This window comes from Quercus suber, unplaced genomic scaffold, assembly GCF_002906115.3.
Source record: "Quercus suber isolate HL8 unplaced genomic scaffold, Cork oak 2.0 scaffold_55, whole genome shotgun sequence".
Classification (NCBI taxonomy): domain Eukaryota; kingdom Viridiplantae; phylum Streptophyta; class Magnoliopsida; order Fagales; family Fagaceae; genus Quercus; species Quercus suber.
In genome coordinates this window covers 217,168-289,256 of record NW_027069520.1, presented here as the reverse complement: position 1 = coordinate 289,256, position 72,089 = coordinate 217,168, and the positions used below count along the sequence as shown (strand labels likewise).

General features: G+C 32.7%; 6 protein-coding genes and 1 pseudogene across 6 annotated transcripts in view; 2 read left to right on the top strand and 5 right to left on the bottom strand.

Moving 5' to 3' along the window:
• The window catches only part of LOC136067014 (small ribosomal subunit protein uS3y-like), a 710-nt pseudogene extending 176 nt beyond the window's left edge, over positions 1 to 534 (top strand).
• LOC111999020 (uncharacterized) overlaps positions 1 to 3,180 on the bottom strand; it is a 4,273-nt gene extending 1,093 nt beyond the window's left edge. Inside the window, exons 1-4 of the mRNA XM_065772188.1 lie at positions 2,759 to 3,180; positions 2,227 to 2,368; positions 1,166 to 1,257; positions 876 to 978 (exon numbers count right to left, since the gene is read on the bottom strand). Coding sequence (XP_065628260.1) covers positions 876 to 978; positions 1,166 to 1,257; positions 2,227 to 2,368; positions 2,759 to 3,064 — 643 coding nt within the window. The 5' untranslated portion in view covers positions 3,065 to 3,180. The remainder of the gene's footprint in view (positions 1 to 875; positions 979 to 1,165; positions 1,258 to 2,226; positions 2,369 to 2,758) is intronic.
• A 6,610-nt stretch (positions 3,181 to 9,790) lies between these two features.
• On the top strand, positions 9,791 to 12,934 carry LOC111999003 (tubulin beta-1 chain). The gene is made up of 2 exons (XM_024031134.2): positions 9,791 to 10,535; positions 11,999 to 12,934. The coding sequence occupies exons 1-2, from the start codon at positions 9,872 to 9,874 to the stop codon at positions 12,682 to 12,684; spliced, it is 1,350 nt and encodes a 449-aa protein (XP_023886902.1). The 5' UTR covers positions 9,791 to 9,871; the 3' UTR covers positions 12,685 to 12,934.
• A 2,194-nt stretch (positions 12,935 to 15,128) lies between these two features.
• Positions 15,129 to 15,907, bottom strand: LOC136067009 (uncharacterized). Its single transcript, XM_065772179.1, is given in 1 exon segment — positions 15,129 to 15,907. A coding segment is annotated over 1 exon segment (375 nt). The 5' UTR covers positions 15,618 to 15,907; the 3' UTR covers positions 15,129 to 15,242.
• Positions 15,908 to 16,603: 696 nt separating this feature from the next.
• LOC111999002 (probable CoA ligase CCL9) lies at positions 16,604 to 22,013 on the bottom strand. The gene is made up of 4 exons (XM_065772178.1): positions 21,704 to 22,013; positions 19,547 to 20,594; positions 18,626 to 18,729; positions 16,604 to 17,015 (listed from the first exon to the last, which is right to left on the bottom strand). Exons 1-4 carry the CDS (start codon positions 21,902 to 21,904, stop codon positions 16,797 to 16,799), a joined length of 1,572 nt encoding a protein of 523 aa, XP_065628250.1. The 5' UTR covers positions 21,905 to 22,013; the 3' UTR covers positions 16,604 to 16,796.
• Positions 22,014 to 38,539: 16,526 nt separating this feature from the next.
• On the bottom strand, positions 38,540 to 40,568 carry LOC111999018 (uncharacterized). Its single transcript, XM_065772177.1, has 3 exons — positions 40,402 to 40,568; positions 39,611 to 39,937; positions 38,540 to 39,100 (listed from the first exon to the last, which is right to left on the bottom strand). The coding sequence occupies exons 1-3, from the start codon at positions 40,475 to 40,477 to the stop codon at positions 38,916 to 38,918; spliced, it is 588 nt and encodes a 195-aa protein (XP_065628249.1). The 5' UTR covers positions 40,478 to 40,568; the 3' UTR covers positions 38,540 to 38,915.
• Positions 40,569 to 60,011: 19,443 nt separating this feature from the next.
• Positions 60,012 to 61,765, bottom strand: LOC112001457 (uncharacterized). Its single transcript, XM_024033613.2, has 3 exons — positions 61,583 to 61,765; positions 60,928 to 61,254; positions 60,012 to 60,386 (listed from the first exon to the last, which is right to left on the bottom strand). Exons 1-3 carry the CDS (start codon positions 61,656 to 61,658, stop codon positions 60,202 to 60,204), a joined length of 588 nt encoding a protein of 195 aa, XP_023889381.1. The 5' UTR covers positions 61,659 to 61,765; the 3' UTR covers positions 60,012 to 60,201.
• Between the last annotated feature and the right edge of the window lie 10,324 nt (positions 61,766 to 72,089).

Genomic DNA, 72,089 nt, shown 5'->3' with positions numbered 1-72,089 from the left:
TCAGAGAGCTGACCTCAGTGGTACAGAAAAGGCTCAAATTTCCAGAGAAGTGTGTGGAGCTTTGCGCTGAAAAGGTCAACAACAAAGTGCTTTGCTCTATTTCTCAAGCCAAGTCTCTCTGATACAAGCTTCTAGGAGGGCTTGCTATGGTGTACTGAGATTTGTAATGGAAAGCGAGGCAAAGGGATGTGATTGTGAGGTGATTGTCAGTGGAAAACTTAGGGCACTACATGAGAAGATCCTGAAATTCAAGGATGGATATATGATTTCTTCCAGTCAGCCAGTCAATGAATTTATCGACTTTGTGTTAGACACGTTCTTCTAAGACAGGGTGTTCTTGGTATCAAGGCCAAGATAATGCTTGATTGGGATCCGAACAGGAAGACGGCCCCCAAAACTCCCTTACCTCATCTGGTCACACCCCACATTCCCAAGGAGGAAGAACGCTTCTGATTGCCAGAAGTGGCAACAAATATTGAGGTCCTCCCAGTGGCATAAAGCTTCATGGTTGTTACTCTAATGAACCAATCATCCACGTTACACTTTTATCTTGAATATCTGAGTTCTATATTGTTGCTGTTTATTGCCAATATTGGTACAAGGAGTTGTAATGGGTATTTTTTCTTTTTTTTTGGAAGATTTCAAAGTTTGAAGTATAGTAAATTAATCATTAATTTTGTTTCTTACTTATCCAATAATAATAATAATAAGTTAATAACAATAAGTAAGATTGAGTCATGGAAGTAATGTGGATAGTATTAAATGGTTGACCACCATATCTACTTTTGGATATGAGTAACGACACAATTCTATAATCCAATACTAAAAACTCCAAGAAAAGAAACAATGTAGGAATTTGTGATCTTAAAACTTACATGTGTAACCAGCTCCAGCAGCAGCTACAGAACCTCTGTATCCTTTGTTAGGACAATCTTTTGCCAAATGTGTTACACCACCACATATTTTACAACAACCACCCTGAGGAATTAGGGGAGGAAAATATATAGAGAAATGTCAGATTAAACATATAAGGGAAGTGCAAGGCCAGCTCAAAACATCATCTAAATTTTTGAAAACATCTAATTTTTGAAAGTTAGTCCCCCTCACATGAATATGGTATTCTATGCTTTGAAAACTCAAACATAAGGATGGTAAATTAGTAAACCTTTGGATAGATTCCACGAGTATTTTGAGGACAATCCTTGCTCAAGTGTCCACGTTCATTACATATAAAGCAATTGGCAAACTTAGTTCCTCCTGAAATGCCAAAGAAAGCAATTATGGTTCATAAAAAAGAACAAATGATCGAAAGTACAGACTCAGAGGACTTCGACTTTTGGCAATCAGATTGACACAACTGTACATGTGATTGTGCCATCACAGGAGCAGAAAACCAGCCAATTTGTTAAACATCTAGCACATGCCCAAATTACATAATCGATCACTTGATTCACATATCCAATTGATGATTATCCAAATCATGCATGCTATCCAACTGTTTTAAATAAAGTATTTATATGATTGACAGGCCACGCACAGATGAAAAATTATTCCAATGAGGTTTGTTTTTGTTTTTTGTTAATTGATGTCCATTACTCAAGCTGTACTGCACTAAAGCGCCAATATTATATGAAGCAGCGTTTTAAATTGCTTGTGTAGAAAAGTCTGTTGTAATACTTTCTGACCCCCAAAGAACTGACCCCAAAGAATCAAGAAGATACTATGAAAATTGGCATGAAGATTTCTGATGCAATTGTCATCAGCCTGTAATTTTTCGATCCAAAAACATATTTAAAAAGTCTCCTTCTTCATGACATCTCTTCCAAAAAGCCCCATGCAACCAACTCCAAAGTCCAAACATAAAAGGAATTTCATCCATAACATAGTCAATTACTCAATTCCAAAACACTAACAATTCTTATTATTTTTATAAGAGGATTACCTATCAAAATATATATATATATATATATATAAGAGGATGAATAAAATTATTTAAAAGTGAAAATTATCACTGTTACTAATAATTGCCAAATGAAAAGCTATCAATTTGGCTACGTTACACCTCATGAAGTTATAAACTGATCTCTTGCCATATTCATTCATATAAAAAAAAAATCATTTTAACTTGAACTGAATTTGGTGTACATTAAGACAACGCAATGTGAATACATAACCCAAAGCATGATTAACTTGAAACGGTATAAAGTAACCCAAAAGGTAGTTCACCTTCTTGAAGAGGTTGGGAGCACTGAGCAAGCGAATGCCCGGTTTCCCCACAATTATAGCAGAACTTCTTGTCCATTGTCTCATCATTCTTGTTAGGGCAATTCTTGACACTATGCCCTCGATGCCGACAAAGCAAGCATATCTGCAAGCACCATATAACACAGAAAACCACCACCATAAGCTGATTCTACACCATAAAAGGAAATTTCCCATTTCCATTGAAACTTTCATTCCATAAATCCTATCAAAGAACAAAGCATAGACCACTTATTATTATTATTATTATTATTCAATAACACACTCCATGCCTTAATGCCGTCAAACTGAAACCCAATATAAAATCCAAACACTGTAATCATTCCTAATTTACTGCCTGGAAATACAAACAAAACAGAACCCACAATAAATTTAACCTCTCTACAACTTCCACTACACTTTGAAACCATAAAATAAACACTTTTTTCTCCAAAATAGTGAAACACCCAGATGAAGAAACCTCAAAATGAAACAGAATTGGTGCAAAAAAAAAGACCTTGTTCTTTTCCCATTGAGCTTTCTCAGGGCAGTGCTTGGCAATATGTTCTTTAGCTTTGCAAATATAACAGCTTTCACCAGGCTTCATCCCAGGGACTCTTAGTGGGTGTTTTGTAAACCCTTTTCTGAAGGGTTTGTTTGGGTCATTGGATGCATTGGATTCAGACTTTTTGCGCTTGAACTTGCTCATCTTTTTCTTCTTCTTGTCTGGGTCTTTAGGGGGCGTTGGCTCAGGCTTTGGGAACTGGTCTGGGTGTTCTTCTCTGTACCTCTTCTTAGCTAGTCTCTGTCTTTTGCTCACCATTTTTGGATGAGACTGTGTATTCGTACGAAGGGTTTAGCAAAGATTTGTGAGGTTTTGGGGGGAGGAGGCTGAGACTGTGAATTGTGAATTTCGTGATAGAACGAAAGGGTTTAAGCTGGAGTAGAAATCGGCTATGGTCGGGATCATTGTAAGTTTTTGGTTTTGAAGGTTTATTGGCTGAAGAAGAGAAAGTCAAAGTTATTTGGTGTTATAAATGTTAAACTTTCTACTTTAAAAAGGTTTTTATTTTTATCCCTAAACTATTTTAAATAAAATAAATAAATAAATAAAATTCTTTATAAAAACGAAAAAAAAAAAAAAAAAAAAAGCTTTTTAAAGTTTTAAGGATGAAAAACAAAATTCATGCAAAATTTAGGAATGAAAAAAAAAATTAAGTTATTGTTTTGGTCTTTTCAAATATTACTTTAAATACTATAAAATTTATATATTTTAAAATGTATTTTTAATTGATAATCTAGTTTTAACTTTGATATTTTCAGAAGGGGTTTATATACAAAAATTAATTTTTAGATTTGTTTTATGATTACCTTATTTTCAAAAATACTTTAAACGGTTTCTCTACTAATTTTTTTTCTTGTTATTGGCTTATATCACCATTAAGTTTAGTTATCTTCAAAATATTAATTTTTCTTGTTAAGTTTTTTTTTTTTTTTTTTTGATAAGTTTCTTGTTAAGTTTTGTTTTAAACTTAACAAGAAACATATGCATGAGTTTTGTTAAGTTTTGTTTTAATTTTTTATTCCCTAAATAACATATGCATGAGTTTAATTGGATTAAGTCAACAAGTTAAATTATATTTTGACCCCAAACAACTTATGCAGTGGAGCAATTTGATTGATTCAACAATGTATGAGTATTCCAACAGGGTAATCGAACAAGTAATTCACCGCAATAGTCAATCATCAAATCATTAGCAAAGTAAAAGACACTAAATAGAAACCAATAAAGAACCTTTTTAAAGGACACCCATCTCCAGGATGCAATCTCAAAGAAAATTATTTATAAAGTAACAATTATAATAGTCTAAACTCTATACCCACCTCAGGGAACCAATCTCAATAAGAACACACTTTGTTTTCTTATTTTTGCTCTAGGTACAAGGAAGAATTTTCTTTGTTTAGGCTTTGGAAGAAGGCTTTAACTTTGGTGTAGTACTCTTTCTTCTCTTTAAAAGGCATGCATGATGAGCTTTATATAAGAAAACAAAGTACGATTCAATATGAGCAAAAATCCTTTTTCTTGCTAAATTTGTAATGCAATTCCGGTAATTTAGCTTGAGTGAACGTTAGAGGGATTACAGGAAAAAGTTTTCCTTCGATTGATTTAACATTTTGTTCTTTAATGATTTGCTCGAGTGCGTTTGGTTTTGCTCAAGCGAGTTTGAGTTGGCTGAGCGAGATTAATGTCTTCAGTTTTCGTCCGCAATTCTTGATGGACTCATGACCAAACTTTATTGCAAAAAATTAGAACCCCTAAACAATATGTTTGTCACATGGAATGAACCAACATCTAAACCCTAACAAACATTACTATAGATTTTTTTTGTTTTTTTGTTTTTGTTTTTTAAATGGAAAGACTATGAAATTCATTCAGAAAAAAAAAATAAAGAAATAAATAAATCATGGAGAAAAGTCTATTCTAAGAAATAGATACATCAATCAATGCAGAAAAGTTATCAATGCTTAAAGCATGTTTTGCTAACAAATGAGCACGCCTATTGCCTTACTAAAGAACATGAGAAAATGCAACACTACGGAACTCATGAGTAACTCTAGTTAAAATTTGATATCAAACAATCCAAATTTTTTTTTTTGGGTCTTTATTTTTTATTTAACCTGTATCATAACTAAACTAGTTTTAATTTTTCCAAAAGCCCAAACTATTATGTAAAAAGTTGCCTAAAAAGCCAAAAATGCAGAACACATGGACTCCTAACATTTTGCATTAGGTAACTTACACATCCAGGAAGTAAAAATAACAAATTTTTGGTTTTAAATTATGTAAACTTATTTAGTGCTTATGCTATAGGATGAGTGTATCAAATCATCTATACAAACATGCATATATTTTTTACCACTAAAGTACTTGTAAACAAATTGTTAGAGCATTTCATTAGACATGGGAGGTTAAGGTTGTCTTGTTTTTTTTTTACTTTGTTTTATAATATTTTCTTATTTAATATCATGTAAGCTTACATGAATGATGACGAACCTTATAGCTCTTGCCATTCCAATCATACAATTATGAGCGCGTAAACGCTACTCCAATAGATAGTTGGTTGGCCTTTGGCCAAAACTAGTACTATGAAAAAAAGCTGCCTACACTGCAGTGTCAAACTTTATGCAGGGTTGCTTGGTATGGCAGCATTGTTTTAGAGCTATAGATGCTTCTACTGATAGCATTGTTTTAGATTCGTTTACGATAGTTGCCACCAGTTTAGTCCTTAATCAAATGATAGATTATAATTTGGGTAACAATAACGTAACTAAAAATGTAGTTTGAAATCATATTATTAATTAGTTTTGACATGATGTTCCTTCAGTTGCTAGTGGACCCATCAAAAGGACTCACTATATCTTAGCTTTGACATGAAGGATTCAGTGATCACTACATCTCCTCTCACTTGATGCTAAGTATTTGATGACAACATTGCTTCTATTTTTGTCCATATGAATGTTTAATTGGTTTGGTTTATTCTTGGGGCCACTCTTTATCAGTGTAAGATTGAGTGAGAGGTACGTTTGGTATGGACCATGGTCTCATTTTAGTCTTAAGAGAAAGTCTGGGGAAGGCTTTTGTGGGCCATGCCCATGCTGGGTTTGGGGGCTTGGACCACACCAAATATTAACAAAGTTATGGCATATATCAATTGTCACGACCAAAAGAGAAAATTTTGCGAAATAAAGAACAACTGTTGCATCTGCCGTTAGCATAAATAATATATTTAAAAATTTTAAAAAGGGAAAAAGAATAATTGTTAAGTCTTAATAACAATTTTATTGTTTAAACAAAAAAGAAAGTCAATCTATGAACTTCTAACTAGAACCAGAATATTATAACTAAATGTACTGGTTGACCGTTTAGGGGTTTAATATGAAAACCTATAGATATGCAAATGATGAATTTATGCTGGAGCAATGTTACAATGGCAAGGCAACTGTGTAAGTGAAGACTTGACCGCATGTCAGCCACCCAAGTCGATTGAGGGGATGTGATCTAAAGATGACAGTATGCTGTTAATGGGAGGGACTCTTTTTCATTGCATTTAATATAATTGATGGTAGGTGATGCATAATAAATGCAGGATGTGACTAATAAGATCATATAGATATTCATTTTTTAGTGAAGGAGTCGAGGATCAATCTTTGAGTGAGTTTTATTAAAATTAGTCCGAGGTAGATTATCCGCCCTCATAGTTTCAATTGTAAGGGCAACTCTATCCTACTAGGCTATTTTGATTGGGGATGATAATTTTTGCCCGACTCGCGGGTACCCGGCCTAGCCTGACCCTAATGGGTCGGGTTTTACCCAGTCCGATTAGGAATAGGGTCGGGTATGGGTTAAAAAAAAAAAAAAAAAAACTGAAGCGGGTCCGGGTCGGGTCTGGGTTTTATAAAAAAAACCCCAGACCCGGCCTGAAACCCGGCTGAGCTATAGATGCTTCTACTGATAGCATTGTTTTAGATTCGTTTACGATAGTTGCCACCAGTTTAGTCCTTAATCAAATGATAGATTATAATTTGGGTAACAATAACGTAACTAAAAATGTAGTTTGAAATCATACTATTAATTAGTTTTGACATGATGTTCCTTCAGTTGCTAGTGGACCCATCAAAAGGACTCACTATATCTTAGCTTTGACATGAAGGATTCAGTGATCACTACATCTCCTCTCACTTGATGCTAAGTATTTGATGACAACATTGCTTCTATTTTTGTCCATATGAATGTTTAATTGGTTTGGTTTATTCTTGGGGCCACTCTTTATCAGTGTAAGATTGAGTGAGAGGTACGTTTGGTATGGACCATGGTCTCATTTTTAGTCTTAAGAGAAAGTCTAGGGAAGGCTTTTGTGGGCCATGCCCATGCTGGGTTTGGGGGCTTGGACCACACCAAATATTAACAAAGTTATGGCATATATCAATTGTCACGACCAAAAGAGAAAATTTTGCCAGATAAAGAACAACTGTTGCATCTGCCGTTAGCATAAATAATATATTTAAAAATTTTAAAAAGGGAAAAAGAATAATTGTTAAGTCTTAATAACAATTTTATTGTTTAAACAAAAAAGAAAGTCAATCTATGAACTTCTAACTAGAACCAGAATATTCTAACTAAATGTACTGGTTGACCGTTTAGGGGTTTAATATGAAAACCTATGGATATGCAAATGATGAATTTATGCTGGAGCAATGTTACAATGGCAAGGCAACTGTGTAAGTGAAGACTTGACCGCATGTCATCCACCCAAGTCGATTGAGGGGATGTGATCTAAAGATGACAGTATGCTGTTAATGGGATGGACTCTTTTTCATTGCATTTAATACAATTGATGGTAGGTGATGCATAATAAATGCAGGATGTGACTAATAAGATCTTATAGATATTCATTTTTTAGTAAAGGAGTCGAGGATCAATCTTTTAGTGAGTTTTATTAAAATTGGTCCGAGGTAGATTATCTGCCCTCATAGTTTCAATTGTTAGGGCAACTCTATCCTATTAGGCTATTTTGATTGGGGATGGCAATTTTTGCCTGATCCGTGGGTACTTGGCCCACCAGTCCGATTAAGAATAGGGTCGGGTATGGGTTAAAAAAAAAAAAAAAAAAACTGAAGCGGGTCTGGGTCGGGTCCGGGTTTTATCAAAAAAACCCCAGACCCGGCCTGAAACCCGGCCAGTTAAAAAACTCGGAACCCTAAATTACGAAAATACCCTATATATATATATATATATAAACCTAATCTAACCCTAATCTGGTAATCCCTCTCCCTCATTTCTTTTCTTCAACCTCCCTCGCCTCCCTCCGTCCCTCGCCTCCCACCCTCATTTCAGCCACCCTCACCTCCTATAAATCGGTCAGCTCAGTCCGTCTCTCGCCTCCCTCACCTCACTTCGACGCTCCGACGCTCCCTCATTTCAGTTCAGTCACGCCTCCCGCCTCATTTCAGCTCAGTCACAACTCAGTCCATTAGCACGCTTAATTTCAGTTTTGCTGAGTTCTGCCACAGCTATGGATTTTAATCGTTTGTTTTGTGATTTTTGCAATTAATATAGCGTTGATCACTGCTACTTAGATCTATGTTTTTTTTTAATCAGAAAACAAATTGTTTGAATCGACGCCTTTGGTATGGTAATAAGAAACGGTGCGCAAAACTTAGGTATGGTTTCTACAGTGTTGTTAGGTTCTCTTCTCTAATTGAATTCGAAGCATGTGGTTGTGTTGGCGAGTAGAGTGCATGGTTGAATTTTAATTGTTTGTGTTGTATTGGTCGATGTAGCCTTGTCTTTGAAAGACCCATGAGCTCTTGTTTATTTGAACAAAAAAGAAAAGAATATTTGCTCCAATAAGGCTTTTGTTTATTCGAAAATATGTTGGTGTTGCTACTTAATGTAGGCAAAATCTGGACTTGAATTAAAATCTAGGCTTAAATTTTTTTTTTTTTTGTTAGGCCACGAATTGGGCCCAATTCCTAAACGGGGCCCGGTTGGGATAGGTTCGGGCCCTGGAAAAAAACCCGGTACCCTAAACGGGCCGGGCCCGAGCTACGGGTCTTGCCCCGCAAGTCGGGTTCGAGTATGGAAAAACCCGACCCGAACCCAACCCGTTGTCATTCCTAATTTTGATCGAAAGGTCATGTTTAAAGACATGATAGACCAACTAGCCTTGAGCTTAACAAAAGACTTTCAAGTTAAATTCAATCCTACTATAGATCATGTTTAAGGATATGATAGGTTAACTAGCCTTAAGCTGAATAGAAAACTTTCAAGTCCATGAAGGATTGTAGTTTTCGATCATGTCAATTGGGTTGGGTTTGCTTGCTTACTTAGATTTAATTCTCTAAAAACCTATATATAGGTCTGTCAATATATATATGACTGAAAATAATATTTTAAACATATTACTAAAAAATTATGCAAGCTCACAAAAATGGACAAGAAAAAAAAAAAGTTCTAGCCATTAGCATTTAATGGTTTACAAATTCTATAGTCAAAATATTTTTTACAATAATTGAGTTTACAATGTTTTTTATATATATATTTTTCTCATTTAAACCTATTACTAACAAAAATGGAAAAATAGATAGTTTGAAAATTTATTTGTAAAATTTGATATATGCAAAAATGGAAAGGAGTCAAAAGATGAAGTGCCACTCACGTGACTCCCCCTTCCAATCACGTGCAACCGCTGCCAACTTCCTTTTACACACACTTACTGACCGCCTCATCCAAAGCAACCCCCACACGCCGCAAGCGCGCGTCACGCCCACATCACATCACCCATAACAACAACTCCCCCAAAAATCATAGCCGTCCATTCACCATACCTTCTTCACCTCAATAAAAAGTCAAATCATCTCCTTAATCAAATTCAAAAATCACAATTTTCCGCTTTTCCCAAAATTCAAAATTCAAATCCCCAAATCCCTTAACGCCGTTAACCCCTCCGTCATCTCCCTCCTATATAAACACCCCCACAAATCCCTCTCTCCTCATTTCCAAACCCAAACCCAAACCCACAGTCAGAGAGAGAGCGAGTGAGAGAGTGAGATTTTCAGAGTGAGAAAAATGAGAGAAATCCTTCACATTCAAGGAGGCCAATGCGGCAACCAAATCGGAGCGAAGTTCTGGGAAGTGGTCTGCGCCGAACACGGCATCGACTCCACGGGCCGGTACCAAGGCGACAACGAGCTCCAGCTCGAGCGCGTCAACGTCTACTACAACGAAGCGAGCTGCGGCCGCTTCGTCCCGCGCGCGGTCCTCATGGATCTCGAGCCCGGAACCATGGACAGCGTCAGATCCGGCCCGTACGGCCAGATCTTCCGGCCCGACAACTTCGTGTTCGGCCAGTCCGGCGCCGGGAACAACTGGGCCAAGGGCCACTACACCGAGGGCGCCGAGCTCATCGACTCGGTGCTCGACGTCGTCCGGAAGGAGGCGGAGAATTGCGACTGCTTGCAAGGGTTTCAGGTCTGCCATTCGCTCGGCGGTGGAACCGGGTCGGGTATGGGTACGCTCCTGATATCGAAGATCCGAGAGGAGTACCCGGATCGGATGATGCTGACTTTCTCGGTTTTCCCGTCCCCGAAGGTTTCCGACACGGTGGTGGAGCCGTACAACGCGACGCTCTCGGTTCACCAGCTTGTGGAGAATGCGGATGAGTGTATGGTTTTGGATAATGAAGCGCTTTACGATATTTGCTTCCGTACACTCAAGCTCACTACTCCTAGCTGTGAGTTCTTCTTTTCTCTCTCTTTTTGATTTTGTGGTATATAGTTGCTTAGTTTTATTGTTACATTTTTGTCTTAGTGTGCTTAATTCTATGCTATTTTGCTCTTATTTTCGATTTGATTATGTTTGGCTTGATGGGGTTTAAGAATTGTTTCAGAAACAAGACAATGTATGTAGTTTGCTTGTTTCTTGTACAAAATTTTGAAACAATTATGTTTGAATATTTAAATGACTGGTCTAAGATTCTCTGATATATGATATTACTGGGAATATTTTAATTGAGGTTCAATCTTGGAAATTAAGTACTTGTATGTTTGGCTCTTGGGATTTTCTATAGTTCGAACATAATTGAATGGTTGGGCATCTTTGCTTTTCAGGTCTGAATGATGTACAGATTTTTTTTTCTTTTAATTTAAACATTTATAGGTTTGGGATTAATTTAAGCTCACTACTCCTAACTGTGAGTTCTTTTTTCTCTCTTTTTGATTTTGTGGTATATAGTTGCTTATTTATTGTTACATTTTGTCTGAGTGTGCTTAATTCTATGCCATTTTGCTTTTATCTTAGATTGATTATGTTTGGCTTAATGGGGTTTGAGAATTGTTTCAGAAACAAGAAAATTATGTTTGAATAATTAAATGACTAATCTAAGAGTATTTGATGTATAATATTGCTGGGAATATTTCAGTTGGGTTAAATCCTGGAAATTAAGTACTTATATGTTTGGCTATTGGGATTTTCTATAGTTTGAATATAATTGAATGGTTGGGCATCTTTTTTTTTTTCTTCAGGGTTTGATGATGTATAAATTTTTTAATTTAAACATTTATAGGATTGGGATTAAGTTGTACCTTGTATAGCTCTCTTAATTGTTTATTATTGGATTAAATTTTGAAAAGAGTAATGCTATAGTTACAAATTATTTTTTAACATTTTTACAAACTTTTGTTGTGGCAAACTTTTTATTGGTTTTTATCTAGGCCCATCAATAACATTATTATTTTATTTTTCAATTATCACTCACCAAATTAGCAGTTTGTAATAGTTTACTGTAAAAAAGTTTATATCTCTAGCATTTTCTTTTTGAAAATCCAACCATTGGTATATATATTATTATTGTTCTTAATATGCACGCCAATTTTTCTTTAATTGGGGTGTTATTTATTATTTAATTCATTAACTTGTGTTTTTTGTATAATTTTAAAGTTATTAAAGCTTGAAATTTAAACGTTGTATGATGAGATAGTTATTGATTGTCCAATTATCCTGATATTTTCCAAGCATGGAAGGTTTAAAGAGGAGATATAATATTATTTCAATGACATGATATGAAGTAGTGCAACATGCCATAGATTCATATTCATTGTAACTTGAATTTGACGCTATATATATAGGCCTCATTGGCTCTAATAAAAATTTATGGAAACTTCTATGCAGCTGGCTAATAATCTTTGTTTGTTGCAGTTGGAGACTTGAATCACTTGATTTCTGCAACTATGAGTGGGGTTACTTGCTGTTTGCGATTCCCTGGTCAACTCAACTCAGATCTCCGCAAGCTTGCAGTTAATCTAATCCCATTCCCCCGTTTGCACTTTTTCATGGTTGGGTTTGCTCCACTTACTTCCCGTGGTTCCCAGCAGTACCGTGCCCTTACTGTTCCTGAGCTCACTCAACAGATGTGGGATTCCAAGAACATGATGTGTGCTGCTGATCCTCGCCATGGCCGATATCTAACTGCCTCTGCCATGTTCCGTGGCAAGATGAGCACTAAGGAAGTCGATGAGCAGATGATTAATGTGCAGAACAAGAACTCATCCTACTTCGTCGAGTGGATCCCCAACAATGTTAAGTCCACTGTTTGTGATATCCCTCCTACTGGGTTGAAAATGGCTTCAACATTCATTGGCAATTCAACATCAATTCAGGAGATGTTCAGGAGAGTCAGTGAACAGTTTACAGCTATGTTCCGCAGAAAGGCTTTCTTGCATTGGTACACAGGAGAAGGTATGGATGAAATGGAGTTTACAGAGGCAGAGAGCAACATGAATGATCTTGTTTCTGAGTATCAGCAATATCAAGATGCTACAGCAGATGAGGATGGTTATGATTATGAAGATGAGGAAGAAGTCCAGGAAGAGGAGGAGGCCTAAGTAGTGTTTGATATCTGTTTCTCTCAGTGCTTGTTACAAATGTGTTTGTGTTAATGTTTCCTTTTTGTTCCTGAATACCTTGTTTGGGGGTTTGGATTGTGGGAATGTGGTTGGACTTATAGCTCTATTGTCTCTCGTTTGCTTTTGGTGTAGTTGTCTAGGGAGTTTTGTGCATCAGACATGGTACCGTGAAATGTTAAGTGTTTAAATTGCACTTGCATGCTATTGTGTGTAATTGATTTTGTGTAAACACCAGCTGAATCTGTTCTGTTTGCGCTTGTATTCTGCTAGAAAATTTGATTTTTGATCTTTCTGAGAACCAAAGAGATTGGCAGAGGTTAGCATAATATGCACATTGTCATTATGGATTGTGCTAGGTCCGCTTGGGGATGTCATTCAGAACAAAGTAGGTTGTGCAAATATTTGAGGCCGAAGCATTTGCATCAAGCAACAGCAAAACTCATGCTTTGCAACCCACATAATTGAGCAATTATGGCTGGTTCTTGCAAACAAACTCATGCTTTTCAATCCGCAAAATTGAGCAATTATGACTGGTTCCTTTTGCAAATACACTCGGATTGATTCATTGGAAAGCCAACTTATCATTACAAAATTGCACTGTTGATGGGGAATTTATCTTATACATAGTACAGTCTACATGTTTTGAGATATTGATTGTAGTAATTCTTGTGGTAACAATTGTTTTTTCAAGCTTCAAAATCGATTGATGAGACAACTTAGGTTGGATCTTAACTTGTGTCAACCTCAGAATTACAGCAGCAATCGCAGCCACAATCATCGGACCACCACCATGATAAAAAAACACACACACAGATTCTCTCTATCAGGGCTTAACAAGTTCAAAATGATGGTAAATAAACAATAATCTATGATGCTATTATAGAAACCACCAAGTTTTATCCCCGGGTGAATAAAAGAACAAGAACTTTCCAATCCGTTGTGCTTGATTGGCAAGAATAATTGATTTATGTTGGTTCATATGAATCTAAAATATAGAAACTTTCTGCAGGGATACGACTGATATGCCAGAGAGATTATGCTTGTCTAGGCTCCAAACTTGGGGACTTTAGCAGTTGAGATTTGAGCAAGGAAGTGCTCTGCTACAAAACGTCGTTGGATTTTCCCAGTAGCAGTTTTTGGTAGAGAATCGGTAAGAAAAACCTTTTTGGGGACTTTGAAGGCTGCAAGATTTTTCTTGCAAAACCTCAGTACCTCTGCCTCGTCAATGTCTGATCCTTCTCTTGGAATGATTGCACAATTAATCTGTTGGCAAAAGAAATACATTATCAAAACTATGTTAGCATTTTCTTTAGCAAACCAACAATGGGAATATGCTTGCATTCTATGTGCTTGTGAATCTTTGCTCAAACATGCCCCTAAGCCTAAGGTGCACAGAGTGGCTAAATGGGGAAGTTCAAGTGGCAGATATAAGAGAAGAGAACCACTGTTTCAACTCATCTAGGCACAATAAAGTAGGAAAAGGGTTTTCATTCATAGGATATATACACCTCATTCCTACCTTTTACAACATGTTGGGAAACGTATCTTGACCGACTCGTATATTTAGAGGCATTTTATAGTACTATGAATCTTTTTAATTTTTATTTCTAGGTGTGGTTTATGCATATTTATTATATATAATTGCAGAAGACAATTCCACAATTCCCTCCCTTTAAAATAAATGTACAGTTTAAAAAAAACCTCAAAATATTACAGTTAATACATTCTTATAGTTCAACTAACACTTTTTGATGATTCTCAAAAAAAAAAACTAACACTTTCTGATATCTCTAGCTAACATATCTAAGGTTCAAATCTCTCCTCTCCATCTATCAAATTATCAAAAAAAATATGTCATAGTGGTGGAACCATTAACCATACCTCATACTTATAGTGATTTAAGAAATCTTATAATTCTGAACAAATACCTTTCATTCTAATAACACCTCCATCTCAGTCTATGGTAGTTCAACAACTGGGGTTTCTGTCCCTAGTAATTGAGGAAATTCACTGTATCCCAGGAATATATATCACTTTGGAGCACCATGGTTCACAATCCTTTAAAAAGTTTGATGTTACAAAAATTCTAAATATTTCTCAAATTTCATCTAGATAAAAGTGTAGAAGGCATGAGCCGTGTGACTAAAGTGTACTACTTTAGCAAGGAGGAGGCTAAACACGGGTGATAAATGGGCTGCTAATTCTTGATAATGAACCATAGCAAAACAAATTGGAATTGATAGCATGTAGCAACCAATGTAATCAAACTCAAGATTGTCATTTCAAAACCACCAAAATTTAAATTAAAAAAAAAAAAAAATTAAGATATGTAGGAGCAAGCACTCCATGGGGCAGCGCTCCTTTATGAGTGGGGTTACTTGCTGTTTGCGATTCCCTGGTCAACTCAACTCAGATCTCCGCAAGCTTGCAGTTAATCTAATCCCATTCCCCCGTTTGCACTTTTTCATGGTTGGGTTTGCTCCACTTACTTCCCGTGGTTCCCAGCAGTACCGTGCCCTTACTGTTCCTGAGCTCACTCAACAGATGTGGGATTCCAAGAACATGATGTGTGCTGCTGATCCTCGCCATGGCCGATATCTAACTGCCTCTGCCATGTTCCGTGGCAAGATGAGCACTAAGGAAGTCGATGAGCAGATGATTAATGTGCAGAACAAGAACTCATCCTACTTTGTTGAGTGGATCCCCAACAATGTTAAGTCCACCGTTTGTGATATCCCTCCTACTGGGTTGAAAATGGCTTCGACATTCATTGGCAATTCAACATCAATTCAGGAGATGTTCAGGAGAGTCAGTGAACAGTTTACAGCTATGTTCCGCAGAAAGGCTTTCTTGCATTGGTACACAGGAGAAGGTATGGATGAAATGGAGTTTACAGAGGCAGAGAGCAACATGAATGATCTTGTTTCTGAGTATCAGCAATACCAAGATGCTACAGCAGATGAGGATGGTTATGATTATGAAGATGAGGAAGAAGTCCAGGAAGAGGAAGAGGCCTAAGTAGTGTTTGATATCTGTTTCTCTCTGTGCTTGTTACAAATGTGTTTGTGTTAATGTTTCCTTTTTGTTCCTGAATACCTTGTTTGGGGGTTTGGATTGTGGGAATGTGGTTGAACTTATAGCTCTATTGTCTCTCGTTTGCTTTTGATGTAGTTGTCTAGGGAGTTTTGTGCATCAGACATGGTACCATGAAATGTTAAGTGTTTAAATCGCAATTGCATGCTATTGTGCGTAATTGATTGTGTAAACACCAGCTGAATCTGCTCTGTTTCCGCTTGTATTCTGCTAGAAAATTTGATTTCTTGAGCTTTTTGAGAACCAAAGAAATTGGCAGAGGTTAGCATAATGCACATTGTCATTACTATATAGTTTGTGCTAGGTCCACTTGGGGATGTCATTCAGAACAAAGTAGGTTTTGCAAATATTTGAGGCCGAAGCATTTGCATCAAGCAACAGCAAAGCTCATGCTTTGCAGCCCACATAATTGAGCAATTATGGCTGGTTCCTTTTGCAAACAAACACATGCTTTTCAATCCGCAAAATTGAGCAATTATGACCGGTTCCTTATGCAAATACACTCGGGTTGGTTCATTGGAAAGTCAACTTATCATTACAAAATTGCACCGTTGATGGGGAATTTATCTTATACATAGTACAGTCTACATGTTTTGAGATATTGATTGTAGTAATTCTTGTGGTAACAATTGTTTTATCAAGCTTCAAAATCGATCGATGAGACAACTTAGGTTGGATCTTAACTTGTGTCAACCTCAGAATTACAGCAGCAATCGCAGCCACAATCATCGCACCACCACCATGATAAAAAAAACACGCACACACACAGATTCTCTATCAGGGCTTAACAAGTTCAAAATGATGGTAAATAAACAATAATCTATGATGCTATTATAGAAACCACCGAGTTTTATCCCAAGGTGAATAAAAGAACAAGAACTCTCCAATCCTTTGTGCTCGATTGGCAAGAATAATTGATTTATGTTGGTTCATATGAATCTAAAATATAGAAACTTTCTGCAGGGATACAACTGATATGCCAGATAGATTATGCTTGTCTAGGCTCCAAACTTAGGGACTTTAGCAGTTGAGATTTGAGCAAGGAAGTGCTCTGCTACAAAACGTCGTTGAATTTTCCCAGTAGCAGTTTTTGGTAGAGAATCGGTAAGAAAAACCTTTTTGGGGACTTTGAAGGCTGCAAGATTTTTCTTGCAAAACCTCAGTACCTCTGCCTCGTCAATGTCTGATCCTTCTCTTGGAATGATTGCACAATTAATCTGTTGGAAAAAGAAATACATTATCAAAACTATGTTAGCATTTTCTTTAGCAAACCAACAATGGGAATATGCTTGCATTCTATGTGCTTGTGAATCTTTGCTCAAACATGCCCCTAAGCCTAAGGTGCACAGAGTGGCTAAATGGGGAAGTTCAAGTGGCAGATATAAGAAAAGAGAACCACTGTTTCAACTCATCTCGGCACGATAAAGTAGGTAAAGGTTTTTCATACATAGGATATATACACCTCATTCCTACCTTTTACAACATGTTGGGTAACGTATCTTCACCGACTCATGTATATTTAGAGGCATTTTATAGTACTCATGAATCTTTTTAATTTTTATTTCTAGGTGTGGTTTATGCATATCTATTATATATAACTGCAGAAGACAATTCCACAATTCCCTCCCTTTAAAACAAGTGTACATTTTAAAAAAAAATCTCGAAATATTACAGTTAACACATTCTTATAGTTCAACTAACACTTTTTGATATCTCCACTTAACATATCTAAGATTCTAAGGTTCAAATCTCTCATTTCCATCTATCAAATTATCAAAAAAAATATGTGATAGTGGTGGAACCATTAACCATACCTCATACTATAGTGATTTAAGAAATCTCATAATTCTGAACAAATACCTTTCATTCTAATAACACCTCCACCTCAATCTATGGTAGTTCAATAACTGGGTTTCTGTCCCTAGTAATTGAGGAAATTCACTGTATCCTAGGGATATATCACTTTGGAGCACCATGGTTCATAATCCTTTAAAGTTTGATCTAGATAAAAGTGTAGAAGGCATGAGCTGCGTGACTAACTAATTTAGCAAGGAGGAGGCTGAACACGAGTGATAAATAGGCTGCTAATTCTTGATAATGAACCATAGCAAAAGAAATTGGAATTGCTAGCAACCAATGTAATCAAACTCAAGATTGTCGTTTCAAAACCACCAAAATTTAAATTTAAAAAAAAAAAAAAAAAAACCCTAAGATATGTAGGAGCAAGCACACCATGGGCCAGAGCTCCTTGTGGCAAATTCGTTGGTGTAAAATTGAAGTAAAAGATTATCACAACTATAACCTAAAAGATCTCAGCATGTGATGGATCTTGTGAGTAATTGTGCACCAAGCACTTTAATTTCTCAATAAAAATGAAAGCCTTTTCTAGCCTATTATTATTATCATCATCATCATATAGGCTACATATGTGGTCATAAAGAGCTTAACAATTCACATGAATCCAGAAACATACAAACAAATTTTTTAGATTTAGTTCTTTCTGGTACAGGTTTGCATCAAGCTGGGGCCATATCACCAAACAGTGCCAATATATACATCTCACTGTCTGTGACAAGACTTAGATTATGGTTTCGTGGGTTCACGGGATTTGGTTGGAATGTTCAATATAATAACTACCAAAAAAGAATATTAATAAAGTTATTATCAATTTTACTGTGTAAATATGATTAGTGTCACTTTAATAATATGGTAAATAAGAGTTTGAATTATAATTTTGTAACAAGTGACACCTTAGTTTATAATATTTGTATAGTAATCAGTATCTCTAACATCCCTCTAAATAAAATCGAAATGAAATTATTCTTACCTCTTCACCGTATTTGTCATCAGGGACTCCGAAAGCAACTGCTTGAGCAATCTCAGGATGGGACAAAAGGACTGCATCCACCTCAATTGGTGAAATTTTCTCCCCTGAAAAGTTTTAACTTGAATAAGAGGTGTTGAAATAATGATATTAGAATATTCTAAAGACAATTCAGGAAGTTGAAACAGGCTATTTGTTTTCAAATTTAACGAACTTGTGGTGTGGTTTGCTTTTGTATGTCTTGTGCAATTATACAATATGTCTTTGTCAAGCATGACCCTAATAATGTCTCTAATAATAGCATTAAGTTGGCCAATTTAAAATGATAGGATCAGAATTTGTTAGGCCTAATTCATCTGCAATTAATTTTGTTAGGCCTAATTTTATGTGCATATGAAAAGCATTGCAGTTTTGCTACCCAAATAAAAATAAATAAATAAAATTGTAACAAGGCTTTTAGTGAACATTTGAAGAAGATTTATTCGAAGTCTAACTCTTCTTGACTGTATAATTTTCTCCTTCCACATACACTAAGTAATTATGTTTCCTATAATCAACTATGCAAAAGGATCTCCTGCATTAAAGAACTACCCAAACCAGATAATATGTCAAACAAAAGTGAAAAAGAGACACACAAGTTGGCCAGTCTATCTCAAAAACAATTTGCAAGGCGGCCGAAAAGTGGTCAATAAATACAACATAGGGTTGGTAAACCAAAAAAGAGCCCAGCTTCACAAGAACTACTATTGAAGCCATAAAAGGGAGACAAAATGACTGATAACAATGACCTTTTCAAATTCCCAAAAGTGGCCCATAACAAAATGACTTTGATAACCATGTAAATAACATAAAATGAACATGTTACACAGTTCAATAAGTAATTAACATCACAATCATATTCCCAAAAATAAAAAATTTTCTTACCTCCACGATTGATGAGCTCCTTGATCCGACCAACTAGGTGCAAATACCCATCCGAATCAAAATACCCGAGATCACCCGTATGAAACCACCCAAATTGATAAGCAGCCTTATTAGCCTCGGGGTTATTTTTATAACCCTTTGTCACATTTAGTCCCCTAATACACACCTCTCCATTAATTTGAGGCTCTTGAACCACACCATTCTCATCCAATATCACCATTTCTTGACCCACAGGTTTCCCTACCGACCCAGGTTTATGCGGGCCATCTTCGGGTAATGGGTTCGACGCCATGAGATGGGCCGCCTCGGTCATTGCATAGGCCTCCAATACCGGGGCCTCGAACGCCTCCTCTAGCCGGGCCATAATGGCAGGTGCAAGCGACGCGCTACAGCTTCGAATGAACCGGAGCTTTGGGTAAACGGGTTCCGGGTTACCCAAGTGGCGATCCAATATAATTTGGTGGATAGTAGGAACTGCAGTGTACCACGTGGCATCATATTTGAGCATGTCTGACCAAAATGTTGAAGCTGAGAATCTACCAGCACCTGGGAGAGCCACAGCGGCTCCAGCTCCGAGTGAACTCAGTAACCCGGCCAATAACCCGTGAACATGAAACAGTGGGAGGACTATCACTGTTGAGTCTGACTCAGTGAGTTTGTACACCGATTTGATGTTTTGCACCGAGGCAGCTAAGTTGAGCTGAGTTAAAGGGACACCCTTTGGTCGGCTCGTGGTGCCTGAGGTGTGGAGGAAGAGTGACACGTCAGTGGGCTCGTTGGTGAGTTTGGCGACCAAGTTGGGGTTTGACTCGGACTGAGTTGGTGATAGAGTCAGCTCCGCGTTGGCTTCAGAGAGTGTGGCTGTGGTGTGTGGGATTTTGAGCTTTGAAGCCGCGGCTTGAGCTGAGGCATTTCCTTCTTTTGAGGTTAATAAGAGCTTGGACTCCGAGTCCCCCAAGTAGAACTCAAACTCTTCTGATGTGTAGGCTTGGTTGAGTGGTGCAGCTGTGGCTCTGGCTCGAATTACAGCCAAAAACATTATAACAAACTGTAATAAAAAAAAAAAAAATCATTTTCTAAATTATTTTCTATTTACACTTTTTAAGCACATCAAGAAATACCAATTTTCTTCTCAAAAAAGAAAAAAAAAAAACTATTGTTATTGAAGAATATAAATATAACAAAATCAGGACCTAATTTATTAGCGTCTAAGTGCATTGGTTAAAATTGGATTTTTTATTATAATCTGCACAACATTAATTTAGAAGGTTTTGTTTATTTGTTTATACTACTTCCCAATAAAGTAAAATCCGTTCAATTCCATGAAAATAAAAATTAATTAATTTTTTAAGAAACCAATTTTAATTTGATAGCCAGAAGAAACTCTTGGAAACATGGGTCGTTTTCGAAAGAGACGTATCAAAATGCATTATTTTTAAAAAAAAAAAACTATTGTTATTGAAGAATATAAATATAACAAAATCAGGACCTAATTTATTAGCGTCTAAGTGCATTGGTTAAAATTGGATTTTTTATTATAATCTGCACAACATTAATTTAGAAGGTTTTGTTTATTTGTTTATACTACTTCCCAATAAAGTAAAATCCGTTCAATTCCATGAAAATAAAAATTAATTAATTTTTTAAGAAACCAATTTTAATTTGATAGCCAGAAGAAACTCTTGGAAACATGGGTCGTTTTCGAAAGAGACGTATCAAAATGCATTATTTTTGCGTTTTTAATTATAGTGGTATACAAAAAAAAAAACCTAAGATCTGACATGCTCGATTTTAAGAGTTTATTTGATAATGTTATTCTAGAAATGTCATTTACTTGTTGTGAAACTATGTGGATGAAATTTTTTTTGTAAAAATATGTATTGGATTGTTTAAATAATGAAAATTATTGTAACGCAACCAAACCCCTAAAAACTTTCAACCAAAAAAATCTGTTTTGAAAAACACGAAAAGCACAATCTTAAAAGAACGGCAACAACTTATAACACTTTTCAATATGGGTTCTCTCAAAGCCGAAGATGTTGCCGAAATTTAACGTAACAACTTATCACAGGTTTTTTATATACTTTTCGTATTGAACAACCAAACACGTGAAAAAAGGAAAACAAATAGAGATAAGTATTAGAAAGAAAGAAAAACCTCGACGGTGTTTGGGAAGACAAGGGCCACGACATCGCCGACGTGAACACCGGCGGAGACAAGGCGAGAGGCGGCAGTTTCAACGAGTTCATGAAGCCGAGCGTACGTCAAGTCGAATTTGCCGGAGACTGAGATTGCTCGCCTTGATGGGAATTCTCCGGCGATGCGTGACAACAATCCGGTGAGCGTTTGATTCTCCATCTCAGAGAGAGATTGGTTTTGTGTACTAGTATTACAGAATACACACAGATCGATATATTTTTGACTATTTGACAGAAAGGTAATAGTTCATACACGCGGAAATATACCTACATTACATATATATATGGTGAGTATATATATAGGAGAGAGTTTGATTGGTCCAGGTATTACCTTGGGGAGTTTCTCAAAAAAAAAAAAAAAAAAAATGACGCTCTCACAATTTTTCACGTCACCACAATATTTAAATAAAATAATCATTTTATTTAAATAAAATTATTATTTTTAGTTCAAACTTATTCAGGAGTATCACAAACTTAAACAACTAAATTTACAGCCAATTAAAGTAGATAATGTAAATTTGTTTTATATCATATCAAGTTCATTATTGTTGTGTTCATTATTATTGTAGATAATGTGATACTCATTAAATTAGCACTTTGCCTGAAATTTACTTGAAGTAAATTTTTGTGATATTTTTGTGCTATTTCAGAGAGAGTGACAATATTAGTTTGGGAATAACCATATATAATCGTCCTACTTGCCAAAAAGTCAATACATGAATCTATAACGAAAAAGTTTAGATCAGTATTAATGATTTTGTTTTCTTGACTATTATATGCTTAAACTCTAGCATTGAAAAATATTTACTTTCTTTTGCTTTTCTTTATCTTTTACCAGTTATTTTACTAATTTAGTTATAAATTTTAAAAATAAAAGATGGAGGGTCTATACTCTGTATGTTTGATGAGTAAAATCGATTGCGGAGTAATTTTGATAGAATTAAATTTAAAGTGTTATTTTCGTGTCAAATTAATTTGCGTCGTAGTCATCAATTCATCATTTGTCTCTCCAAAGCCATATATATTATTTTGTTCTTAAGAGTTTTAATTTTGTCTTTTTTGGTTTGGAATTAGGTGGTAGATAGGATATGAAAACGTAAATTTTGTTTATACATAATTATTTAGGGCCACAGTGAATAGACTTCTATTATTTAGTCTTGAATCTTTATTTAATTCTTATTATTAAATGATGATTTTTTTTAAAAATCTTTTTGGTCTCAAAGATGAAATTTTAATTCTAACCCTTATTAAAACTGATATATCTATTAAAATTAAAAAATATATATAATTGAATATTATAATCATCATGAAAAAATCTATTTGTCCAGAGTTTTATAATTATAATTCAACCCACTCCTCCTAATGTTGCCGACAAAAACGTACAAATTTAAATATTCCGATACTCAATAAAAATTTTTAAAAAGAAAATGTGATGGTGGATTGCCTAGGGGATTGCATTTTTGCTAGCACTTGGGGAATGCAAACGCGTCTTACCGGTTTTATTGTCGTTTTATACATGACTTATGTCGTTTATTCTTTAATAGTTTAATGAACATGACAATGAAGGGTTTTCGGTGCATTCATGGCATACGTGGCTGCTATTTGTTCCTTACAAAAGCACAACCTGCCACGCATTTTGTTTATTTATTTTTTTGTTCTTTTACATTTTTTTTTTTTTAAAATTTGACTGGTTTTTTTTTTTTTTTTTCTTCAATTTTCAACAACCAAACTTGTATATGCTATAATATGCTAATTATTTTATCATTAAAGCACAAAAAAACCCATTACCTAGTCTTACAATTATAAAAAATTTACCATTGTACTATAGTACTATCCTAAATTTATGATTGTACTGTAGCTTACTTGCAAAATTAAAATAATATTTTTTATTTATTCACCTCAAATGCATCTTTCACTTTCTTTCTCTCCCCGACTCACCACAAAATTAAAATACTGTTTTTTTTTTTTTTATAAATTTTGGAGTATATATTTTATTATGTAGATATATTATTTTAATATATTGCATAAGAATATAAAAGTGGACTTGGTTTAGGTTCAGTGCATCCAGTGCACTGAACCCGGTCATATGGTGACACATGTCTAAAAGTGAACATATGTCATCATCTCAATGGGTCCAGTACTACTAGACACTGAACTTGGTTTAGTGTCTAGTAGTATTGGACCTAAACCTGACTGTGCTATAAAATGATATAGTATAATATATATATAAAATAGTTTTGAGATAGTAAAATGAGATATTTTATAGAAACGGAATAATGCATATGCCAAGAATATTATCAGGTGATTGTTTGATAATTCAATAGTTAAGTGCCAAGAATATTATTAGGCGATTGTTTCATAGAATTTTCAATTTCAATGCATTTGTCACAGTTTTTGACTATGTTCAAGTTTGTAATATGTTCTAGATATTTAGATTTTTTTTTTTTCCTGAAATAGAACGTTATTATCATGGAGTTGAATTTGAAGTCCGTTCAGTTCAGATTTTAATGCTTTTTTTTTTTTTTTTGGTCTCTAATTTTCGCTGAAACCTCTAGTTGAGACCTGAGACAGCTTGAAAATTCTAAAATTCAAATGAATCTACCAAATTTGACCATGGGATGGGAGGACCAAATTAAGAATCCCACTGACCAACCAACCACTCTACAAAATTCGTTAATTACATCAACACTAAATGGAATATAATACAAATTTTCTGTTGTTATATCCATTTATATAAAGTATCAATTGAAGATACATATTATTATTGTTATTATTTTATATTTGAGGGCGGGAATTTAAACCTTAGATATGGATGCTGGAAATTGAAGATTCATAATTAAAACATAATGACGATGACTAAGTTAGACATAAAAAGTAAAGCAATAGTAATTAATAAGTAACGTAGAAGAAGAAAAGAATGATAAAAATTTACTATTTGAAACCAATTATTGTACTGACTGTAAAAATTTTCTACCATGTTGCCGTTACGTAAGTGGTAATTATGAGTAGTCTCAAGACATCAAATTGCTCATCGTCAACATTTTTGACCCTAGCAAAGAAATTTGCAAGAACTATCAAATCTTACTAGAGAGTTTCTTTACATGCTTGTTTAATGGTTGCTGATTAAGCAGAAAATAATTACGAAGGGGCAAATGGCCTTTCTGTTTTTTTGATAAAAAGGGGGCAAGTGACCTTTGGTTTATCTATCTAATTATAAAACTAGCTCTTTAAGTCCAATTTGGTGACTCCTTTTGGAAAGTATAGCAAAGCTCCAATCAAAAGATAAAATAAAATCAAACCAAGTTTAGCTACTCTATTAAAGCATGGACGAGAACAAAGCTTTTCCTATCAAAGTACGTAGAAAGTCATAAATCATAATGCCTAAAAAATATTTGGGCTAATGGAAGATTACAATGATTATACTTGTTTTATACATGATGCTCTTTCAACTTTTACATGATGGAGAGCAAAAAATAAGGAAAGAAAGAGTATGTTGTGGTTGATATTTTATTCAACAAATTGGAAAAGACAAAAGAAGTTTAAAAATGGAGTATGGTATCGATGCCTTTGGTGGGTAAAATACTTATGATTACTAAATTCTATAAATCATAAACTAGAATAGCTACCAATCAAGTGATTAATAAAATAGAAAACTAACCAATAAATGTCTTCATGTCAAAGTATATTGCACATTTCATCACTTTAGACATTGGAATATTCCAAAGTTTCTTATTAGGTTAATGCCCTTTTCAAATACAATGAACTGATGAAGTCACTTTAAAGGAAAACTTGGTAAAGGGAATACGCTACAGTCATATCAATGACATATCAACTTCACTGTAAGATGGTTGAAATGAAATTGAGCTCAAGTTTTGAAGACAGGTTTTGGACAATCTGATTTATCGATCACACCTAGTTGTCTACTCAGTTCCAGCTAAACATGGCAAAAAGGGTTAGAATTTTCTGACCCGACCTGAAAAATACTTGACTTGAACCCAATTTTTTGACCCGAAGCAAAAATGGGTTGACCAGTGACCCAACCCGCGTTTTTTTTGGATCAACCCGACCCGACCTGAACCATTTTTTTAAAAACTTTTTTTTTTTGGTTACAAAAAATAGTAAAATTAAGATAATATTAGTTTAATTGTTTATTGTGAGTTTTAAGGAAACAATTGATACATTTACATAACTGTATGCAAATTAATTGAAAGATGAATGCATGTGGTTGAGCATTTTGTAATGAGTAAATATTTTTAGATATTAAATAGCAAAATACATGCCAAGATAATTTGTAGAGTTAAAAATATAGATTTAAAATTGTAGACATGTGTGAGAAACATTCACAAGTGTGAAAACAGTGAAGCCAAAGTATCAAATTAGCATAAATTATGAATGCTTAGACCTATTTTTTAACAATTTATGTCTAAGATAAACGGCTTTTCAAAATAAATTATGATATTTCTTAGAGTATGCGTTACTTAATAATGATATGATATTCATAAAAAAAGACCATGTATAAATAAGTAAGCAATCAAACTTTAATATATATCCCAAATTGAAATAGAGTGTCAATCACAACTGATAATAGATTATAAAATTAATTTTCAAGATTGTAAATTTCTTATAGGTTTTTATTCTTTATCAAATGAATTATCGAATAAATTATTTGTAATTTTGTTTTATGTTTTGGGATGTTGATATTGTGTAGAAATGAAACTTGTGTATTTGTTTTACTTATCTTTGTGTTATTTTGTTTTAGATAGCAATGTTAGGATTTGTATAATTTTAAAATTATTGAATAAGTATCAATAAGTTTAATTGGATTCATTCTTGATATAAGTGGTGAATTCAAAATAATACATTTTACATCAAGTAATTTATTGTATGACTTTCAAAATGGCAAATACATGTTGTTTTCTTTATATATATATATATATATATATATAAAATCAGGTGAAAAACATGGGTCAACCCGACCCGACCTGCAACCCGATTGATCCAAACCCGAATTGACCTCAAACCCATTTGACCTACAACCCGATTGACCCAACCCGATCCGCCTGTTTTGCCATGTCTAGTTCCAACACATATTCTTAACTTCTTATATTGGGTTTGACATCAATTTTTGAGATGTTAGAACTTAGAAGTATATACTAAATGTTTAAATTTACCATATTTCGATTGCTTAAACTTTTTGAATAATCAATACTATTTAACATGAGACGTATAATAAGAAGTTGATTTTAAAAGCTCATAATATTATAACATGAGAGTTGAGACGCATAATAAGAGGTTGATTATCCGCTAATCCAATTTTTGAGCTGAGTACTTTGCATGCACTTCCTCCATCCCCTAGATCCCATCTTTGTTTTCACATTCCTAAATCAATTGGGTCCTATTAGTGTCAAAGAGATATGAAATGTTTACCATACTCAAGCTTAGTTTATCAGGACAATTTCCCATAAGTCCATAACAAAAAATTCCAGGTAAATGAATATTGGACACCGGTCAATATATGAGTTACTAATTTCGTCTAATGGGCTGTCTTGGTGTTGGATGTGTCTAATTTTTCTATCCAATCACACTAGTGAGTACCCATTTATCCTTTTATTGAGGGCTAGGAGTTCAAGTTCAAGATAATGAATGAAACAATGCTTGCGATGAGGCAAGAGATAAGGTAACGTTTGGGGTGGCCACACAGGACTGTCTTTTTTGATGAACCAAAGAACTATCTTGGAGTATTGTTTCATGAGGATTGGCATGTGTTATGGCGCTATACCTCTTGCTTCACACATACCAAAGTCATTGAATTTGGCTTAAACTATGTAGCCTTTCCACGATAATATCTAGCAGTCACTTATGCGTTGTTCGATCGGTTACAAATGAGAGAAGAGAAGAGAAAAGAAATGAATAGTAGTAACGAAATGAGAAAGAAATGAAAAGAAAAGAAATCAATTCTCTTGTGTATGTTTGGAAATAGGTAGAAAAGGGGAAAAGAAAAAAGAAGAATGCATTTCTTCTTCTTTTGTTTGGTTTGCCATATAGAAGGAAATGAAAAGAAAATATATGTTTTTTTTTTTTTTTTAATGCCCATATAAATGTATGAGATGCATAAAAGTTATAGACAAATATGTAACTTCATGTCATACTATATTATTTATGTGAACCCTATTTTTTAAAAACCATTTTCTCCCTTCAAATCCTTCCAATTTGGATAGATTACAAATATGTGAGCCCAAGGGAAATGGTTTTTTCCATTTTATTTATTCTATGATAACCAAACAGAGGAAATGATTGCATTTCTTTTAACTTCTCTTCTTTTCCTCTCTCCTCCAGCCTTTCCAAATGCACTGTTACAGTAGACGCACAAGTGGCATATGGTTGACAAGTTGTGAATTCGCATATTATATTTTTCATTACATAGTGATAACATTGATAAGTATTACAATCAAGCTCACAAATTGTCACAGACTTTATCCTGAATCTCACATAACATGGTCTTTCTAACTCTCTCATTAGATACAATTGTTTGCTAATTCTTGCACTAGACGAAGACCAAATTTTATTTTAGGCATGTTAACAAATGTCGTAAGGCATTTGTTACGGGGAATTTTATAATGTAGTCGGTTTGCTTTTTATGGGAAATCAAGCAACTTTTATTTTAACGGGCATTTTTCTATCTACTACTATTCAATGTAAGTGGAACCTGTTTGACGTCTCCTTAACGAGTGCACAAAAACACCCATTAACAAAAGTCTTTTTATTAACTAACATTTGGGATTGTTTTCATTTTGATCCATTATGTTCTAAAAGTTTCATTTGAACCTTTCATGTTTAATTAGTTTTCATATTGGCTTTTTGTGTTTCAAAATGTTTAATTTTAGCTCTATAAATTTGACTCAATTTTCTATTTGGCCCTTTACATTTTAAGAATGTGAAAGTTCAAAAATAAAACAATTCTAAACTTTAAGAGCCAAAAATATACTTTATTCTTTTATTTTTAACTCTTTCAAACACAATAAGGTTACACCACACCATTATATTATTATATACAGAAGGGACTATAACCTCTTTACACCTTTTTTCCCTTATACATCAATGTGGACTAACAATACTACTAATAGGAATTAATGTACCTTCTTATCATTATTCTTCTAGTTGATCATATAGGATTCCAAAACTGATTAGAAACCCTCAAAACTTATTTAGACTTAACAATATCTTATATTTGGATCATCGTCAAGGAACAAAAAGTCTAGATTATGTTTCCAGTTTCCTATCCTCTCTGTTTTTTAGCAGCATTACTTTCACCTTTCTTGACTTGTACAACCTATTATTGTATTTTCAGAACTTGTACAATGGGTTATTGTTAAGATTTAGAAAGGCCGTTTAACTCTGATCAAGGATCACTGCTAAGATTTTGCACTAGAAAAGGTTCTGATCCTAACTTAAATAACATATACTACTAGCTAGAGCTTTTGTCCAAAGTCAAAAAGAAGGTGGACAATGGTACAAATAACTGTAGCTTAAAAGCAATAGGGTTTATGGTAGAATAGTGAAAAATATTTATTACAATAAATATAAGGATTTTGTTTTTTAAGAAGAAAAACAGTGAATTTTATTAATGAAGGCTGATAATATCGGCTTCTAATAAAGTAATGATATTTGTTGGTACATCTTTCATTCAAACTTAAATTGTACTTGAAATTGTAAGGTGAAGTTGCCCGTCTCACAAGCGAGTGAACTACAATATTACAATACTTGTAAACATGTAAATAATCTAACATTGAAAAGTAGGAGGCACGATACTATTAGGATCTGGATCATCATATTCTTCTCAATCCAATTAGGTTACTTGGTTGTCTGCTATATTAGCTCTAGTGTTTGGACAAACCCATGCCAGGAAACTAAAAATTAGGTGATGCCACCTTTACCTAATTATCACCTTTGTCATTAAAACATTTTTCCTTTTTAGGTCAGACGATTGGGACACACTTCCACTAATTTGTAACTGGAGTTTGAGATTTAGAGAGAATATTTCTTGTAAAGTGGAAGTACAAAATCAAGAGCTAGCTAGCATATTCTAGCTATTCAACTTTTTTTTTTGGGTAGGCAAGAAGGAAGCGATATTTGCGTACTCGATCTGAACTAGAATTGTTGAACAATAACAATGGCTTCCTAATCAGGATAGACCCCTACTGGTATGGCTATAAAACTTCATGACACAATAATAATAATTCTTATTATTATCGGTATTATCGGTGAGATCATAATCACTAACAAACAAAAAAGAAGTGCTGGGCCTGCGGCACATCCATAATGTAGCAACCAAGCTAGCATTATTGGTAGAGGGAATTAGGGGGTGTTTGGTAATGTTGTTTTAATAACATTGTTTATATTTTAAAAAAATATGTGTAGGTAAAAAAGTGCATAGAAATAAATGTAATGTTGTTTAAATTACCTTACCAAACACCCCCCATATATGAACCACACACATGCATTATATTCTTCAGTACTTATAATTAAATCCAGTATTATAGAGATATTTAGGTTGATTGTTATGCTGCATATTTTGATGTTTATTTATTTTTTATTTTTTGAGAAGAAATTACGATGTTTAATTTAAAAACGTAAAAAAAAGTTATTAATTTTACTATAAGATGTTTATACATTGATATGTCAAGAAATGTGATTTTTGTCACATTATACGATGGTTTATACATTGATATGTCAATACATGTGTGTGTTCTCCACTTGTGACAATGGATTTTTCTGGGTTTCGGAGTTATTTTGGTCATTTTTTTTGGGTTTTAGGGGTATTTTGGTAATTTTCAGGTTTTTGGGGCATTTTGGTCATTTTTGAAGATTTTAGAGTACTTTGGTCATTTTCACTTTAGTGGCATTTTGGTAATTTTGATAATTGGGTAATTGGGTGGGTTGGGGTTTACCCATAATAATTGGGTTGGGTTGGATTTGGGTTATAAGGAATTAGTTAAATGGGTTTTAAATGGGTAAATGGGTTTTATATACCCAACCCAATTATGCCCATCCCAAACCCACCCAAACCCGCCCATTTGCCACCATTTAAATTTGACAAATTTGAGTTTATTTGGTAATAATATTATGGACAGCAAAATCAGACTATTTGAAAATTGAAAGTATCTATACTATTATTTACGGGGCTTCTCATGTTTGAATTTTTCAATTTTGATGCTCAAAATACCCTCAAATTTATCAGTTTGTAAAGCTTAAATAGTAGGGTCAGGCATGTAAAATTATCAATTTAAAAGTCCTAAATTTTAGATAAATTTGAAAAAATATTACCTATAAAATAGGAACACTCCCACTAACCCACTAATTCTAACACACAAATCTAATATTTTATTCTTAAAAAAAAATCTCACGTTCAGTAAAAAAAAAACACACAATTAATGAAATACCCTTAATTTCATATGAAATCATCTTTATCTCTAAATCATAAGAAATGGTTTAAAATCTTAAATTGATAAAAATTAAAAACAAAAAACCTAATGAAAAAAGCCACGTTGTATCAAAAAAATTATCTACCAAATTCCTATTTAAAAAAAAAAAAAAATTTCCTACGTTTTAAAGAAAAATACTATCTCACTCTCTCTGAATTCAAAGTTTAAAAATAGATAAGTTCATGTTTAAAGACTCAAGTAAAATATGCTAAAATTTCGAATAAAACTACCACTCTCCCACAATCACAAGTTAACAAATAACTATCCTAGCCACCTTTTTTTTTTTTTTTTTTTTTTTTTTCAGTACAAGTTTTAGATAACTTCATGATTAAAAACTCAAGAAAAATATGCTAAAATTTCGGATAAAACTACCATTCTCCCACAATAAAGTTTACAAAAAAAATTTAATTGTTCAAAATTCTTTCATATTCCTTAACTAACCATCGATATTGCCAGCAAAAAAAAAAAAAAAAAGTTAACAATTGGATAAAATAAACTATGATGAACTATCGCTTTTAAAAAAAATCCACCTACAAATTCTCACAAATGTTCTCCCTCCATCCCTATCCACCATGGCGACAACTATTTTTGTATGTAGCCTCTATAATGAACGTTGCTTTATGTTTTCAGGATAAAAGTTTGCAATCGATGGATAGGGGACGTGAAGTCCGTGCTACAAATGATATGCCATCATTTTGAAGTCCCTTCATGTTGACATCTCGGCTGCTAAAGTTCATTATGGAGTCTACATTCCTAACAGAGCAACATCATCTCTAGAGGTAATTATTTCATGATGTCTAGATCTAAATATATGTTAGAATGTATTGTGAGAGTTGGATTTGGGAAGTATTTTCCTAAGTTTAGTAAGCCCAGAGTCACATATTTAATTTTTTAATGCATTATGTGTAAGAGATGAAAAAATTATTAAAATTTACCTAAAAAATAGAAAAGTCTTTAAACATGTGCTCAGAGACTAGTGACTAATAAACCATCTAGAAAAATAGTAAAGTTAAAGATCTAGCTTCAAAAATTAAAGCAGCAATAATCCAATGGGCCGGGTTGGGATGAGTGGTTCTGAAGTGGGGTGATCCAATATTTGGTATTGCTAGTAAGGCTTCACAAGCTTCAGCTTTTAAGGGGTTCTGCTCCGCAATCGAACCCATCCAAACAAAAATAACTTTCTTCATGTGTTTCTACCCACAATTGCTATGCATGTCTTTTCTTCTTTAATGGCTGCATCAAAATTAACCTTCACGCAAGCAAGGAGAGAGGATCCCGTTCCCTGATTTTATAATCGAAATATGACATGACATTATTTGGAGGGTTACTTCTAGTAAAAAAGAAAAAGAAATATAAGATAAATTAATCAAAATTTTATGGCATTTCTTTTTCTGTTACTATATTTTCACAACAAAAGAAGAAGAGGATTTCAAAAAGATGTTAATTTAGAGCATAGCTTCAATTATAGCACAAGAAATATTGCACCAAATTCAATATTAACTAAGATTTTAATAAATGAGTTCTAGTTAGTTTAACTGGTAAAGTCTTTTATAGTTAGCTTAACTGGTAAAGTCTCTAATAGTTGAATAAGAGATCTAGGATTTAGTCTCCACATATAGGGATGACAATGGGGTGGGGCAGGTTCGAAGGATGGGGTCTTCGCTCCCGCCTCGCTTGGCTTTGTCTTGCTCCATCCCCGCCCCGCATAATGGAGAAATTTTTTTTGCCCCATCCTCGCTCCTTGGGGCCCTGCGAAGCCCAGCCTCATCCTGTAAAACTCTACTTCTTGTTAATTTACTCACAATTATTACAATTTTTTTAATAAAACCTGTTTTGTTAATAAAAATATACTTGAAATTATAAATAAATTTATCCCATCAAATCAAACTAGTTTTTAGCAGAAATTGAAAAATACTTATCAAAGTGTTTAACAAGATAATATCACAACAAAAACAAAAATCTCATAATATAAAATCAATGATTCAATAGTATATAAATTTGTTTCTAATAAGGACAAAATAAAATGTTAAAATTGGTACATTATTTCTAACTTTGCTAGAGGAAAAAAAGAAAAAGAAAAAAAAAAAGGCAGAGAGCCATGTTAGGTAGAATAAAATAAACTGATGATATATATGTTTAGAGTTTTAGAGTATGAGAAATTTACAATTTAACCCTTACCAAAGCGAGGCAGGTATGGGGCGGGGTGAGTCTAAAAAGTCTAAAGCCATTCCTGCCCCGTCTTGTGGTGTGAGGCTAAAATCTTGCTCTATCCCCGTCCCACCACTTTTGCGGGGCCGGGAAAACCAACGCAGGGTTGAGTAAGGAGAGGCAGGTCAAAATTGCCATTTCTACCCATATATACTAAAAACCGATTGGTATCTTGATCTCATGATAAAGAGTTATTATCAAAAGTGGACGCCATAGGTTGAAACTCTTTCAAAAAAAAAAAATAAAAAAAAATTAAGACTCTAATAGCGCTAGCTTGGTTCTTCTCATGAGAAGAGTCTTCATTTGAATTCCTTCTCCCAGTAGTGTTTTTTCTTTTAAAATATACTAATTTGGAAGTCATCTAGAGATTTGGTATATGCTATGACATATATTTAACCATCCTCACATTGGATAAGAGTTGGATAGGAGTAATTCTATGTTTGTGGGTCCACCCTTGTGGCCTTATTTGAGGGGCAATTGTAAGATAGTCCCTATGCAGTGCTTTGAGAGTTGAGACTACCTAAACTTTTTTCTTTATTTGAGACTATTTAATACACAATATCATTTTTTCCTAAATGAGGCAATCTCTCTTCTTTTGCACTAATTAGCGGACGTTATTACTTAACTCAAGTCTTGAGCCCAATGGCGTGTAATTTAAGGAAAAGAGAATCATCTTCCATAATTTAAAACTAACAAACTATATAGACTTCAACATAACTCTACGCCTCACCCCATCCTCTGCCTTTGCCCCCATACAGAACGCAATTCCTAAGCCCCACCCCCACCCCCACCCATGCGTTAATTGTTTTAGACCCCTAATTTACAAAGTCAGAGGTCATACATAACAATATCCCTAACCTATTTAATATCAATTTTGTTATGGACACACTTTAGTTATGGGCACTATTTGTTGAGATATTATGTTTTCGTAAATGTATATACCTATCATTTTTTTTTTCACTACTCATAACTTGTCATTTTAACAAATTATGAAACAAGTTTTGTTTCTAAACTTATTCATTTAATATGTATAACGACTCTTAGCCTCTAATTATCCATGTACACACCTTTTTATTTTTTATTTATTTTTTTTTATTTTATTACATATTATCCAGTGATCTCTATGCATTAGCAAAACGTTAATATAAGATTTTTGATACGAGGATATCAAAGGGGGGAAAAATGCAGTCTTGAATGTTTATCTTTGTCTTATTGAACCACAAAAGATTCATAAATAAGTGTCATGTCTGCTAAAGTATCGTGGGGGCACAAAAAAGAGGAATAGAGGAGTAACATGATGAATTTTATTTTATCAGATATTGCGAGAAAAAAAATGAAATGGAGCACTTAAAGTTAAGGTGGTCAATTTTGACTGTATAAAGTATAAACCGTTGAGTCCCTACTCCCAAGTCATTCCAATCAAGGCATGAGTTTTGGTAAGATGGGCCATTTCTTCAATTCTTCCTCTTCACTTTGGCCTAGTATTCGGCTTTAAGGGACATTCAGTATTTTTCTTTCGCTCATACACGTTGGCAAGGCAATATTTTGGCACATGTTTTAACTCGGAGAGTGAGACATTCTTTTTCTGTTTTAGTTTAGATGAAGTTCGTTCCTCTTGATATTTACAAGTACTATGTTTCTAAGTTCTTAGCAATTAAATAAACTAGTGCATAATCTACGCATATGTACGGTACAAATAAAAACAACACTATTACACATATATGGATTCAAATTATATCTTGTTAAGTCATAGATATATACATAAGTTTTACTCTTTCTTTCTCCTTTATTATTTTATTTTATTTTATTATTTGGATATACACATGAGTTTACTCCTTTTTTAGGGTTTTATTATTTATTTTTTATTTTTTTATGGTTTACTTATATTAGACTCTTTATCTTTTGCACAACATTAACTCACCTAGAAATTAAAAAAAAATATATAGATAAGATTAGACAACAATTAGAATTCAATTTGAAATATAATTGGATTTTCTCTCAGTTTTATCTATTAATTTATATATAAATTGGCTTGATTGGCATATCTCTCTCTCAAAAAAAAAAAAATAAATAAAAGAAGGAACATTTAACTCTCTACTCAGTATCACCAAATAACAGAATTTGATTTGGATTGCTTGACTTGGTTGGAAAGAAAGACCGTTAGAAAATGTATCAAATTGTCTATATGCGTGTCCATACTCCAATTTCATTCCACAAGCTGAGATACATAGAAAAGCAAAAATAGAAGAATAATTGTCTAATATATATATATATATATATCGGTTTGATATTGACTTCAAAATTTCTTTCGTTTAACTCGGAGAGTGAGACTTTCTTTTCTGTTTTAGTTTGGATGAATTTCGTTCTCTTGATATTTACAAGTACTATGTTTCTAGTTTAGCAATTAAATAAACTAGTGATAATCTACATCATGACGTACAATTAAAAACAACACAATTACACATATATGGATTCAAATTATACCTTGTTAAGTCATAGATATATACATAAGTTTTACTCTTTCTTTCTCCTTTATTATTTTATTTTATTTATTATTTGGATATACACATGAGTTTACTCTTTTTTATAGGGGTTTTTTTTTTTTATTTTTATTTTTATGGTTTATTTATATTAGACTCTTCATCTTTTGCACAACATTAAATCACCTAGAAATTAAAAAAAAAAAAAAAAGAAGATAAAATTAGACAACAATTAGAATTCAATTTGAAATATAATTGGATTTTCTTTCAGCTTTATCTATTAATTTATATATAAATTGGCCTGATTGGCATATCTCTCTCTCAAAAAAAAAAAAATAAATAAATAAATAAAGGAACATTCAACCTCTCTTTATTCAGTATCACCAAATAACAGAATTTGATTTGGATTGCTTGACTTGGTTGGAAAGAAAGACTGTTAGAAAATGTATCAAATTGTCTATATGCGTGTCCCATACTCCCATTTCATTCCACAAGCTGAGATACATAGAAAAGCAAAAATAGAAGAATAATTGTATATATATATATATATATCGGTTTGATATAGACTTCAAAATTTCTTTCGTTTAACTCGGAGAGTTAGTTTGGATGAAATTCGTTCATCTTGATATTTACAAGTACTATGTTTCTGAGTTGTTAGGAATTAAATAAATTAGTGTATAATTTATGCATATACACGGTACAATTAAAAACAACACAATTACACATATATGGATTCAAATTATACCTTGTTATGTCATAGATATATACATAAGTTTTACTCTTTCTTTCTATTTTATTATTTTATTATTTGGATATACACATGAGTTTACTCTTTTTTATTAGGTTTTTTTTGTTTTTGTTTTTGTTTTTGTTTTTTGTTTTGTTTTTTTTTGTTTTTTTATTTATTTTTTTTATGGTTTATTTATATTAGACTCTTCATCTTTTGCACAACATTAACTCACCTAGAAATTAAAAAAAAAATATAGATAAAATTAGACAACAATTATAATTCAATTTGAAATCTAATTGGATTTTCTCTCAGTTTTATCTATTAATTTACATATAAATTGGCTTGATTGACCTATCTCTCTCTCAAAAAAAAAAAAAAAAAGGACCAGTCAACCTCTCTTTATTCAGTATTCACCAAATAGCAGAATTTGATTTGGATTGCTTGACTTGGTTGGAAAGAAAGACTGTTAGAAAATGTATCAAATTGTCTATATGCGTGTCCCATACTCTCATTTCATTCCACAAGCTAAGATACATAGAAAAGCAAAAATAGAAGAATAATTGTATATATATATATATATTGGTTTGATATGGACTTTAAAATTTCTTTCGTTTGGAGAGTGAGACTTTGAGGCTGTTTGGATGACCCATTTTCATGACTCAATTCTCAGTTTTCATAACTCAATTCTAAAAAATGGTGAGACCCATAGCAAAATACTCGTTTGCCTACACCAATACTCTATTTTCATAACTCTGTTTTTAATACTCAATTCTCTACTTTTTGAGTTATGAGTTATGGAAACTGAAAACAACTTTTGGCTGTTTTCAGTTTTCAATTCTCAATTTTCAATGGCAAAATTGTAAATACCATTACCAAACCGGTCCCACAGTCAGAATTTGCTTCCTCTTTTTCTTCTTTTCTCTTTTTTTTTTTTTTTTTTTTTTTTTTTTTTTTTTTTTTTTTTTTTTTTTTTTTTTTTTTTTTTTTTTATCAATAAAGACACATAAAAAATGACCATTCACGACCGCAAAGACACGCAACCTTAAAATATAACATACTATCTCTAATGCACATGGTGANTTTGAGTGATGGCATGAAAAAGATGGAGCCAAACGGGTATTAATTTTAGAGTGATGGGTGATGAGTGATGAAAAATGAGTAATGAGTGATGAGTGATGAGTGATGAAAATTGAGTGACGAAAATTGAGTGACCAAAAAAAAGTTCCCAAACAGCCTCTTTGTTTTTTGTTTTAGTTTGGATGAAGTTCATTCCTCTTGATATTTACAAGTACTATGTTTCTAAGTTCTTAGCAATTAAATAAACTAGTGTATAATCTATGCATATGCATGATACAATTAAAAACAACACAATTGCACATATATGGATTCAAATTATACCTTGTTAAGTCATAGATATATACATAAGTTTTACTCTTTCTCTCTTCTTTATTATTTTATTTTATTTTATTATTTGGATATACACATGAGTTTACTCTTTTTTATTTGGGTTTTTTATTTTATTTTATTTTTTATTTTTTTATGATTTATTTATATTAGACTCTTCATCTTTTGCACAACATTAACTCACCTATAAATTAAAAAAATATATAGATAAAATTAGACAACAATTAGAATTCAATTTGAAATCTAATTGAATTTCCTCTCAGTTTTACCTATTAATTTATATATAAATTAACTTGATTGACCTGTCTCTCTCTCCAAAAAAAAAAAAAAAAGGAACATTCAACCTCTCTTTATTCAGTATTCACCAATAACAGAATTTGATTTGGATTGCTTGACTTGGTTGGAAAGAAAGACTGTTAGAAAATGTATCAAAATGTCTATATGCGTGTCCCATTTCATTTCACAAGCAAAGATACATAGAAAAGCAAAAATAGAAGAATAACTGTATATATATCGGTTTGATATTGACTCCAAATTTCTTGCGTTTACATTCATCGACAATCACGGAGGACACTATTGCTAAATAAACCTTTTCTCTTTCTAATTTCCAAACCATACAATAAAAGAACATAAAAAATGACCATCACACCACACAAGACACACGCAACCTTCTACAACTATAACATACTATCTCTAATGCACATGGTGACTTTAAGGTACACCTTATTCAATAGAACACACCGGAGTCATAATCAACGTGATTGCAGACCAAATCAATGAGATTACTGACCCTGGTGTGACTTATTATTGTAACCTAATTAGTGAACACTAATTAAGCTTCGTATACAATTCTTTTTTACTGTGAATTTAGTATGGTGCTGGGGCAACTATTGGTGCAATAGTGAATTCCACAGGCAACACGGGTCCTGGTGCACCCGTCAACTTCCCAGGCTGCACAGGTCCTGGAGCAACATGACCAGAGCTTTTGATCTCAGACATTGCTCGTCGCGTATTTGCTCCTTGTGCTTCACATAATTTGGGTAGAAATACACCTAAATCGACAACCAAAAAGAGGAAAAAGTTGAATGAGTAGCTAAATATGAACATTAAATATAGCAATATAAAATATCTCATTACTTTTTCTAAAACCATTGAATTGATTTTAATTTTTGTACCATAAATTTGGGGGTCATAACTCATAAGTAAACCCATAAATTAATGTTATATTAATCATAGTTTATCATCTTAATAATTTATTAAATAGGTTGTGAAATTTGTTAACCCTAACATTCCTCAAACAAGGTAGCAAATAATAAAAATTCTTTATTACACTCTAAGTGTTCCACTTTATATACTACCAACTATGATATGTCCCCTTTTTTTTCTTTTTTTCTTTTTTTTTAAATTTTAGTTATTTTATAAGGTAAAAAAAATTGTGTGGGATATACGTTAATTGGTTGACTATAAAATTGGTTGACTATAAATTGAATATACTCATGGTGAGAAGGTATTTTTATCTAAATGGTTGGTCTTTAATAATTTATAATGATATATGTTTATACCTTCACCAGCGGCAAGATTGAAGTATAGGTCAATAATGTTGGGGCAGCTTCCATAGCACTGAGTTGAGCAAAGCTTTTCTGTGAAACGAGGCTCAAGGAGAGAGTCAGATGAGATTCCAAGTGTTTTACGGTCAAGCCCACATCCTTTGATGCACTGGTCAGTCTCGATCAAGTCTTGTATTTTGTCTGCCTCAATCTCTGATGTACGGCATGTGTATGCTTCCTCTCCGCTCCTTTTTACGTGCTTCTCAAGCACACAGCGTTTGCCAGAGGATGACACTGCGAATGCGCATGTGTTCTCGTCCAGATTCTCACATGTTATTGCTCCTGCAACCGCCAACAAAAAAAAACTAGATAAAGTGCTATGGTTTGGAAGTATATGGAAAGTTTAGTTTTTAGATTTTACCGTGTATAGATTATCACATTATTTAAAACTTTAAGGCACTAAATACACCTTAATCTTAAGATTTGACACGAAACACATTTATTTCAAATAGTATATAAAGTTGTAGTGTAACTTAATATATCACACTCCAAATGAGAGAAAAACGAATCTCAAATAGTTCATTTTCAAGAAAAAATGCATGTAAAGAAAGAAAATTTTCTGGATTTATGAATATAATGATAAATTCTACCATTAAATTTTAAGATAGCTATAACAAAAAAAAATAAATAAATAAATAACTAAATTTGTAGCATCAAGAAATAAGTGATGAGTGAATGTAAGGGAAGAAAAAAAATAATGTAGGTTTACTAACTGGTTTTGGTGTTGGAAGTAATTATGTTCATACCTAGAGTGCCTTGAACACAGAGGGCAATTGCAAGAACCAAGACTGCCAGGGTCTTCAAGCTAATATGAGAGGCCATTGCACTGTTCTAAATGTAAAAAAGATGGTGCTGAGGCCAAATTAGCTAAAGGGCTTTCGTAAAGCTAGTAAAACTTTGTGTTTCTACTTGGAGAAATGCTGTGAAATTTCATGGTTCGTAAGGACCATTTTATAGTTGCTTAAATGCATAGATTTCAAAAACTACGACCACGTAGAATGTAATTTCAATGTTAAGAAATGCGAAAAGTCTTGGTGAACCTTACTTCAGAAAGTAGTGAAGCTATGGTCCATTTTGTGTGACCCCACCATGAGGAACTTGAGGATGTCAGGGTCTTTTTTTTTTTTAATGAGGCCCCAGAAGATTGGTAATTACTAGTCAATGACTGCCGCTATCAAAGGCGGAGGCATGGCTGTAACATATATGCCACCGGCATGTAAAAACAAAAATATGGTTTTCTATAATTATATATAATTTGGTCGGCACCGTACATTAGAGGTTGCTTATTTGAAAATTGTTTACATGATCGATGCTGATTTTTGTTCTCGCATGTGGAATAAAGTAAGAACAAAGTTTGGCTGCATACTTTGTTGTAACTTAAAGTTACAATTTCACTCAATATCTTTTTATTGAATTTAAATTTTAACAAATCCACCAATATAAATCACATTATCTTTTTATATCCACCTTACTCGCAAAATTTTTAGGAGATTAAAGATCAACAGTTATGTAATCAAATAATTGTTTAAATTAAAAAATTTTGTAGTCTAAAATTATGCTTAAAAAATAAGTTTATAGAGCACATAGTAAATAACATCCAATTGATACAAAATTTGACATGTGTATTAAGAGTGTAAAAAACATACAATTCAATTGTTAGATTTTCAAAATATATAGCAGTACTATTTTTTTTTTTTAAAGCATTTGTAGCCTTAGGCCACAATTAAGTTTGCATCCCAGCTTTGAGATCCATAAAATAACAAGAATGTAAACTCCTCAACTGATTTGACTTCCCTCTTACAAAATGTGAATGAAAAGGATGCAGTGCCTAATGTCTTTGGAAATTTGGCACCATACCATTAACTTGAGAAATGTGTTCCTTGCTAGGAGCAACTTTTCAAACCAATTAAGTGCTTTTCTTTTAAGTTATGTTAGGAGTACAATAAAAATTTACAATATTTTCAAATTAATCTACCACTTTCTTAAAAAAACTAAATTACAAATTTTAGCGAACACATATGTAAAGTAGTAGACTAATTTAAGAATGTTATGAAANATTGTGTTTCAAATTTTATTTTTATTATTTTTCTTCTTCTCCTTTATTATACTAGCATATAACTCATGTATATGCATAACTGAATTTAGAAATAAACAGATTTTATTAATCATAAGAATATACATAATTGATTGAATCATTAGGAAAAATAAACTTAATTAGATGCATATTAAAATTCTTACGTAAGTTTAATACTATTTATGATAACTTTATTCTAATTTTTAATACTATATATTAAAGGGTGAGTTGCAGCTTGCCCTTAGCCCCTTGCCATAAGAAGTTCTCTAAGATTCATTATGCTTGCTTTAATAAGATTATCACATGATTACTCATTACATGCTTATTTTTCATTTTGTTTTTCAATCATGTGGTAGTATATGAAAGTTAAAGTTAAATATGACAAAAATTGGGGAATTTGACATTGAATGGAAATTGCAAGTTGCAACTAGTCACGTAGGAAATTAATTGCTCAAGATATAAGTCAGCAAGACCCAATTCTTATACCCCTAACAACACTTCTTTCATTAAGTATTTTTGTAACTTAAACTTCTGATAAAAGTTAAATGAAGGCGGCTCTTAGACACTAGCCTAGAAATCTATTGGCATGGCCTTTTCTTATCCTCAAACTAGTAGCAAATGTGGGTTTCAAGTAGCTATAACTTGTAAACACAAGCCTAGAAATCTATTGGCCTTTTATTTATCACCCATTTTTTTAAAAATAAAAAATAGAAATTCTACCATAGTCTAATCTAAATGTGTGAAGCTCCCTCTTGGAACTAGTAGCAAATTTGGGTTTCAAGTAGCTATAACTCGTAAACACAAGCCTAGAAATCTATTGGCCTTTTATTTATCACCCAATTTTTTTTTATTTATAAAAAATAGAAATTCTACCCTAGTCTAATTTAAATGTGTGAAGCTCCCTTCTAGAGATTTGAACTCCAGTTCTTACTCCCGTACACCCACAAACACTTATACTTGTTGAGTAACCATCGCTCCAAGGATGTACAGTGGTATTTATCACCCAATTAACTAGTTGCACATTTGGATTTCAAGAGGTTAAAAGTGTTTACAAGTCTTTCTTTTATTTTTATTTTTGAGAATGGTTAACGAGTCGTATTGATTTGAAATAAGAGTATAAGACCATAAATTTCAATTAAGCTTAAGTCTACAAAGACTAGATAATAGAGATTAGAGAGAGGGAGAGGGAGAGGAGTGATTGCCGTATACGACATTGCGCAAGCTAATTTGGAGATTTCAGTTACGAAAACCAAAAGCATCTTTTGTACCTACGTTATTCATAATAAGCTATGGAATTTAATACGAGACACATAAATTTTAACGGTATAGTTAATAGTTTACCACTTTCTTGGCAATGATTTCTTGGCAGGTTTAGGAACGCAAGAAAGAAGGACCTGCCTTTAATGATTGTATCTCAATGTAAGACCGCCTTCAAAAACGAACCAATTTTCTGGTCAAACTCAAACAAAGCATTCCCTAATTAAGAAAATAAGTTTATGGTCAAACAAATCATTTCCTAAGAAAATAAAAGGAAAATTTATGTGAAGCTCCTCTTTATTTTCCTCCACTAACAAAACTGAAAAAAAAAAAAAAAAGTAATGAAATATTTTGCTAGGCTATAAGGACCTATATGTATCTCATACGTCTAACATATGCATCATTTCTCTCAAACCTTATAACATTTACTCTATAATGATTACCGATCGTTATCATCAGATTACGACACCAATTTTTTTTTTTTTTTTTTTTTTTTTGTATATGCGAGGTTTGAATCTTATATCTTTCATTCGATGACATAATATTTTACCTGTTAAGTTAACTAAAACCCACACAACATATGAGTCTTACAATTTAAAATCTTCAAATTTATTAGAGAGATAATACATATATTGAATGTATAAAATACTTCCTCTATAAGAACCTTTTTAAAATTATTATATAATGAAAGTGGGATACAGAGAAGATGACGTCATGAATGACTTCCCTACTTGAGTACAATCGTAATAAATACTCTTACTATTGGACTTACAAGAAAGGGAACCTTAAAGCCATAGCTATACCCTAACCCACGATGACATTAGTGAGCAAAGGGACTGTGGCATGGGGGCTCCATAATGATAGTCTATAGTCTATATAGAGTTAGTTATGAGTTGAACTTTGATATATATGGAAATAAATTTGGTATTAGGCGGCCATTTGTTCAATTTCTTGACTTTTCTTCCCCGGTGTTTGCGGGGCAAAGGTTACGAGTTATCAATGTTATTTTGGTTAGGGGGCATGAATAACGGGGACGGAGTTAGTTGTTAGTGTGGACTGTAACTTTGATCATCAAGTGGAGTTGAAAACTTTAGCAATTAGCAATTCCCATGATTATGGGATGAATTGAAACTAGGGATATGCTTTTTATGCTTTTTAATGCACTTTCATATTCTACTAATTTTTTTAGATCCCGAACTTTCGTGAACACTATAGGTTCCATCTTAATCACTGAAATTACTGATTTGATTTTTTGATGTTGACATCCATTATAAAATTAATTCAAGTACAATCAACTATTCTATAATTTCTATCCTTAACATTCTCAACCAAAAAAAAAAATCTATTCTTGACTATTTACGAAGTGGAAGGTGAGAGCAACAGAATCCACTGGTAAGAAAATTATTGTTACGAAAATAATTTTTTTTTTGGTGGCTCTGTAGTCTTGGTGTGAACGCAGAGCACTAAATCCCATGTTCGATTTTCAATGGGCAAACTGTGAGATTTTTGCCCCCGCCCCCCTTTTTGGCCATTAAAAAAAAAAAAACCGAACTAAGAAAACAGTGTTTCATCAGCCTAGAACCCAAATCACCTTAAACTATGTGTCTCGTTTCTATTATCTTTTGGAATAACCGCTCACCGATAAATCATAATCACCTTTTATACACTATTATCCTTTGTTTTGTAGCTTTTATGGCCAAAACTCAAGAGGCACCTTCCAAAAGTAAAGGCAGAACTTAAAACTTAAAAGTTCAATTAATTTTTTTTTCTTTTTAAGAAGGAAAAGTTCAATTAATTTGGTACTTGCTGACTTTTTTTTACCCAATCAAAAATACAATTTTGGTCCATATATGGTACATCAAAATTTAATTTTATTCATGAACTATTGATAATTTTTCAACATGGTTAATTTTTTAATAATTTGATAATTACAATAATAAGGAAATAATTTTTTTTTAATTTCTTTTATTTTTGCTGAAATAAGTAGATGGAGGTGTGAGATTCGAATTACAAACATAGAGATTGGGACACCACAAAAAATACTATTTTCACTAAGCCACCCTATGGGAAATTGGGGATGGGAGATTTGTTGAACCTTGATTTTGGAAGGTTTAGACTATAGTATTACTAAATTACAAAACTCTTGACAACTTTCACCTAATTTGTAGTAGATTCTTTTCATAAACAATTAACATATCTATATAATGCAAGGCACATTTTGGTTTCAAACAAAAAAATTTATGGACATCAAATATTTGTTAGGGAAATTTATACTTTTAAAATCTTACAATTTAGAATCTTATGATTTACATAATTTTTTACTTTTAAAATTATGGAATTTGATTTTTTTTTTTTAATTTCTATATTTAATTTGTTACTTTTGAAGTTACAATGTTTAATTTGGACACCCCAAAACTATAGGATTTCAAATGTAATTTTTGTATTTGTTATTAATATGTTATTTTAAAAGAAATTAAATTTGCTTTCAAAAAAAAAAAATCACTTATATATATATATACCGATTTACGAGACCAACATGTGATCTAACATATCAGATAAGTATTACTCCTATAATAAAAGTAAGGACGCCAACGGGGGGCTGGCTGAGTTGGTCAGGACTTCGCTTCCCTGCTTGTCAGGCTTAGGTTCGAGTCTTGCCAACGGCCTTCTATTGGTGGGTATCCTTAGTGAGGGGTGTACTTAGAAATGAGGTGACTCTCACACGTGCAAAAATAAGTGAGTATCTCACGGCGTGGCGCCCTACCCGGAGGTTTAATACAACCATAAACGCCCCCATTTTTTCTTTACTTAAAAAAAAAAGAAAAAAAGAGTGAGGACAACTGTATGAAAAACATCTATTACATCAGCGGTTGTCATTAGCAAGATGACGATAAAGTAGCTAGAATGAGGATAGCATTACTGCATGATGACGACAAAGTAGCTAGGACGTTTTTGAAACTAAGGACTATATATTGAAATAATTGACAATTAGCCTCCGTTTGGATAGTGCTGGATAGTACTGCGGCTGCGTTTCACTTTCTTTTTTTTTTTTTTTTTTTTTGGAGAATAGCGTTTTACGTTTACTATGGGTCCAGTGCATGAAGAGAAAGTAAAATTATGATTTTTTAGGGGTTGAACCTTGATTTTGGAAGGTTTAGACTATAGTATTACTAAATTACAAAACTCTTGACAACTTTCACCTAATTTGTAGTAGATTCTTTTCATAAACAATTAACATATCTATATAATGCAAGGCACATTTTGGTTTCAAACAAAAAAATTTATGGACATCAAATATTTGTTAGGGAAATTTATACTTTTAAAATCTTACAATTTAGAATCTTATGATTTACATAATTTTTTACTTTTAAAATTATGGAATTTGATTTTTTTTTTTTAATTTCTATATTTAATTTGTTACTTTTGAAGTTACAATGTTTAATTTGGACACCCCAAAACTATAGGATTTCAAATGTAATTTTTGTATTTGTTATTAATATGTTATTTTAAAAGAAATTAAATTTGCTTTCAAAAAAAAAAAATCACTTATATATATATATACCGATTTACGAGACCAACATGTGATCTAACATATCAGATAAGTATTACTCCTATAATAAAAGTAAGGACGCCAACGGGGGGCTGGCTGAGTTGGTCAGGACTTCGCTTCCCTGCTTGTCAGGCTTAGGTTCGAGTCTTGCCAACGGCCTTCTATTGGTGGGTATCCTTAGTGAGGGGTGTACTTAGAAATGAGGTGACTCTCACACGTGCAAAAATAAGTGAGTATCTCACGGCGTGGCGCCCTACCCGGAGGTTTAATACAACCATAAACGCCCCCATTTTTTCTTTACTTAAAAAAAAAAGAAAAAAAGAGTGAGGACAACTGTATGAAAAACATCTATTACATCAGCGGTTGTCATTAGCAAGATGACGATAAAGTAGCTAGAATGAGGATAGCATTACTGCATGATGACGACAAAGTAGCTAGGACGTTTTTGAAACTAAGGACTATATATTGAAATAATTGACAATTAGCCTCCGTTTGGATAGTGCTGGATAGTACTGCGGCTGCGTTTCACTTTCTTTTTTTTTTTTTTTTTTTTTGGAGAATAGCGTTTTACGTTTACTATGGGTCCAGTGCATGAAGAGAAAGTAAAATTATGATTTTTTAGGGGTTTTGTGTACTATTTATAAGACCTGCAAGTATTTTATTTAGAAAAAAAAATTTTAAATTGGGTCTCACAGTACTATTCACACATTTAAAAATTATTTTGCTACAGTATTTTTAGTTTTTAGTTTTTAATTTTTTGCAAAATAAGCAGTATTTAAACACACCCAAAACTTCTAAATCTAGGAAAAAATATTTTATAAGGAAAAATATCTAATTTTTGGATGAAATGGAATAGTTTGGTGGTCTTGAATTTGGAAAACAACAATTTCACCAGCAAAATTCCAGCTTCGATTGGATCCTTGACTCTTCTTAAGTCTTTGCACCAGTATAACAACAAGTTCTCTAGAAATTTACCATCTTCTTTGAAAAATTGTGAAAAGTTGGTGATTATTGATGTTGCTAAAAATAAGTTTGAAGGAAGCATACCTTCTTGGATAGGACATAGATGTTCAAGCTTAATAGTTCTCAACCTTCAATCAAACAATTTCTATGGTCACATACCGAAAAAACTTTGTGCTCTAACTTTACTCCGAATCTTGGATCTTTCACATAATAAGTTTTCTGGAAGCATACCAACATGTGTTAAAAATTTTAGTGTCATGCATGGCCACTGAAAATAATTCAAATCATTACATGACTTATATTGCTCGGCAATTTTTTATGGTGAATATATCTCTCTTGAAATTGAATTGCTTGTAATAAAGGATTAAAGGGGAAAGTTTCTAAGTATAGCATCATTCTCCAACTGGTAAAAAGTATGGATTTATCCAAGAGCAGTTTATCAGGAGAGATCCTCAAAGAAGTGACCAATCTAATAAGATTTTACTAGCCTCATTACATGCGCTTTGCACGTGCGATGAATTTGATTTTTTTTGTTAGTCTAGTGTCATAATTTTCCTTTTTTACAATTTTTTTTGGATAATTTTTTTGTGAAAAGATGGATTAGTAGGAGAGTATCCTATTTTGTAGGTATTTTAAGTAGAATTAAAGATATATTTTTACCGGGTTGTCCTTAAGTTTTTTCCTTGTTAAACATTTGATTGATGACATATTTATTAAACTTTGATTTTACTGAAAATTTTGCAAGTATGGAGGATATAAAAAGAAAATGTAATCTAATGGTGGATTTGTCAAAATTCACATTAATAAAAAAATATTGAGTGGAATTATAGTTTTAAGTTATAACTAAGTTTGTTGCAAAATTTTGTCCTTCAAATATTGTGAAAATTGTTATATTTATAACATTACTCATGCAATTATTATCTTTTAAAAAAGAAAAGACTTGTTTTTAGTGGAAGACTAAGCAAATGGGTTGATGTGTGGTGAGAAAGTGACTTATTGCTTTCTCTAATCTAAACCCTAGGAACGTGGATCACAAATTGATTGGAAATTTGAATGCTTTTGTAAGACAAACTTTTTTTTTCTTTTTTATAGTGGAAGACAAGCCTTCTTTTTTATTTTATTTATAATAAAAAAATAAATAAAAAGGTTTGGCCTTAAGAAAGGGAAAATGAGATATTCTTTTTTTTTTTTTTTTTTAAAAATGAGATATTCAAACAAACATCATTCGTATTTTATCAAGCCTACTCTCTACAGTTTTTTTTTTTTTTTTTTTTTGAAAATGAGATATTCAAACAAACATCATTCGTATTTTATCAAGCCTACTCTCTACAGTTGTGTTAAACAAAACTGTGGGAGGGATGAACCTCTCTCCAAGAAGGAATTGCCTGCTTTGGGTTTAGGTATGACCCTCACAGATTTGTTCATTCCCACATCGGGGAGAGACGCCTCCCACCTTCAGCTTATAAGCGTTGGGCCTATAAGGCAGGAGTGAGAGGCATCTTTCCCCAATGTGGAATTGAACAAATCCATGAGGGTCACACCTAAACCTAAAGTGGACAATTCCTTCTTGGGGAGAGGTTTGTCCCTCCCACAAAAAGGCACCTTTTTGTGGGAGGGACGAACCTCTCCCTTAAAAGGTATTATTCGCTTTGGGTGAAAACCCTCATGGATTTGCTCAACCCCACATCGAGGAGAAGCGCCTCCCACCTTCAGCTTATAAGCATTGGGCCTAGGTGAAGGTGTACCACTCAAGTGAGATCTTCAATATCTAGACATATCCAACACACAAATTTCTGATGTGATTCCTCATTCATTTTGGAATTGGTCTTCTTAGTTGAAATATCTAAATCTCTCCCACAATCAAATCAATGGAGAGATTCCAAATAGTCCCATGTTTTTATCTACTTTAGCAATTGATCTGAGTTCTAAAAATTTAAAGGGTCGTTACCTTGTATATCCTCCGAGGTGATTATGCTAGATCTTTCTAACAACTCATTGTCCAGATGTGATAGGAATCTCAATTCAATTGGCCTCTCCCATAATAATATCTAAATTTGTTACAATACAAAACCAAAAAAAGTAATATATCCTGTATTAAATTATGCATCTACATTCATGACATAACTAATATGTACATACAACAGAACTGATTTATGCTATGCATACACAAAGAGAATTATTTATCCATAATGGTGAATACATCACACAAATACACATAAGATGTATCCAACAGTGGAAAAAAACTCATCCATGATTAATGACCACATAAACTATAGTAGTAAGAGCCCATTGCGATTCTTTTGTTGTTGGCTATTTGAACAACTGAGAGAGTTGCGTTCTTGATCTAGAGCCTTTGTTTTGCACCCCCATGAAATAGCTATAAAAAAATAGCCATACCAAGTGCTCAATCAAATACCCATTGTATGTATTAGACCACTTATGTCAATCCCAGTTTGAATGTTTGTGACATTGAAACCACGTAGCCAAATTAAAGGAAATCACTATATAGAAAGAGTACACATGTTCTAGGACTATTGAAGACAAGTGGGTCATTTGTAGAGGTTGCATAGAGTCAAGGATGGCAAAGGTTTTGCAAGTTGCTGACGGTATTTTTTTTGGTGAACTTTCTACGAGACTATTTGCATCATGTAATGGTTTTTCCATTGGAAATGTTTTTATTTGTTTTACACATCGTGGCCAATCCTTGTGTCAGTATCCTTGTGAGCAACCATGCTTTTAATATTTTTTTGGTTGGTTTACGGGAACCAATGTTGTTGGCACTTGAGCTCTCTAATGGCACATCACCAACAAAATTAATCTGGAAAATTTGAAGAATATGGGAAAAAAAAAAAACTCACTTTAGAGAGACTTTCCAAATTTGCAGAAGTGAGGTAAAGCAATTGCAAATATATATAGACAACAAATCAATAGGTTTTTTTGTTGTTGATGGAATTCTAATAGAGTGGCATTTGAATAGTTTTCAGAATTGCTTGATTGGGGAGATAGAGAGTCATAGAGTTGAAGGAAGTTTGATTGTTATCAGATTGAAATTGATGGAATAACAAATGGAAAGTTGAAAAGTTAGGAAACGTTAATTAGGAGATGGATTTTTTATTTTTTATTTTATGTGATAGAGTAATAATTGGGAAAATGTTAATTTGTTAAAGCAATTGCAAATATATATAGACAACAAATCAATAGGTTTTTTTGTTGTTGATGGAATTCTAATAGAGTGGCATTTGAATAGTTTTCAGAATTGCTTGATTGGGGAGATAGAGAGTCATAGAGTTGAAGGAAGTTTGATTGTTATCAGATTGAAATTGATGGAATAACAAATGGAAAGTTGAAAAGTTAGGAAACGTTAATTAGGAGATGGATTTTTTATTTTTTATTTTATGTGATAGAGTAATAATTGGGAAAATGTTAATTTGTAAAAGGAAGGAAAAGAAAAAGAAAAAAAAGAAGTTAGTGGGACCGATGATGTGGCTGTTAATGTGGCTTAACAGGAGCGTAGCAACAATAAATGTTACACTTCAGCTTTTAGATATATATAGATTTGATATATTCCCATAGGCGAGCAGAGTGTTCATCCAGGATCCAACAATCCTCGTAGCTCTCTATATATCTCTTGGGGATCACTTTGTAAAGTTTCAATGAAAAACAACAAAATTGTGCATAACTAGGCAATCTAAACGTTGCTATTTGTGAAAATTTCCTAGGCTATCAATTGGATCCCTTCCAATAAGTTTCTAAGAAGGAAGCTTAGGCTACAAAATAGTGGCTCTCTAAAATTTACTTCTCCTCCTCAGCCAAATCTAGCCTTCGATGTCTGAGGAGAATATTCTTAGTTATATTCTATAATATCAAAAATATAAATAAAAGTACCTTGGACCTTGATTTTAAGATTTTCAGCTTTTTTTTTTCTTCTTAAAAATGTTAATTAAATGCACACAACAATTTGATACAATAGTAAGTGTGATGCTATGCTTCTATCCACCTTTGTCTCCCAAATGGCAGTTAATTTACTATATACCTTTCTCCTAAATAACACATCTGTCAGTAGTGCTTTCCTTGAGTTTCAGAAGATTTAAAACTGGATGGTTCATTTTATTTTTCAAATAAATGTTAGTCATTTAATATCGCAGTTGTGATAGCAAAGGACCAATAGTGAAAAGGCACTTTCTCCCAGAAATTTTGGAGTTCGTAAACTTTGAAGTCCTATTTAAAACTCTTCAGAGAAGCATGACCTTAGCATATATGAAAAATTATTGTGTCTAGAAAAAGAAACCATAAACAGTATTCCACTTCTTTCTAAGATGATTTATAAATGATTACCTTGGTTAATTACTAGAGGAAATGAACAGAGTCATAAACATTATATGTGAGCTCTAGATCAATGGCTGGTTTTGGGCCATTTGGCTAAAAGCCTATTTAACAATAAAATTTTGTTTTAGCTTGTTATGAACGTGTTAAGTTTCCTGTGAACACAATTCGTCATTATTTATTGCTTTAACATGCCTATATCTTTCATAAGTATTATACTTTTCTTTCTTCAGTTTTCTATGTATTACCCTACAAATCCAGCTTATGCGAAGGAGCTCCAATGTAACTTGCAATTCTAAAAAGAAACGAGCCATGCAAAGTTTCAAAGCTCTTACAAATCCTTCAAATAGGCTCGTCTTTGTCTATTGAAGAAGATTGCTATAGATGGACTGTTGTCTGATGTGACAACATAAGTAGAAGATTTGGTTGAGCTCCACCTAGGAATTTCATATTATGCTAATGGATATAAATTACCTTTGGGTGCAAGATTAATCCTTCATCACTCAAACTAGAACTACTAGATTACTTGAGTTTAATTATTCTACTGGTAAGGGCATTCCAAGCTATATTGGTTACTTGGAGTGACTTAGACATTTTGACCTATCCTTTGCAGGATTTGTAATATTCATTCCTCAATAGACTAGAAATCTATCATAGCTTTTTTTTTCTTAACCTACAGGGAAAATTAGGTGAATGGTCTAGGGAGGGTTTCTTATCTCTCTCCCCTGCAATATTTTTATGCAAGTGGCATGAACCTTCCAAGGGGAAAAGAAAAAGGCTTTAGAAAATAAATCAACTCCCTTCCTTTTTAGCATTATGGTCATCTCAATACCAACTTCATGACACACATTGGTCCCTGAAAATGTCAATTCTTCAATCCCTTGAATAGCTTAATCTTTCTATGAACCATTTCAAGGGCACAATAACAATTAGCAATAAACTTTCATTCTTGTTCTTAGACTTCAGTAATCTACAAGGCCAAGTATCAAGTACCAAACTAAATCTTTGCATCCTTGACATGTTTTGTCCAGCACTCAGTTTACTGGACGCATCTTGCATATCATTTTCTATATGATAACTTCTTCTATGGACCCATCCTTGAATCTCTTGGAAAATTGTGAACCTTATTGATATTACATCTTGAATTGAATCAGTTGAATGTCACCACACTAGAAAGCTTGGTTCCACTCTTAAAATTGGAAGGGGTTGAGCTTTGCACAAAATTGCTTGGAGGGCAATGCGTCTAAAATGCATTTTGCCGATTTGTCTTCACACTCTATTGTCATGAATGAAAGCTCCAATGGAGCTCCTACTCTTGAAATCAATGCCATCACAATGAGTTCTTGTCAGATTGGTCCACAATTTCCTACATGGTTACCAATCTTAACTAGTGGGACATCTCACAATTTCAAACAGTTCTAGACCAGTTCTGGATTTTGGCTATGTACCTTAAATTGATCAATCTCCCTGAGAACAAACTTGACGGTAACGCATCCAAGGTATTGCTAAATTCTGAACTCATAGATTTAGCTCAAATTGTTTCCAGTATTAGCTAACATGATTATTTCCTAATGTAACAATTTTGAATATTCCACTTGATTACTTTTCTATACCAATATCCTCATTTTTAAGCCAAAAACATGAATAGAGATTGGCATGTATTAGATAAATCTCTATAAAAAAACCTTCATCATTGCCAGATGCATGGGCTATCTTTAACTCGTAGTGAACTGGGAACAACAACCATTCAGATGTAATTCACAATTCTCTGGCCCCATGTATAAGCTTGAACCTTTGTACCTGAACAACAATTGCTTCTTCATAATTGGATTTGGGCATGAGCATAAATTGCTTATCCCATTAGGGGTGAATGCCCTTAGATAATTTAGTAATTAATAATGGCTGGTGGGGTCAATTGTCCGTAAGTTTTACTTGCTAGATGCGAGTCCAATGAACTCTTTTTTAGAAAGGTTCCCTATGTTATCCCAAAAACAAATTGTACCTTTTCCATTGCTACAAAACTACACACATTTGTGGGCTCCTTGATCTAGACTAGAATATAGATTCACAAGGATTTGTACCAAGCTGGATGGGTGAAATTATACTCCTCCAAAAATCTACCAACCCACTTCTCTTTTGGTATTGGATTTTTGTCAATAATAGCCTCAGGACATATACCAAGCTGTTCAAATGAACATGAACTTTACAGTTCTTTTCTCTAGCACTTTGTAAAAGCCTTTTATTCTTCCATATTTGTAAGGAGCTTTGACCTTTCTAGCAACTTGTCTGTATTAGTTTCTACTAAGCTCTTACTGGATTTCGTTTCTTGAACTTGTCTCAAAGTCATTTGTTTGGAAAGATACTAGAAAAGGCCAGAAACATGATATTGTTGGAATCCCTTGATCTTTGAATAAACAATCATTTTGATGAAATTAGCTGTGGTATATTTGGTTTTTCTTTTGTTGGTTACATCATACATGAACTTTCATTCAATAGTTTTTTGAGAATAATTCAATCATGCAACCTGGCACCCTGCCTAAGAGTTTTGATACATTTAGCTACATTGCGAATATTGAACTCAATGGAGCTCCTTTTCCCAAAAATGCTCAAAAGAAATTGGAAAAAATGAGGGTGACTCTAAATACTCATGGTCATTTATAGGTATGAGAGTTGGATATTCGGTTGGTTCTCAAGGAGTCTGTAAAGTTCTTTTCTTCAAAAGAACTTCAAGGCATGATGATTTCAGGTTTATCAATGACATGAAAGATCAATGTGATTACAATGTTAAAAGTGAATTGGTTCATTGAAATTGTGAGTGAGCTAGTATTAAGTGAAAGTTATCATACTCTATAAGATATACTTCAAACATCATTCTTAATAGTTGTTTGGTCTTGTTTTGTTGTACTCATTGCACTGCAAATGTGATTCAATTTATATTTAACCGTCTACCCAGTGGGATTTTATTTCAGAAATATGTCGATATTAAAATGGAGCCAACATTTTCAATTTGTAGCCTAGTTTTGTTGATCATTGTCATATGAAATATGGTTCATTTTGTAATGTAGAATTCATTTTTAAAATTATTTGAGAACACAATGCTCTAGAACGAAACAAAGTAGGCACTATAACAAGTTATTTCTCGAACATTTGTAAAGTATAGTTTTGCACAACAATGCACATGTAACACACTAACAGCTTACTCAATGGCAATACCATTGACGATTTCAGGTCCTAGTTGTACATGCTTTAGAAGAAAGCTCTGGTTCATGCTTTCCAAAAGGGCACAAAAATTAGTTTGGAATTGTAATAGGTCTCAGTTCCTCCTGTATTTTTTCTAAATTGTACATTAATAAAATTGGCAAACAACTAGATTTGCTTATCTATCCCATAAAATTGGCAAACAACCTAAGAAGTAGTAATCAGGCCAGATGAGTTCATAGGATGACATTACACTATACAGGCTTGGCATAAGCCCATACACTAGTAAAGAATAAACAGTACAAGGGACAGAAAAACAACGTGCACAAAATGTAATTGTTAGAAGGGCAAAACATCAAAACGGTGAGGTGAAAAAAATTAAATTGCCCGCCCTTGTACAATGTCAAGGCTCATTTCTTTGAGTACTAATAATGGTGCCTTCCTTTATTCTTTATATCAACATGCTACTATGTACACCAAAGAAAAAACAGTAGTCTTTATGCATGCAAATGAAAAAAAAAAAAAAAAAATCTTGTTTTTCTGGAAATCATCAACAGGCCAGAAGGTCATTGGCAACCATAGATGATACATGAGTAATAGTGTCACAAAATAGTTATTTTTAGGATAGTTCCTTTTTATGAGAAATTGTACTGGTCCAACCAAATTATGTAATGACTTGGAGGGAAAGAAAATGACGTGTACTATATAGCAATTTAATGACCCCTCGATTTTCTATTGATGTAATTTTTCTCCAAAAAACTTGAACTTAGATTTGGTAACAAAATTGAGCTCAGTTATCACTGAGCAACCAAGCTTGTACATGGAACATGTTAGTCATCATCATCTATGTTCCACAATGATCAATGAAGCACACATCTATTGGTGCCTGGTGACTAAATTATTTCTCAAGCATAAAATTCTGAATGCATTAAATCTTGTTTGGTTTTTGTTTTGTTTTGTTTTGTTTGTTTGTTTTTTTTTTTTTTTCTTCGTGAGACTTTGAATTATGAAATTATTTCATTTGTTAAAAGCAAAAAGGACACATGACTTTAGGTGGAAGAAGCCAAATGAAGCTAAGACACGATCATACAATAATATTACAATAGATTTTGAACATAGCCTAGCATACTAGAACAATGAGGGTTCGAATTTGGCTCTTCAATCATCAATACTTGGGGATTGCAAACTTAGTACCCTACTAGGCATTAATTATTCCATTAAAATAACATTTTTTTTAATGAGTTTGATTTTTTTATAGTGTATATATATATATATATTATTTATAATTTATTTATTTGAACATATTTTATTACATCTCTAAAATCTATCTTTTTTTTAGCATTCTTATGGTCACTCTTACTTTGTTAGAGTCTTCTCATCAAAGTTGACAAAAAATGTTCCCCAAAAGTAGGCATTAGATATCTATGATTTGACTTTTCTGTACTGCATCACAATCCTTACAATGTATATTTGTTATTAATGGCTTGTCATATCATTAATTATAGGAAAATTTAAAATACTATTATGTTTTTTAGAGTTTTGGTTGAAGTTGGAGAGCGATCTGGTTGAGATAAATTTTCTGTATCCCAAGAAAGATACACTCTTTTGTTTTGGGGAGCAAAGTAAAAAAATATAATTTAAAATGAGCCATGAACAAATATTTTTTATGTGAGCAAAAGGTATAAGTTTTGTTTTAAAGAGAGAAACTTTTAAATAGGATGGTATATTTTTATGTCCAATGGGCTTTTCTTTTGATAAACCAAAGTGAGAGTTTTAGCCCAAACATGAGTAGAGCATGTTTTTAACAATTGTTAATGGACCAATCTGTCCATAGATCATAGCATGGTGGTAACTAAAGGGTAACTAAAATGAGAAAATATGCATTATTTCTGTAGTACTTGATTATTTATTTAACCTTTGAATACAGTGGAAGTATATAAATGCTTAGTCCTTTTATAAAAGTTAAAAAACAAAGAAACACTTTCATTTTAAAATTCAAAGCATGAATTTTTTATCTTTTTTTTAGAATTAATACTGCATAGTCATGTGCTTCTCAAAAAAAAAAAAAATGCATGGTAAAACAATAGAATCAAAATATGGAGGTTTATGTTTTAATTTTATCCAAATCAAAATAAGAAAGTACAGATTATTTCCATTTTTTCAAGATTATTTAAAATCATGAAGTGAAGGGCAAATGAGTAATTCATGCTCCTCGTAAGTTTCTAATACACAGACGACGTCGTATCTCTCTTTTGATGGCTCTCTCCAGTCTCTCTTTCATGCTCAATCTCTCTCTCACTGGAATCTAACAAATACCGCTTCAAAGGAGAATTGAAAAAGCTCAAGTTTGATTTCTTTCATATTCTATACAATCTTTTGAATTAACAATTAAATGGGTCCAGTTGAGTAAATATTTTAAATACATTTGTTCTCTTCTGCGAAATTGCTTTGGGGCATATTGGGTTTGTCTTTGAAAATTCCTGGTTATGTATTGTATAAGGTATGCTTTAAACATTATGTCCTTAATAATTGTGCGGTCTTGTTTAATGGTGACGTTGTAGGTACTGCGTTCCAAATTTGATTTAATTTGTAGCTAACCTTCTACCTAGTGGGATTTTGGTTTCAGAAATATGCTCATACTAAGGTGGTACCAATGTTTTCAGTTTTAATAGTTTTGTTGATTATTGCCATACGAAATATGGTTCATTTAGAATTGCGTACTTTATTTTTAAACTATTTGAGAACATTTTTAAACTATTTGAGAACACAATGCTACTGAAGGAAATAGAGTTGACACTGTGACGAGTATTTCTTGCACATTTGTATCATAAAGAATCGTACTATGGTGTGCATGTAACTTGCTAAAAGTTTACTCTAGGGGAAATACAGTTGATTATTACAAGTCCTTGTGTATGCTTCCGAAGGCAGCACAGGTTCATGTGCTCTGTGCTCCAAGTGGCTACAAATATTAGTTTGGAATTGCTTGGGATTATGATTTCTGCCTATGATCTGTACGAACTATTTATGTACAGATTGGTATGTCATTTCACTTTGCACTATAAAGAATAGAACACTAGGTTAGTTGTTAAGGGGCGTAACCAGGAATTTCTACATGGGGGGGCCGGATTATACATTCATATGTTAGCCGTTATTTTATAAATATATTATATATATATATATATATATTATTTATAATTTATTTATTTGAACATATTTTATTACATCTCTAAAATCTGTCTTTTTTTTAGCATTCTTATGGTCACTCTTACTTTGTTAGAGTCTTCTCATCAAAGTTGACAAAATATGTTCCCCAAAAGTAGGCATTAGATATCTATGATTTGACTTTTTTGTACTGCATCACAATCCTTACAGTGTATATCTGTTATTAATAGCTTGTCATATCATTAATTATAGAAAAATTTAAAATACTATTATGTTTTTTAGAGTTTTGGTTGAAGTTGGAGAGCGATCTGGTTGAGATAAATTTTCTGTATCCCAAGAAAGATACACTCTTCTGTTTTGGGGAGCAAAGTAAAAAAATATAATTTAAAATGAGCCATGAACAAATATTTTTTATGTGAGCAAAAGGCATAAGTTTTGTTTTAAAGAGAGAAACTTTTAAACAGGATGGTATATTTTTATGTCCAATGGGCTTTTCTTTTGATAAACCAAAGTGAGAGTTTTAGCCCAAACATGAGTAGAGCATGTTTTTAACAATTGTTAATGGACCAATCTGTCCATAGATCATAGCATGGTGGTAACTAAAGGGTAACCAAAATGAGAAAATATGCATTATTTCTGTAGTACTTGATTATTTATTTAACCTTTGAATACAGTGGAAGTATATAAATGCTTAGTCCTTTTATAAAAGTTAAAAAACAAAGAAACACTTTCATTTTAAAATTCAAAGCATGAATTTTTTATCTTTTTTTTAGAATTAATACTGCATAGTCATGTACTTCTCAAAAAAAAAAAAAAATTGCATGGTAAAAAAATAGAATCAAAATATGGAAGTTTATGTTTTAATTTTATCCAAATCAAAATAAGAAAGTACAGATTATTTCCATTTTTTCAAGATTATTTAAAATCATGAAGTGAAGGGCAAATGAGTAATTCATGCTCCTCGTAAGTTTCTAATACACAGACGACGTCGTATCTCTCTTTTGATGGCTCTCTCCAGTCTCTCTTTCATGCTCAATCTCTCTCTCACTGGAATCTGACAAATACCGCTTCAAAGGAGAATTGAAAAAGCTCAAGTTTGATTTCTTTCATATTTTATACAATCTTTTGAATTAACAATTAAATGGGTCCAGTTGAGTAAATATTTTAAATACATTTGTTCTCTTCTACGAAATTGCTTTGGGGCATATTGGGTTTGTCTTTGAAAATTCCTGGTTATGTATTGTACAGGGTATGCTTTAAACATTATGTCCTTAATAATTGTGCGGTCTTGTTTAATGGTGACGTTGTAGGTACTGCATTCCAAATTTGATTTAATTTGATAGCTAACCCTCTACCTAGTGGGATTTTGGTTTCAGAAATATGCTTATACTAAGGTGGTACCAATATTTTCAGTTTTAATAGTTTTGTTGATTATTGCCATACGAAATATGGTTCATTTAGAATTGCGTACTTCATTTTTAAACTATTTGAGAACTCAATGCTACCGAAGGAAATAGAGTTGTCATTGTGACGAGTATTTCTTGCACATTTGTATCATAAAGAATTGTACTATGGTGTGCATGTAACTTGCTAAAAGCTTACTCTGGGGGAAATACAGTTGATTATTACAAGTCCTTGTGTCTGCTTCCGAAGGCAGCACAGGTTCATGTGCTCTGTGCTCCAAGTGGCTACAAATATTAGTTTGGAATTGCTTGGGATTATGATTTCTGCCTATGATCTGTACGAACTATTTATGTACAGATTGATATGTCATTTCACTTTGCACTATAAAGAATAGAACACTAGGTTAGTTGTTTATATCTTTCCAGTTTTAAGCAAGTCTGTAAACAACTAGATTTATTAATCTATTCCTTAATTCAATACAACACATCGGAGTCATAATCAACGTGATTGCACAGACCAAATCAATGAGATTACTGACCCTGGTGTGACTTATTATTGTAAACTAATTAATAAACACTAATTAAGCTTCGTATACAATTCTTTTTTACTGTGAATTTAGTATGGTGCTGGGGCAACTATTGGTGCAATAGTGAACTCCACAGGCAACACAGGTCCTGGTGCACCCGTCAACTTCCCAGGCTGCACAGGTCCTGGAGCAACATGACCAGAGCTTTTGATCTCAGACATTGCTCGTCGGGTATTTGCTCCTTGTGCTTCACATAATTTGGGTAGAAATACACCTAAATCGACAACCAAAAAAAGAAGAAAAAGTTGAATGAGTACCTAAATAATAAATATCAACATTAAATATAGCAATATAAAATATCTCATAACTTTTTTTCTAAAACCATTGAATTGACTTTCATTTTTGTACCATAAATTTGGGGTCATAACTCGTAAGTAAACCCATAAATTAATGTTATAGTAATCACAATTTATTAAAAAGGTTGTGAAATTTGTTAACTCGAGCATTCCTCAAACACAGAGGTAGCAATAAGGCTTGCATGCACTAAGCTTGTAGAGTAAATAATTGGAATAAATATTCTTTATTACACTCTAAGCGTTTTACTTTATATACTCCTACTAACTGTAATATGTCATGTGTCTTTTTATATTTTCTCTTTTCTTTAAAACTTTAGTTATTTAATAAGAAAAAAAAATATGGCATGGGATATATTCTTTAATTGGTTGACCATAAAATGATCAATATACTCATGGTGAGAAGGTATTTTTTATTTAAATGGTTGGTCTTTAATAATTTATAATGATATATGTTTATACCTTCACCAGCGGCAAGATTGAAGTATAGGTCAATAATGTTGGGGCAGCTTCCATAGCACTGAGTTGAGCAAAGCTTTTCTGTGAAGCGAGGCTCTAGGAGAGAGTCAGATGAGATTCCAAGTGTTTTACGGTCAAGCCCACATCCTTTGATGCACTGGTCAGTCTCGATCAAGTCTTGTATTTTGTCTGCCTCAATCTCTGATGTACGGCATGTGTATGCTTCCTCTCCGCTCCTTTTTACGTGCTTCTCAAGCACACAGCGTTTGCCAGAGGATGACACTGCGAATGCGCATGTGTTCTCGTCCAGATTCTCACATGTTATTGCTCCTGCAACCGCCAACAAAAAAAAACTAGATAAAGTGCTACGGTTTGGAAGTATATGGAAAGTTTAGTTTTTAGATTTTACCGTGTATAGATTATCACATTATTTAAAACTTTAAGGCACTAAATACACCTTAACCGTAAGATTTGACACGAAACACATTTATTTCAAATAGTATATAAAGTTGTAGTGTAACTTAATATATCACACTCCAAATGAGAGAAAAACGAATCTCAAGTAGTTCATTTTCAAGAAAAAAATGCATGTAAGGGAAGAAAAAAAAAATGTAGGTTTACTAACTGGTTTTGGTGTTGGAAATAATTATGTTCATACCTAGAGTGCCTTGAACACAGAGGGCAATTGCAAGAACCAAGACTGCCAGGGTCTTCAAGCTAATATGAGAGGCCATTGCACTGTTCTAAATGTAAAAAAGAAGAACTGGTGCTGAGGCCAAATTAGCTAAAGGGCTTTCGTAAAGCTAGTAAAACTTTGTGTTTCTACTTGGAGAAATGCTGTGAAATTTCATGGTTCGTTAGGACCATTTTATAGTTGCTTAAATGCATAGATTTCAAAAACTACGACCACGTAGAATGTAATTTCAATGTTAAGAAATGCGAAAAGTCTTGGTGAACCTTACTTTAGAAACTAGTGAAGCTATGGTCCATTTTGTGTGACCCCACCATGAGGAACTTGAGGATGTCAGGGTCTTTTTTTTTTTTTTTAATGAGGCCCCAGAAGATTGGTAATTACTAGTCAATGACTGCCGCTATCAAAGGCGGAGGCATGGCTGTAACATATATGCCACCGGCATGTAAAAACAAAAATATGGTTTTCTATAATTATATATAATTTGGTCGGCACCGTACATTAGAGGTTGCTTATTTGAAAATTGTTTACATGATCGATGCTGATTTTTGTTCTCGCATGTGGAATAAAGTAAGAACAAAGTTTGGCTGCATACTTTGTTGTAACTTAAAGTTACAATTTCACTCAATATCTTTTTATTGAATTTAAATTTTAACAAATCCACCAATATAAATCACATTATCTTTTTATATCCACCTTACTCGCAAAATTTTTAGGAGATTAAAGATCAACAGTTATGTAATCAAATAATTGTTTAAATTAAAAAATTTTGTAGTCTAAAATTATGCTTAAAAAATAAGTTTATAGAGCACATAGTAAATAACATCCAATTGATACAAAATTTGACATGTGTATTAAGAGTGTAAAAAACATACAATTCAATTGTTAGATTTTCAAAATATATAGCAGTACTATTTTTTTTTTTTAAAGCATTTGTAGCCTTAGGCCACAATTAAGTTTGCATCCCAGCTTTGAGATCCATAAAATAACAAGAATGTAAACTCCTCAACTGATTTGACTTCCCTCTTACAAAATGTGAATGAAAAGGATGCAGTGCCTAATGTCTTTGGAAATTTGGCACCATACCATTAACTTGAGAAATGTGTTCCTTGCTAGGAGCAACTTTTCAAACCAATTAAGTGCTTTTCTTTTAAGTTATGTTAGGAGTACAATAAAAATTTACAATATTTTCAAATTAATCTACCACTTTCTTAAAAAAACTAAATTACAAATTTTAGCGAACACATATGTAAAGTAGTAGACTAATTTAAGAATGTTATGAAATTATTGTAAATTTTTATTGAGTTCTTAATTTTATTATTATTTTCTTCTTCTTCTCCTTTATTATACTAGCATGTAACTCATGCATACACATACATGTATTTAAAAATAAACACATTTTATTAATTATAAAAATATACATAATTGATTGAATCATTAGAAAAAATAAACTTAATTAGATGCATATTAAAATTCGTACATAAGTTTAATACTACTGATGATCATTTTATTCTAATTTTTAATACTATATATTATAGGGTGAGTTGCAGCTTGCCCTTAGCCCCTTGCTATAAGAAGTTCTCTAAGATTCATTATGCTTGCTTTAATAAGATTATCACATGATTACTCATTACATGCTTATTTTTCATTTCATTTTTCAATCACGCGATAAATATATGAAAGTTAAAGTTAAATATGACAAAAATTGGGGAATTTGACATTGAATGGAAATTGCAAGTTGCTACTAGTCACCTAGGAAATTAATTGCTCAGGATATAAGTCAGCAAGACCCAATTCTTATACCCCTAACAACACTTCTTTCATGATCACCGCGCACCCTTAATGTGGTGGTCACTCCACAAGTATAAATACTTGTAGGGTGTGGGGGGTAAGGGTCGAGGTTCAAGTCTCTAGGAGGGAGTTTCACATACATATACACTTAAATTAGGCTAGAGTAGAAATTCTATCTTGTATTAAAAAATAAATAAATAAACCACTTCTTTCATTAAGTATTTTTGTAACTTAAAATTCTGATAAAAGATTAAATGAAGGCGGCTCTAAGACACTAGCCTAGAAATCTATTGGCATGGCCTTCTCTTATCCTCAAACTAGTAGCAAATTTGGGTTTCAAGAAGCTATAACTCATAAACACAAGCCTAGAAATCTACTGGCCTTTTATTTATCACAATTTTTTTATATATATATATATATACATGATAGAAATTTTATCTTAGTCTAATCTAAGTGTGCAAGTTTGTAAAGTTCACTCTTAGAGAATTGAACCCTATTTCTTCCCCTCACACACCCCACAAACACTTATACTTGTTGAGTGATCATCGCGTCAATGGTACGCGGTGGTATTTATCATCCAATTAACTAGTTGCACATTTGGATTTTAAGAGGTTATAAGTGTTTACGAGTCTTGTAGCTGAATTGGCACCTCCTTTTATACAAGGTGTTTGGGGCCAGGGTCTAACAAAGAAAATGTTCGAACTGCAAAACTAGCAAAATATTGTAATTATCTCTAAAAAAAAAAAAAAACATAGTTACGAGTTTTATTGATTTGAAATAAGAGAATAAAGCTTAAGCCTATAAAGAGTAGATAATATAGATTAGAGAGAGGGAGAGGAGAGATTGCCGTATACGACATTGCGCAAGAGATTTCAGTTACGAAAACCAAAAGCATCTTTTCTTCCTACGCTGTTCATAGTAAGCTGTGGAATTTAATACGAGACATAAATTTTAACGGTATAGTTAATAGTTTACCACTTTCTTGGCAATGATTTCTTGGCAGTGTTAGGAACGCAAGAAAGGAGGACCTACCTGCCTTTAATGATTGTATCTCAATGTAAGACCGCCTACAAAAACGAACCAATTTTCTGGTCAAACTCAAACAAAGCATTCCCTAAGAAAATAAGTTTCTGGTCAAACAAAGCATTTCCTAAGAAAATAAAATGAAAAATTCTATGAAGCTCCTCTTTATTTTCTTCCACTAACAAAACTGAAAAAAGAAAAGAAAAAAGTAATGAAATATTTTGCTAGGCCATAAGGACCTATATGTATCTCATACATTTAACATACGCATCATTTCGTTCAAACCTTATAACATTCACTCTATGACGATTACCGATCGCTATCATCAGATTATGATGCCAATTTGTTTTTTTTTTTTTGTATATGCAAGGTTTGAATCTTATATTTCTTATTCGATGGCATAAGACTTTACTTGTTAAGTTAACTAGAACTCACCACAACATATAAGTCTTACAATGTAAAATCTCCAAATTTATTAGAGAGATAATATATATATTGGATTTATAAAATACTTCCTCTATAAGAACATTTTTTAATTATTATGTAATGAAGTAGAATACATAGAAGATGACCGTCGTGAATGACATCTCTACCTGAGTACAATCGTAATAAATACTCTTACCTATTGGACTTACAAGAAAGGGAACCGTAAAACCATAGCTATACACTAACCCCACGACGACATTAGTGAGCAAAGGGACTGGGGCATGGGGGGCTCCATAATGATAGTCAATAGTCTATATAGAGTTAGTTATGAGTTGAACTTTGATATATATGGGAAATAAATTTGGTATTAGTCAGCCATTAGTTCAATTTCTTGGACTTTTCTTCCCCGGTGTCTGCGGGGCAAAGGTTAAACGTTATCAATGTTATTTTGGTTAGGGGGCATGAATAACGGGGACGGAGTTTGCTGTTAGTGTGTACTGTAACTTTGATCATCAAGTGGAGTTGAAAACTTTAGCAATTAGCAATTCCCATGATTATGGGATGAATTGAAACTAGGGATATGCTTTTTAATGTACTTTCATATTCTACTAATTTTTTTAGATCCCGATGAACTTTCGTGAACACTACAGGTTCCATCTTAATCACTGAAATGACTGATTTGATTTTTTGATGTTGACACCATGATGAAATTAATTCAAGCAAGTACAATCAACTATTCTATTCTTAACATTCTCAAAAAAAAAAAAAAAATTCTATTCTTAACTATTTGCTAAGGAGGGAAAAGGTGAGAGCAACAGAATGAACTGGTAAGAAAATTATTGTTACGAAAACAGTGTTTCATCACCATCGAGAGGGGTGGCTTAGTAGTCTTGGCGTGAATGTGAGAGCACTAGATCGCATGTTCGATTCCAAATGGACGAACTGTACATGAGAAGGAAAAGTTCAATTAATTTGGTACTTGCTGACTTTTTTTTTACCCAATCAATAATACAATTTTGGTCCATATATTGTACATCAAAATTTAATTTTATTCATGAACTATTGATAATTTTTCAATTAAAAAAAAAAAACCACTTCTTTCATTAAGTATTTTTGTAACTTAAAATTCTGATAAAAGATTAAATGAAGGCGGCTCTAAGACACTAACCTAGAAATCTATTGGCGTGGCCTTCTCTTATCCTCAAACTAGTAGCAAATTTGGGTTTCAAGAAGCTATAACTCATAAACACAAGCCTAGAAATCTACTGGCCTTTTATTTATCACAATTTATATATATATATATATATACATGATAGAAATTTTATCTTAGCCTAATCTAAGTATGTAAGTTTGTAAAGTTCCCTTTTAGAGAATTGAACCATGTTTCTTCCCCTCACACACCCCACAAACACTTAAACTTGTTGAGTAATCATCGCGTCAATGGTACGCGGTGGTATTTATCACCCAATTAACTAGTTGCACATTTGGATTTCAAGAGGTTATAAGTGTTTACGAGTCTTGTAGCTGAATTGGCACCTCCTTCTATACAAAGTGTTTGGGGCCGGGGTCTAAGAAAGAAAATGTTCGAACTGCAAAACTAGTAATATATTGTAATTATCTCTAAAAAAAAAAGAACATGTTTACGAGTCTTATTGATTTGAAATAATAGAATAAAGCTTAAGCCTATAAAGGGTAGATAATATAGATTAGAGAGAGGGAGAGGAGAGATTGCCGTATACGACATTGCGCAAGAGATTTCAGTTACGAAAACCAAAAGCATCTTTTATTCCTACGCTGTTCATAATAAGCTGTGGAATTTAATACGAGACATAAATTTTAACGGTATAGTTAATAGTTTACCACTTTCTTGGCAATGATTTCTTGGCAGTGTTAGGAACGCAAGAAAGGAGGACCTGCCTGCCTTTAATGATTGTATCTCAATGTAAGACCGCCTTCAAAAACGAACCAATTTTCTGGTCAAACTCAAACAAAGCATTTCCTAAGAAAATAAAATGAAAAATTCTATGAAGCTCCTCTTTATTTTCTTCCACTAACAAAACTGAAAAAAGAAAAGAAAAAAGTAATGAAATATTTTGCTAGGCCATAAGGACCTATATGTATCTCATACATCTAACATACGCATCATTTCTTTCAAACCTTATAACATCCACTCTATGACGATTACCGATCGCTATCATCAGATTACGATACCAATTTGTTTTTGTTTTTGTTTTTTTTTGTTTTTTGTATATGCAAGGTTTGAATCTTATATTTCTTATTCGATGACATAAGACTTTACGTGTTAAGTTAACTAGAACTCACCACAACATATAAGTCTTACAATGTAAAATCTCCAAATTTATTAGAGAGATAATACATATATTGGATGTATAAAATACTTCCTCCATAAGAACATTTTTTAATTATTATGTAATGAAGTAGGATACAGAGAAGATGACGTCGTGAATGACATCCCTACCTGAGTACAATCGTAATAAATACTCTTACGTATTGGACTTACAAGAAAGGGAACCGTAAAACCATAACTATACCCTAACCCCACGACGACATTAGCGAGCAAAGGGACTGGGGCATGGGGGGCTCCATAATGATAGTCAATAGTCTATATAGAGTTAGTTATGAGTTGAACTTTGATATATATGGGAAATAAATTTGGTATTGGTCAGCCATTTGTTCAATTTCTTGGACTTTTCTTCCCCGGTGTCTGCGGGGCAAAGGTTAAACGTTATCAATGTTATTTTGGTTAGGGGGCATGAATAACGGGGACGGAGTTAGTTGTTAGTGTGGACTGTAACTTTGATCATCAAGTGGAGTTGAAAACTTTAGCAATTAGCAATTCCCATGATTATGGGATGAATTGAAACTAGGGATATGCTTTTTAATGTACCTTCATATTCTACTAATTTTTTTAGATCCCCATGAACTTTCGTGAACACTATAGGTTCCATCTTAATCACTGAAATGACTGATTTGATTTTTTGATGTTGACACCCACGATGAAATTAATTCAAGCAAGTACAATCAACTATTCTATTCTTAACATTCTCAAAAAAAAAAAAAAACTATTCTATTCTTAACTATTTGCTAAGGAGGGAAAAGGTGAGAGCAACAGAATGAACTGGTAAGAAAATTATTGTTACGAAAACAGTGTTTCATCACCATCGAGAGGGGTGGCTTAGTAGTCTTGGCGTGAATGTGAGAGCACTAGATCGCATGTTCGATTCCAAATGGACGAACTGTACATGAGAAGGAAAAGTTCAATTAATTTGGTACTTGCTGACTTTTTTTTTACCCAATCAATAATACAATTTTGGTCCATATATTGTACATCAAAATTTAATTTTATTCATGAACTATTGATAATTTTTCAATATGGTTAATTTTTTAATAATTCGATAATTACAATAATAAGGAAATAATTTCTTTTAATTTCTTTTGTTGTTGCTTAAATAAGTAGAGGGAGGTGTGAGATTCGAACTACAAACATAGAGATTGAGACATCACAAAAAATACTATTATCACTAAACTCTCACTTGAACCNTTGAAATCTTATAGTTTGGGGGGTCCAAATTAAACATTGTAACTTCAAAAGTAACAAATTAAATCTAGAAATTAAAAAAAAAAAATCAAATCCATAATTTTAAAAGTAAAAATTATGTAAATTGTAAGATTCTAAATTGTAAGATTTAAATATAAATGTAATTTTTGTATTTGTTATTAATATGTTATTTTAAAAGAAATTAAATTCACTTTATATATATATATATATATATATACCGATTTATGAGACCAACGTGTGATCTAAGTCTAACATATCAATAAATATTACTCCTATAATAAAAGGACAACTGTATGAAAAACATCTATTACATCAGCAGTTGTCATTAACATGATGAGGACAAAGTAGATAGAATGAGGATAGCATTAATGCATGATGACGACAAAGTGGCTAGGACGTTTTTGAAACTCCAAGGACTACATTGAATTAATTGACAATTAATGCATGAAGTTGAACTTTGAGGCATAGTTCAAGAATCAAACCACGCCGAGGGTGGCTTGATAGTAGATATTTTTGTGCTAGCACTCAAAGATAAACTGTTCAAATGATAGTTCTTGTAAGATTTTTGTGATATACATGATATTATTATGTGGTGTGGAGTCAATAAGTCCACACTTAAGACCCTTTTTAAAAATAAAAAAAAAAGTTCAGGAATCAAAAACATAATTAATTTGACTTTCTTCTTCTTCTTCATTTTTTTTTTTAAATTTTTTCTCATTTGTGTTTGCCGTGATTGGGTTTGATCAAATATCGTTTCAAATGTTTGTGAATTTGTGTTTGTGGATGGAGAAATGATACACTAGTTGAGCCAAGATCGTCAGATCAAAGAGAAATGAGAGACAGTGTCGCAAGAGCCAAAAGAAAGAGAGAAAGAAGAAGAAGAGGGAGAGTTCTGATTTGTTTAAGAGACAAGAGAGAGAAAGTGGAGTTTAATAAATACTGATAGAGACAACTCATCTATGTGGGTCCCAGATGTTGGTTATTTTTATAAAACTACCCTCGTAACTCAAATTTTCATAACTTAAAAACCTCAAAAAATTGTTTTTAGTTTTCATAATTTAAACTTAATTTTTTGAATATTGAGTTATGGAAATTGAGTTAAGAAACTGATCCAAACACAACAAGTTCGTGTGGGGCTTACAAAATTTGGAAAATGAGTTATAAAAACTGAAAATTGGGTGATGAAAACACCTAAACCAAACAAGGCCTAATTAATTTGACTTTCTTCTTCTTTCTTTTTCTTCATCTTCTTTTTTTTTTTTTTTTTTTAAAAAAAAAACAAAGATAGATTGTGGACTTAAGGGAAGGTTATTTTAAGCATGTGGCAAAAGGTCAAGCCCAACCCAGCCTAATATTGGGTTTCCCATAATAGATTGCGCGACACCCTTTCATACAGAAAATTATCCTTTTTCGCTTAAACCTTTTTGTAGTTCGTTTGTTCTTGTAAGTAATGTTTGATAAGTGGGCAGCAAATAACCCAGGTAGACGATACTTGAAGTGATGTTCAAAAGGTGGGCTTAGATTGGGCTTTTGGGCTCATGTAAAAAACTTGAATTCCACTTTCTGATCATTAGAAGTTAATCTCTACATTTGACCCGAACAAACAAGGTCCCAGTGTTGAAATCATGGATAAATCATTAAATTCATAATTTTTTTTAATAGTTTAAGCTTTTAAAATAATCAATTATTTATCATGTTATCAGAGCAAGTGATCTTAAGTTCAAATGTTGTCTCTACAATTCTAGCTTAAGAAATATTATCCCCTTATTCGAACCAAATGATACAATTGGAAATGCCATTGAGTGAAGCAACTATATGTTGGTATTTTAGTACATTTATTTTTACATGAGTACGTGATACATCATACATATGACTGGTCTTCACTTGATATCTTAGTTAGGACTTGTTAATATATTTGTTTATGGTCCTAATGTTTGTGGTTTGAACCCACCTACCTTATTTCCTACTATTTACCTAGCAAAAACAAAACAAATATATATATACATATATATATATATATATATATATATATATATTTCTTCCTCTTTCTTTTTCTTCTTCTTCTTCTTCTTCCTTTTAAAAAAAAAAAAAAAAAAAAAAAAAACAAAGATAGGTTGTGGACTTAAGGGAAGGTTATTTTAAGCATGTGGCAAAAGGTCAAGCCCAACCCAGCCTAATATTGGGTTTCCCATAATAGATTGCGCGACACCCTTTCATACAGAAAATTATCCTTTTTCGCTTCAACCTTTTTGTAGTTCGTTTGTTCTTGTAAGTAATGTTTGATAAGTGGGCAGCAAATAACCCAGGTAGACGATACTGGAAGTGATGTTCAAAAGGTGGGCTTAGATTGGGCTTTTGGGCTCATGTAAAAAACTTGAATTCCACTTTCCGATCATTAGAAGTTAATCTCTACATTTGACCCGAACAAACAAGGTCCCAGTGTTGAAATCATGGATAAATCATTAAATTCATAATTTTTTTAATAGTTTAAGCTTTTAAAATAATCAATTATTTATCATGTTATCAGAGCAAGTGATTTTAAGTTCAAATGTTGTCTCTACAATTCTAGCTTAAGAAATATTATCCCCTTATTCGAACCAAATGATACAATTGGAAATGCCATTGAGTGAAGCAACTATATATTGGTATTTTAGTACATTTATTTTTACATGAGTACGTGATACATCATACATATGACTGGTCTTCACTTGATATCTTAGTTAGGACTTGTTAATATATTTGTTTATGGTCCTAATGTTTGTGGTTTGAACCCACCTACCTTATTTCCTACTATTTACCTAGCAAAAACAAAACAATATATATATATATATATATATTTGTTCCCTTTCTGTGGGATTAATTTAGTTAAGAAATCATATCCCTTTATTCACTCTTAACCCAAAAAATAGAATGAATTATTTTTACCGTTCGGTATGAATAGAAGGTATAAGATTTTGAAAGTATGGTATCCTCAAATGGATTGGTGGAGGATAACTAATCTATAAAAACTTGTATATGTGTATGAGCCGAAGAAGAGGCTGTGTTGAAGTTAGGTCTGGTGGCAATGACAAATATATATTTTGACATGTATTTTCCCATTCAATTAGATAATATTAAAATGCTACAATACAAATAACCATGGAATTAAGTTTGATGAGTAAGAATATAAAACTTTCTTGAGAAAGTGATTGAACATAGGTTAAGACATAAAACAACAATATCGGATAATCAATTTGGTTGTATACCAAGGTGTTATACCATGGCATTTTCAAAAAAAAGAAGGTGATATACCATGGTAACTATTTCTTGAAACATTTAATAACAAAAAAAAAAATATATAAAGAAACTCGTAAAGATATCCATATAATTTTTTATTGATATAGAGAAAGCATATGATAATAATTTTAGAGACAAAAAGCCTTCAATAATTATACATCTTTCACAATTTTTGAAATATATAATGGCAATTCCTTACTTTCTAGTTCATTGCAAATTTGCAAACGAAGGCAATAAATTTTCCATTTTTATATAGCTATAGAAATTAAATGCAATAAAAAGACTTGTAGACTTTTTTTTTATTAGGTTTGATAGGATTTGAAGCCATATACATACATATATACATATACATATATATATATATATATATATGGTGTA

Bases quoted from the DNA above. Each gene is read 5' to 3' on its own strand.
- LOC111999003 (XM_024031134.2), top strand. From the start codon at position 9,872: ATGAGAGAAATCCTTCACATTCAAGGAGGCCAATGCGGCAACCAAATC. The intron at 10,536-11,998 runs GTGAGTTCTTCT...TGTTTGTTGCAG, and splicing joins CAAGCTCACTACTCCTAGCT to TTGGAGACTTGAATCACTTG.
- LOC111999002 (XM_065772178.1), bottom strand. From the start codon at position 21,904: ATGGAGAATCAAACGCTCACCGGATTGTTGTCACGCATCGCCGGAGAA. The intron at 18,730-19,546 runs GTAAGAAAATTT...AAAACTTTTCAG, and splicing joins GGAGCTCATCAATCGTGGAG to GGGAGAAAATTTCACCAATT. The intron at 17,016-18,625 runs GTAAGAATAATT...TTTTTCCAACAG, and splicing joins ATGACAAATACGGTGAAGAG to ATTAATTGTGCAATCATTCC.
- LOC111999018 (XM_065772177.1), bottom strand. From the start codon at position 40,477: ATGGCCTCTCATATTAGCTTGAAGACCCTGGCAGTCTTGGTTCTTGCA. The intron at 39,938-40,401 runs GTATGAACATAA...TGGCGGTTGCAG, and splicing joins CTGTGTTCAAGGCACTCTAG to GAGCAATAACATGTGAGAAT. The intron at 39,101-39,610 runs GTATAAACATAT...TTGTCGATTTAG, and splicing joins CAATCTTGCCGCTGGTGAAG to GTGTATTTCTACCCAAATTA.
- LOC112001457 (XM_024033613.2), bottom strand. From the start codon at position 61,658: ATGGCCTCTCATATTAGCTTGAAGACCCTGGCAGTCTTGGTTCTTGCA. The intron at 61,255-61,582 runs GTATGAACATAA...TGGCGGTTGCAG, and splicing joins CTGTGTTCAAGGCACTCTAG to GAGCAATAACATGTGAGAAT. The intron at 60,387-60,927 runs GTATAAACATAT...TTGTCGATTTAG, and splicing joins CAATCTTGCCGCTGGTGAAG to GTGTATTTCTACCCAAATTA.